Here is a 72,089-nt window from a genome sequence, read left to right on the forward strand (position 1 = left end):
TAAAATATTTCTTTTAAAATTAGACCATGAAATAAAATAAGTAAACTGAAAAGGTCTTCACCTATTTTTGTTTTGATTTCCTGACTTTTATTTCCTATTAAAATATGCTATTATTGCAAACTTATGCTATTTTAATGTCTTATTATTTAGTTTGTAGTATCTGGAAATATTTTTATTTACTGTTTTACCTATTTTTATGTTTTAAGTTTTTTGAATTGTACTGACGGCTTCAATGTAAACGGGGCTCGGCGATAAGACAATATATGTCTTCTTCTTGCTTCGGCCATTAATTATATATGTAAACAATTTTTCTGTTTGTAAATAGTATTAAACGGCAAAAAATAAATGTAATAAAAAAAACTCACGTCAACTCGTACGCCGGCGCTGAACTCTTTGAATCCTTTTTGAGACATTTTATGTTTTTTTTTTTTTTTAATCTTTTTCTGGATATTAATCAGATATTCTGGATATTTTCTGAATATTAAAGTTCCATTAATTAGATATATAATATTGATTACTAGTTCTTAATTCAAATGCATAAAGTTTTTTTTAATAAACGTAATTATAATTGCTGTTATTTCTATGACTTTAAGTTACACCATATCTAATGTTTTATAATCTATTATCTTGATGTTTTTACAAAATTAAAAATATTCTCAAGTTTTGATTTGCTTTTAATTCTATTAACATTGGGTTTGCAATAGCGCATATATAGGGGAGACCGGGGCTAGTTGGCCGCAGAGGTAAGTTGACGAACTGCGTTTATGTTTAGAGCCTTTCATCAGAAAGTGACAAAAATTACTCAGAAACTTCCTCATTGACCATTTCATCATTCACTGTAGTATTGTCAGGATTCGCGCATGCGCATGGGAGATATTGAGATTTATGCGTTTTTTGGACAAAAACGTAACTTTTAGAACATCGCTTCCTTTTTACTTTACAAAGAAAATATTTAGTCGTATGAAAAAAAAATTATTGTAAAAGTTCCAGTCACAATTGGTTTACTATATCCAGTCGGACTTTTTTTTCAAGCTGCCGTTTTTCAGGATCTATAGACTGTTTATTAAAAAAAAAGCTTTCGGGGTAAGTTGACAAATTTTTTACGGGGTAAGTTGGCTCATAGCATTTACTATGGAAAAAAATATTTATTTTTATAAAATTATTTTTTTTATTTTTAACAATATTGAAAATATTTATTCTTACAAAAAAATTAAAAATAATTTTATTTAGTTTTTTTTTCCACAGATAAAAGGTGGGTTACTGTTTGGCTTTTATACGGACTAATATTTGGTACCAGCTAAAAGTAATATTAAATTTTGGGATAAAATTGTTGCAAAAATTAATTTAAAAAAAGTTTCCATTAATTTTGCACTTAATAGTGCATTAATAATCATTTTTATAGTTTGCGCCCGTGGTGGGGTAAGTTGGCGCAAATTTTTTTTTTTTGAGGGTCCGGAAAGGCCCCAAGAATTTTTTTTTTTAAATGAATGCAAATTTTATAAAATACCCTAATCCATACTCTTTAAGACTACACTTTAATACTTTTAAAAAAATGTACTGTTAGGCCTACAGAGCTCATAGAGTAAAAACCGAGCCAACTAGCCCCGGTCTCCCCTACTATTCACTTTGAGTTTCTACGTGCGTTTGTTTAAAACATTCCGTTAGAGAAATCTGCTGTAACGACTTCAAACTTTTTTTTCATTACGAGGCGCAAAACTCAAACGCGTGTTCTACCGTAAAGCGAGTGACGTAATAATAATATTTTAAATCAGTGCTTTGTTAATAGAAGGAAGACAGAATTTTACTTTTAAGTTAAACAAGTTTTATCTTTAACTTGGGTAAACTGATCAATTTCTGGCCGCTTTGCCTTTATAATTTAAAAAAATAAATTCACATCGCGTAATATAAACAAACAAGTTTCGATTTAAATAGGTTACTTAACGATGAATACAGTTAGATAAAGTTAAAAAAAAAAAATTGAATTTAGGCATCAGTTGTTTAGGTATCAATTTTTTTGAATGCTAGTAAAAGACCTATTTCTGGCCATTTGAACTTAATTCTGATTGTATAAAGAAATTCACAAATTAAAAGAACTATTGATATTATACAGTTTTAACAATATTTTTTTCCAATATTACATGCAATTCGAGCGATTTACAAACGATTTGCCCTCTTCATTTAAGATTTTAGTGCTTATGAAAAACAGCCAGAATTAGGACGTGATCAGAAATAGGTCAGTTTACCCTAAATATTTTTAATCGAAATATACTAGCGGGTGCGATCGCTCTCTTCACGTGAAACACGTGAAGAGAGCGATCGTAAATTAAATATTTAAACAAGAGCTCGTAAATCACATGTTTTATAAAAGTATAGTTACTATATTGTACAAAATGTGATAGTAAAATCATAATTATTTTGTTATTACTAGATTTTTATGCAGTTATTCAATTTTACTTTTATTATTCTCGCCTATTATTGACATTTATTTTGATTTTAACAAACGCGCACATGCTTCTCTTTCAAAATCAATAAATCAGATTGCGAATATCTCTAAGCCTGTATAGGGTTGCAAAATATGCCGCTTGCTAAATCACAAGCACTGTGCATAAATTTATAATACCAGTAATGAGCCAATCCATAACCGCTATTTCGATACTTCAAAAAGTCCGGTAATACTGGTATTCCGGAATCATTACTACAGGTATTGAGTGCATTAGTCTTGATACCCGGTAACCGGTTATCTCCTAAAAGAAACCTTATCTCCTAAAAAATCTCCTAAAACCTTATCTCCGGTTATCTCCTAAAAGAAACCTTTTCGAGATGTCTTATCTCCAAAAAGTCAACAAAGTTACTTTTTGGAGATAAGACAATTCTATACTTCCTATAAAAAACAAATTTTAATAAAAAATTAAACTTTGATAATAAAAATAAATACATAATAAATAAATTTCAATAAAAAGTTCTATATTTCCGTTATTTTAAGAGAGATTGAATTTAAAATATAAAGTATATATATATATATATATATATATATATATATATATATATATATATATATATATATATATATATATATATATATATATATATATATATATATATTATTATTATTATTATTATTATTATTATTATTATTATTCAGTGATCAAATACAAATACAATAATCTATTTATAATTTGATGAAGAAGTGCTACACCAGGCCCCTCTATGCTGACGAACATGGAGATACAGACGCTACAGACAAAGCAGCAATTGTATCTATAAAGTTACTTTATAGATACAATTATATATATATATATATATATATATATATATATATATATATATATAAATATATATATATATATATATATATATATATATATATATATATATATATATATATATATATATATATATATATATATATATATATATATATAATTGTATCTATATCTGGTCTAAGCTTCTAGGGCATGAACGCTGCTTGATATTGTTTCTTTCAGTTTGTCCAATTGGGTTTCTCACTCATTTTAAACCATGCATGTGACCAGGAATAGCTAATAAAGTTTGCTATTTCTTTCAATGACGGTCATTCTTAAGGGATTAGAAAGTATCCTAGTAAGACGTAAACTGCTCTGTTTTTCCATCTTGCTGAGTGAGAACATGGCATTTGGTTGGCAGCTCCAGTTTGGGTTAAATACTGGTATCCAAGTAGTGCCTGCAAAACCTGGGAAAAAAAAATGCATATACAAACCATATCATTGATATCGAAAAATAACTTGCCAAACTGTCGCGCTGTTTAAAAACATTTAAAGAAATAAACCTACCCAATAGCCTATAACTATATCTCTAAATTTTTACAATTGGAGGAGGATAAGACATTTTATGTAGAACATTGTATGATTCTTTTAATTGTCGAATCTTTTCTTTTAGTTTCCTTATAAACTTAAAATCATGTAAAAAATGGCAATTTGTTGGTGTTGAAAAGTGGAAAACTACCATTTTTAAAAAATAAAATTGCTCCCAAATATATAACGAATCGGTCTGTTAAATAGCTCAGACCTTGAAATCCCTATTATTTCAAAAGAACCATCATAAGATTCACGTAAATTAAATTTAATTATTTATTAAATTACATCCTTTTAAAAAAAATAATATAAATTTTACTAACTTGTATTGACAAAGTTGGTAATAAGAGATAATTTATTAGCAATGTCATACTATAGCTATGTTTCCTTTATCATAGCTGCTAGGTTATTGGAGGTAGTATTTAGATTTTAATATGTAGTATTCAGGGTCGGACTGGCACTAAGAGGCTGGGGGTAAGACATAGATGGGACCCTTATAGATAGCAAAAAATTTATCAAAAATTTTTCTTAAAAGGGTATAGGGAAATAAAAATTGATGCATATTTACAATATTTAGTTATTATTAATTTGTATTTTTGTGTGTTTTTATTGTGTATCTTGATTTATAGAGAGGCCCAGGACCTTTAGACATAGCAGGGGCCCGGGTAAAAATGCTGCCCCCCCCAACTTCCCTCGCCAATCCGACCCTGGTAGTATTTTGAGACCAATGTATCAAAATATTGATCCCTCTGACTAAATTGCAAAGATCATACGTTCCACTTTCCTAACACCATAGTCATATGTTGCCATAGCTTTCCCATTAAAATGTAAAATAACAGATGTTTTAAAATACAGAGCCTTTTTAAGTTTAACTAGAGTTGTGACTTTTATCAGTTCTAAAAATAGCAGATTCATGTGGAGTGCGAATATCTTCATGGAAGCAACTAAATGAGTGCGTTTGTGGCTAGAGATATCAGCTTATGCGCACATGATATCAATTGAAATTGCCTTAACACAAAGTTAAAGTAAATATACTGAAAGATAAAACTTTTTATTTTTATTTTGAGAAGTATTATTACTCACTTTTGTTTTATTTTTTTTTGGAGGGTGGTTCCAACAACGGTTCAAAAACTGTAATTGCCATTTTAAGAGCATGATCCTGCTTATAATTGCTTATAAGAGCATGACCCTGTATATAATTGCGATAGAGCATGACCTTGTATATAATTGCTTTTAAGAACATGACCCTGTATATAGTTGCTTTTAAGAGCATGGCCCTGTATATAATTGCTTTTAAAAGCATTGCCTTGTATATAATTGCTTTACATAATTGAAAGCCATGTTCTTTGCTACCAGCTTCCTGTTAGCAGAATGCTCAACAAATGTTTTGCTTGCTGATATACAGCTCTTTTTATTAGCCATTTTATTTTTATATTTTTGTCGAGGATATAAAACGCCATAAGAAAATCCATACTAGACTTTCTCTTCAAACATGTTTTATAGGCATCAACAAGGTTATTCAACTTCTTTGTGGTGTCAGCACTGGATACTGACGGCAAATAAATTTAATATTCCAAAGCTGCTCAGAATCTTTCGCTATTACTTGCATATCAGCTTTTGCTGGTGGGGCAAGGCGTGTGTCAACTAGATTCTGATAGTAGCCAAATATGTTTTGTTCGTAATTCAAATGCAGCAGCTGGAACCAGCAGATCTATGATTTTTTTCGAACATTGTGGTTAGAAGTTATTTTACTTTCTCTTTGATACTTCCTTAGCACTAATGCGAACCATATTTTAGGATTATATATTATAACTAAAAGAAAAAATGGTCAAAATTACTTTACTTCTAATCTAATAGCAATAGTTAAGATAATTTTATATTATATTTACTCTAAACTTAAAGTAATAAAAAAAATCATTCAAACTCTCCAGCATTTTTAAAAAGTATTTTGTCTAAAGTAGCTTCTTTTTTTTTTGACCGAATAAAATTTTTAATTTAACAACTATTGTTTATTAAATTGTTTTTTGAATACAATTATTCATGTTGTTTAAAAGATTTCATGATATAATAAAATAAAGTTTCATAAGATAATAAAAATTTTTTGACTCAACTGTCTCTTACTATTCATACTAACATCCATGTTATTGCAACACAGTTCGAAGACATTTTGCCAAAAACCTTAATCTTTGTGCAATACTGCGTTAAAGTCATATCTTTAACAAAGAAATATTTGTGATTACCACGAACTTGCAAAGAGTATAAGGATTGGATTGTTAAAATGTGCCAACGTCATGATCTCAGTCGAAGCTCAAGTTTAACAGATTGCAGCACACAAAGTCAATGTTCGCCGGATATCAACGCTTCAATTCCCGATATGTTGTACCTTCTGTTAAGCAGTATTCAACAATTACAATTTGAGTGTAATCACTGCCGACAGTCATACTGGTTTACACCATTTACAAAAAGTGAAACTATCAATTCCGCTGTTTTTATTGATTTTTTTAAGAACAATGTGTCTAGTTGGAATTAGAAAACTTGATATTGTCATGCGTGACGGGCAATTTGCGTCAGACAAAAATTGTATAGCTTCAAGAAAATACAATCAATGTTCTTGTCTCGTGGCTGGGCAACTTACCCAATTTAAACTCTATTAAAAACCGTTGGGTATAATTAATAATTTATGTTCAAGTATGTTGGGTAGGGTTATGACATTTTTTGAATCTGTTGTGGCCATACTTCTATAACCTGAGAAATGTTGAGTAATTGATAAAAAACTGGTTTAATGGTAGTCTAGTTGCAAAAATAGCCCCCCTCCCCCTTGATAATAACGTGATTTTTCATAGATTACATGAGGACACATAAAGCTTATTTCCAACCCATTTATGAACAGCCACAAAAATAAATAAAACTAATTGTAAATTATATTTAGTATTTATAAACTACATATCATTGAAGTGGATCAATAAAAGTAATTATTTTCAGCAAGTTAGTTTTAACGCTTCACAGGTCATTCTTTCCAATAAATTTCACATTTGCATATTCCCATTTTTTGAATTTTGAAGGAGATCTTCCATCAATTTAACGCCTCGTTCAGCAATGACGTTTGCTCTTTGAATATGAACTAAACTATCTTCTTTGCTCCAGTGTTTCATAAAGCACTTTTAAGCAGCCTGTAGACTTAATTTCAGTCAATGCATCAAGCATATAGTCATATGATTTATCCTCAAATAATTGTTTGCTGAACCAAAGTTTTTTTCATTGATTTGCAATAAAAGTTGCTGCACTTTCAACTTCACACCTCCATGTTGGTATAAGAAAATAGGCAAGAAGAACATATGATGCTCTAGAGTTCCGTCTAGCACTGTGCAATGGAGGAGGCTTGTGCCACTTAATTTTTGGTAATTTTTTATGATTCTTGAAGTAACTAAAAGCTTCACGTAACTTATAAAGGAATTTGAAGTCATCTTGCCATCCCAAGTTTATGTAATGATTAGGCTCAGATTCATATGTATAATTTTTTTGAAGATTTTAATAAATTTCGGTTAAGTCCTTCACAAGTTTATAATCGAAACCAGGACTTGCTGATTTACAATTTACAAAATGATTCAAAACGTGTTTTAAAAGAAGATCCAGTATATGATGCTGACATCCTAAATATTGTGGTTTAGTAAAGCTTCTGGTTTCGATTTCATTTTGTATTTTTACAACTATACCATTTAATCTCCCTGTGTTTACTGCTGTTGTGTCACATATAATCATTGAAATACATTTCCATGCATCAAAATAATTTAGCAATTTTTTAAAAGCTTCAAAAATATCATTGGATTTTCCACTTTCACATTTAACAACTCCTAAGTTAATTTTCCTTTTCTCATTTTGAAGTATCACAACTTGGTATTCAGTCTTGTTTATTTTCTTTCCATCAAAATGTAGGTAGAATTGTTCTTCTTGCACCATTTTAGCAACAATTTTCTTCATGCTTTCCTCTTGCCTTATAGTTGATCTCCATATTCCTGTCTGACTTGGAATTTCTATTTCAATACCTTTTTCAAATAACTTTCTACAGATTCTAGCTGATTTATTTGTACTTAAAGATTCAGTTAACACAAGATTAGATGCTAACTTTGTTCTATTATATACTCTCTTTCTTGATTTTTTTAATTCCAGTGGTTCATAATTGTCTTGTGAATCTAAATTTGAACCACTTTCTTCTGATGCAGTTGAACTGCTAACTGGACGATTATTTGCATTGCTTGTAGAAGTTGTATCTTTTGCATTACAAACTCTGACTTTTGAAAGATGTAATGACACTTGTGTGTTAGTACTGTGACCAACTTCTCCTGAACCTAATAATTGTATGTTATAAAATTTTTTATCTTCCAGACTAAGCCATATGCCCTTAATATTGGTGATATCAAAAAGATCTCCAAAAACAGAGCATTCTTTCTTTTTGCCAGGCTTTTTAAGATACTTGTCATGTTTTTCTATAACCTTTTCAATTTTTCTTCCAACTGATTTTTTAGAAATACTTGGAAAGTTGAGTTTGTTCCATAATTTACTTATTTCGACAGAAATTAACTTTACTCTTTCTTTTCTGCTTTTTTCAATTGATGCCAGGTAGTTGTAACGTCCAATAATAAAAGTTTTTTTTAGCATTCTATTAAATGAATTCAATGGTTTTTCAACAAAGGGTAGACCAATTCTTGATGTTATACGTTCTTCAAACGAAACTAAATTATTTGCCCATACTCTTGAATATTTGTCAACAACAGTTTTGCTATATTTATTTGACATATTAGAAAAATCTAAAATGCATGGATAATATATGTTAGTAATGTTCTATGTTTTAATATTATTTTAATAAAAATACTTTTCTTTAAAAATTTACTGTATAAATATAAAATTAATTAAAAAAGACATTGAACTGGGTAAAGACAAAAGAAATGAGTAAAACATAAAACGCATTAGTATTAACTATTTTCTGCATTTGTGTAATATTTCAGTTCAGACCAACATATTACACAAGCACATAAAATAGTTTTTACTTAGGTGTGTTTTATGCTTCATAGCGAATTTAAAAATCAAACACTTCCATAATAGTCATAAAAACAACAATATTTTTATAGCATAACTTAATTGTGGGTAAGGGACATTTTTTAATTATATTCAATATTACATTGAAATTTTAATAATAACATTCAATTTCTCAGGTTTTAAAACTTTGGCCAATTAAAACTGTGACAAAAGTTAAAAAAATCATAACCCTAATGTCGGGTTTGAATTAATGCGTTTTCTAGTAATAAATTCATATATTAGACATTCTATTTGGTCGGATCTTTTTGGCTGTAATTGTAATTAAAGAAACAAAATATAGCTGTTTCTTTTAAACAAAAAATATTCCTTGAGATCATTGGTTTTTGATATTTTGTATTAAACAGTAAAGTGAAAAATAAGCGTCCCCCAATCATGAGTAAAAGTTTTTTTTTACACATGATTGGGGGAAATTATTTTTCTGCAATCGAATGTTTACAACATTGCTGAGACTAGCATTACAACTTTGCAAAAGTTAACAAGTAAATTGTTTGTAAAAGGTGTTAATCAAGTTGGAACAAAAATTTCTTAAAAAAGAGGGACATTAATAAAAAGTGTGTGATGATTCATCTCTGATCTTGTAAATGTTTCTTTCTTTGATTCTGTATTTATTAAGGGTTACAACATTTGAGGAAAGTGTGAATTATACAAGGAGAAGTCTAGATTAAATGAAAGTAAAAATTTAAAACTAGCCTGAGTTTGATGGAATTGCATCTGAGATAAAAGTTAATTTACTAATACAAATAGACCAAATAAGATTGAGGTGCTCAATAATCATTAAAATAAATAAGAGTTTGAATCACATGCTTAAATACATCATTATTGTATAGACATTTTCCTCCCACTTCAAAACTAGAAGTTCTGCAGTGTAAGAAAATATAAAAAAATTTGTCTGATTCCTAGAAAATGAAATATGTCAACTTTTTTTTCTTGTCTACTGATTATCTATGAATCTGCATTGGCTAAGCTTTTTTGATTGGTCTAATAACAGATTTATATAGAGGTTTCAACTTATGTAAGAAATTAAGAAGAAACGAAAGCAAATGTATACCATTATCTTTACACAATTCAACTAATTGATAGATAAATGAGGTGGATGATTCTCTAAAAACAATAGCGTAGAACATTATCTTGTTTTCTTTATCAAAGTGGTTCATGTAAGCAACAAAACACTCCTCATCTTTCATAAACTAATAGAGGCACCAGTAATATAACTTAATCTATCTCGAATAAAATCTAAAAACACTATTTAAACAAGCATTTACATCTTGTAGTAACAGTACCTCCACAAATGTCCCATATTTGTATTAGTAAATTAACTTTTATCTCAGATGCAATTCCATCAAACTCAGGCTAGTTTTAAATTTTTACTTTCATTTAATCTAGACTTCTCCTTGTATAATTCACACTTTCCTCAAATGTTGTAACCCTTAATAAATACAGAATCAAAGAAAGAAACATTTACAAGATCAGAGATGAAACATGCAGAAATACTTACATATTGCCCAGTAAAAGATGTTGTGAATTCTACAATGTTTACTCTTTTAAAGTGTTGTGTTGCAACAGGTCACGTTTTCTATTGGTAAATTGAAATATTTTTTTTTCTTCTTCTTTTCACTATAGTGGGATAACTAAGTTTTATTTTATACTTACGAATGTTGGGTTAATATGCCACTAAGATCTATTTTAATACACTGCAAGTTATTTAAAAAAAACAATTGCTAGAAATAAATGTCATATATATATATATATATATACATATATATATATATATATATATATATATATATATATATATATATATATATATATATATATATATATATATATGTATATATATATATATATATATATATATATATATATATATATATATATACATATATATATATGCATATATATTCATACATATATATTTATATACATATACATATATATATATATATATATATATATATATATATATATATATATACATACATATGTATATATATATACATACATATGTATATATTTATATATATATATGTCTATCCAAATATATATGTATATACATACATACATAAATACATACATACATACATACATAAATACATACATACATACATACATACATACATACATACATACATACATACATACATACATACATACATACATACATACATACATACATACATACATACATACATACATACATACATACATACATACATACATACATACATACATACATGCATACATACATACATACATACATACATAAGGTATATAAGTTACTATATTTTATTTATAATTAAGACTGTTGTTGTATCAGAAGGTTTTCTATTAATCGAGCCACAAATACAAAAACTGTCTAAATTTTAATTTGGTACCCACGGCAACTATATAACGAAAAAAATAATGAATTTGAGAGAAAAAACTATTTCTTTGTTCACTGGATAAAAGAAAGAATTCTAAAAAGTTTAGCAGTAAGAACTATGACAAATGATAGACAAGTCCTAAAAATATACGTGGAAATCAAATGCAATTAGTAATATTTTTAGAGGAAGGGCACACTCCATTCTTATGAAAATAAATATAAAAATCAAGTGATTTTCCATTCTAGTTATATCTTATTGATGGTCTCTAATCGCCTCTGAAATGAAAACTTATACTAGTCCCAGTATAAGTAGCCGGATCAGTCAACATGAATAACTTGGAAACTTTGAAAATTAAAAAAAAAGATTTTCAGAAAGTAAACATTTTTTAATCATTATTAGTCACTCTTCATTTTCATGACAATCATCACGCATCATCATTGTAATAAACATTGTAACATTGTTATAACAAACATTATGGCAAACATTGCCACGTCATTATGATAACCAGCACGCAGATTATTGCACACTTAAAAGAAATTTGATACTTACTACTTCTTAAAGATAAGATTTTTTCTACTTACGTATTTTAATTCTGTTTTTTAAATTATAATTCTTCCTCTTAATTCACTTTTTCTTTGTCACTTTTATTCTGTATAATAAGATTATATTTTTTTACATATAAAACCGTCAAAGTTACATATAAAACCGTCAAAGTCACATTTTCAGATCTATTCTTTTTATTATTATTATTTTCTTTTTGCAGATTTGTAGATATTTATAAAATTTTTCACAAAAATGAACTCCCTTTATTCTTAAACTTTGTTAAAAGCAAGTAAAACCAACTTCGGTTGAAACTGGTAAAAACATCCTACAGTCTAACGCACCCTACGGTTCATAAAACTTCCTTTTCCTCAGCAAGTCATAATTTTTTTAAAATTTTATTTTGCAAATTTGGAATACCCATAATATTCTTTACTAAAGTTATCTCTCTCTCTCCCCCATGTTTTAATTAAACTCATGAGATCATCTTTGGTCCTCCTCTAGGAAATAAAACACACCGTAACTGCATTTTGTCCCAGCTTTATCAACTTTTAATTGTTTTTTAAACAATAATCATTTTCAGAACCCCTAAATTTGAGCTTCTGAAACAATTCAGATTAACCATATCTCAGTTATTAAGTACCAGCAAACTCAAAATCTTGCCAAGCAAGCAATTTGGGATGCAATCCGTTCCTTTAAACTCAAGTTAGCAAATGACAAAAATTAAGAAAAATCTTTTTTCCTACATTAACATCAGGTTTTCTGTAAGCAACCATGTTGTGAAATTGCGTTTTATGATTTGTAAAATTAGTATCTTGTTTTTTATTGTCAATACACTAAACAATCAATTTTGATCTGACTTTTTCATCGAGGCTTACAATCAAACTTTATCTTTATTTGCCAAACTTTACTTTTTGACATTTTAGATTATTAGTCTGTTCAAAATTTATTTTAAGCTTTATTTTAAGCATAGCTGCTTTAGTGCTACTAGCTAACTAGGTTTGCTGTTAATAATAAGCTCATGGTTCATTTATTAATCCGTGCAACCAAGGCCGGCGCAAAAGGGGTGTGTCATCAATCAATGAAACTTTCGTTCATTTATTCGGCAAATTTAACCCTTTTAGAAAAGTAAGTCGGCCAATGTCGACTAGTCAGACAGCAATTTTTTATAAAAAAAAGGATCTTTTTTTTTTTAGTCAGCAAAAATTGTATTGGCACCCACCCTACCCTCACGTGGCACCTACTCGCGCCGGCCCTGCGTGCAACTAAATATATACTGCAATATTAGGCGAATCTATTGCTATCACCAAATTTATAGTTATCAAAAGTTTATAGCTATCAAGTAATCTATCGCTATCAACAAATTTAAATCAAGTAATCTATCTCTGTCAACGAATCTATCACTATCAACGAATTTATAGTTATCAGGTAATCTATCGCTGTCAACAAAATATGTAAACGAGCAAACGAAAACATGAACTGAAGATAATCAATTTATAATTTTAAATACTAATTAAACTATATTTAATATTTATAAATTTAAATATAGTTTAATTAATATTTTTTTATATTTACCCAAATGAAAAAATGTTTTTATTTCTTTTTATTTTTAATGAATTTTGGATAAAGTATTTGGTTTCAACAAGAAACATGACAACAAAACCTGGTATTATACAAGACATAAAATACTGGTATTATACAAGACAACAAAATAATGGTGACATACAAGACAACAAAATACTAGTGTCATAAAAGGTAACAAAATAATGGTATCATACAAGACAACAAGTAGTTTGAAGAAATTGTAATACTGATATTTTAATCGTCTAATTACTAGAAAATTTAACTTTTAATTCCGTCGGAAAGTTTTAAAACTATTTTAAAAGTTTTTTTATCAGTATTAATTTAATATAAGCATAATTTGATATAAAGTTTACTCATAAAAAAAAGGATTATATTTATTCTGAACTTGTCTTAACTGTTTAAAATATGTTTTTTATTAACTTATTTTTTACAACTATTACTTGATTTTATAATTATATATATTTTTTTCAATATTGTTTATCACCCATTTTATATCATATCATACATTTTACTTTTTTTAAACATGTTTCATTTTTTTACGTTTTGAATTAATCAATATCTATTTAAAAAAATGAAAAACTCTTCGTCTTTACGATAGCATTATTAGTCATCGATAATAAGTGCTTAAAATTTCTAGATGTCACGATGGATCAAAACTACCGAAAACAAATACCCAAATATCATTAACATTTTAACTTCGACATTATGATCATTTATAGAAATATTTATAAGTTTTTAAGTATAAATAGTATATAAATATCTATTTAAATGTTATCACATTTTACAAATATTTCGCAATGTTTTTTTTACTTTTTTGATTATTAGCTTTTTCATTTTATTTTTTAAAAAAAGTCCCTGAGTAAAAATGGTTTCTTCACTAAGTAATTTATTTTGTATTTTTACCAAGTTTAAGAATTCAAGGTAAGTGAAATCTTTGGTTTTTATGTATCAGTTTTAAGTGTAATAGAAACATTTCTCCAATATCCTCTAAACTTATGCTAATGCAAAATGTTATAAGTACGCAAATAAATATTTACATACTTTTAAAGTTTTGTCTGGTTTTTTTTCATAATGCTATTTGTCATATTGTTTAAAAGCAAACTTTGAGAAACAATTATTATTTTTTTTTTTAATTTTAAATTTTATTTTTTTAATTTAGATGTTTTTAGACAAATTTTAACAAAATTATGTTACATATTTATTTAAATAAAAAAGATTTTTAGGTCTTATCTACGGACTTTTGTGTTTTTGTTTGTGTCGTAGGGTTGGGGGTCAAACGATCGTTAAAAAAATCATCGTCGGTTTAAAACTAAAAGTACTTCGTTTTTAAAAACGAAGTAGTTATAGGTTTTATTGCTACAATTACAAATTTACAAACGTTTTTGTAAAGTTACGTTTCAACTACACTTATTCATTAACACCAGAGTAGACAAAGAACGATCTTGACAGTTGCTTTTTACATATACACGTTAAAATAATTTTTTTTCAGCCTTTACAATAATAAAATAACTTATTTTATTGCAAACTAAAATACGAAAAAGGTAAATATTGTTTTTAACTTTATTTGTTGTATGTAATTTATTTGTCATTGTGAAGTTTTTTTTTGTATGCATTTTTGGCAGTGTTTTGTAATACTTATGCATGCTGCACTTTTTATGTACGCGTTATAATATTAATAAAAAATAATAAAATTTATATTACATTTACGAAAAAGAGTTTAAATAACATGGTATATATAATAGTGATTCTAGCAAAAATAAATAAGCTATGAGGGAGAGCAAATCCTTAAAAAATATAAGATCCTCAAAAATAAAAATCTGCCGACTGAAAAATGTCAAATACCGGCTAACTAACTAAGTTCCTGAAAAAACTTACTAACTTCCTGAAAACACCGATTATACTAGGGGTGTACAGGAATGAAAATTTTGATATATAAAAAATACTTTGATATATAATCAAATGCCTGCCGGAATTCTGGCTGGAACAAAATTTATATTTATGTAATTTTTTATCTTCAAGATTGAAAGTGAAAGCCTGCACCTCGGCATCGTGGCTATATAATATATATTTATAATCTATAATATATATATATAACCTATCTTATTAATTTGATTCTTGCTTCATTTAAATGTAATATGTTGTTTTTATTTATTTCTTATAATTTTATTTATTGAAAGTTTTAACCTGCATAATATTTATATTTAAAGTTATTTCTTTGTTTCCTATTTTTCCATCAAGGTTAAAATTGAAATATTTTCTGTATTATTATCCTATACTTTTGATTATTTAAAATTTAAACAACAATTAAAATGAGACTATTTTCAGAGACAGGTAACATTTTTGATGAAAAAAGAGTTAGTTTGTTACCCAAAACTGGATAGACTCTTTTTGCACTACAATACTCCTAAAATTCTAGAAATCCTTACATAATTGATTACTGCAAATAAAATTACATTGAGTTTGTTAAGAAATTGCATTTTTTTACCTAGGTATGTATATAGTTCTTCATTGCCCTGTAGAACAATGATTTTTTGATTTAATTTGAACAGCCTGTGTCACACGTCTTAAAAAAAAAGGTAAAAAATAAATTCCGGTTTTCTGGCCTGAAATATTGTAATTCCGGCCGGAACCGGAATGACCTAAAACTCACAAATTCGGGCCGGAATTCCTAGACTATGCCCAGCCGGCACAACTCAGACAAAAGTTACGCTTGGTTTCTGTTGCATTTTTAAAATCTTCTAAAACAAAAAGAGTAGCACGTGTCAAGAATGGTTTTCATTCCGTGAAGTTAGCGATTACTATTTACCATAAACACCAGTTAAAATATTATTGGTTTCACCGTTACGAAAACGTTGTGTTTTATTATAATAAATTTCCGTGCGGAATTTGAAACCACTGATAAAAGCAAGCAACATTTAAATTTGACTTTAAAGCCTCAGAAAACACGTGTTAAATTTGAGTAAAATTGCCCGTAATATACATGTGTTTTTGGTTTACGCCTGGATCTTGAAAATATGTGTCTATACAGGTTTTAATTCCGAAAAGAAACTAGATATGCCGGTTGGGTATCTTGAAAATCGTCTTTTTTTGGGAAACAGTAGTGTCACACCCACCAAACACCCCTTCCCCCGACGGATCGCCCCTGGGTATATATACCGCTTACAAAAAGAGGTTGTGGCAGGTAGTGCCACAATGTCTTCAACGTGTTGTTAATCTTTTTCTTATTGTATTAGTTTTTTTATTAATATTTTTCAATAGGAATATAGGGGACTAATAAACTACGTTTTAAATAAAAGGGGTTCAATTGAGGTAAAAATTATAACTTTTTTTATATATAGGAAATCCTTAAAAGATTGCTTAGGCCAATAACTTAAGTCTAACACAAGTTGTTTCAATTATTTTTTGATGATTCAATGACGCTTGCAAAAGGACAACAACTTTTAAATCTTATTATACTCATACATTTGTAGCTAATTTATTTTGACAATTTATTTAAAAAACATTAACATTATGTTTGAGACACCGCGGAGTATAGTAATAAAGTGTAGTAATAGTACCTTTATAACCTTTTTCTTGATAATATATTTTTAAGTGAATCAATGTTTTGCACTAAAAATTATCCAGTAAACTTTTCGTCGGTTCACTTAATAAAATTTATTACTTTAAATGCGGAATTGTTGAAAAATTAGAATGATGCCCTGTCGGCACCAAACGCCAATTGGACGTATTCTAGCAATTTGACGTTGATGGCAGAATGGTAGCTGCAATCAAGTTTGCGCAAAAAAAAATTTTTTAAATAGAACTTCTCTTAATTTATTTCAAATGTTTCATACTGTAAGTTTATTTTAACTTTTCATTGCAAAAAATGTTTTTAGGTGTTGAGTTTTGAGCTAAAAGACATCCTTTGAAATAACATTATAAAAATATTACGCAATAACTTCTTGTCTTCATAACACTTAATTTATTAAAATACTGAAACTTTTTTAAATTTTCGGTGTATATTTTTCAGAATTAATACATTAAGTTTGACACAATTGCATTAAAAACTTACAATGACATTAAACAAGCAAAATAACGACTTGTGAATACACCTCGAATACGTTTTCGGTGAGAAAATCAGAACAAAAATGTGAATTAATTGTAATATGCAAAAGTATAATTTCGTCTTAAGAGTTAAAAAAAAACAACTTATTAATTAGATGAATTATTTACTCTTCTATCCTATAACACTTTTATCTTAAGTATTTAAACTTTGAGTTACAGTTTAATTCCCAGTTTTTTTGCTTTGTATAAATAAGATGCTTTTTTTTTTTCCTCAAATATTATTACATTGATGACGTTGATGATACCTTAAAAAGCGACACAAACTTAAGGTGTAAAATAGGTGTGTAATATATATATATATATATATATATATATATATATATATATATATATATATATATATATATATATATATATATGTATATATTTATATATATATATATATATATATATATATATATATATATATATATATATAAATATATGTATCTATGAATATATATATATAAATGTTTTTTAGTATATATATAAAATTTTAAATTTATATAAGTATAATCTGTAAATTTTAATAAGTTATACAAGAAAAGTTTTTTACATTTCGGAAAGTTTTTTTCTTAAAAGGTCATATATGAATTTTTTTTGTCAGCAATGTTAATGGTTGTTGTATTCAATCGTTTACACATGTTAACGATTGATGACAACACGTATTCACTGATTATTCTTTAATTATAACTCATTCATTTTTTTGTGACAAGCACGAGCGTTTTATTACCATTTGATCCAAATGTAATTACTCTAAACTTAAACATTAATTTTAGTCGAGATATATTTAACATTGACAAAGATTTGATATGCAAATGTTACAACATATGGTAAACCTTTAAGATATTATTACTAAGATAATTATTATTTAAAAGATAATTTAACGTAAAATATGCAATTTATAGATATTGTTTCATAAGTGTTACAATGTTATGTTTAATTATTTTTAGTATACATTATATACTCAAATCCTAGTACTTTTATTCTTTGTAGTATTTTTTTCTCTTACATTTAAGGCGTTCAGGTATCTAATCTACCTTCCTAAATATATAGTATATTTATGTTAATGAGTATATTATGTTTTTGCGTACATATATCTGAGACTATTTACTGTTTTTAGGTCCTAGTTATTGCACAACTTTTAAATGTTAACTAACCAATTTATTTGTTTTCGAATTTTAAACTTGTATCTTTTAAATTATTAAAGATACTCAATAATAATTTATGCTACAGTAGTAACTAGAATTTACTAATTCTATTTGTTGCTATTGGTTCCAAGATTTGAGAGAATTCAAAGAATGTTAAATGTCAAACAGCAATTGGCTCAATTGAGACTTAAAATAACTTGGCTTTTAAAAGAAATTTTATATTGACGCGTTTCTAAAACGACTTAAATCAACAAAATAGACCGCAAAGTGTTAAATTACTTTAAGTCATGTGACCAGAATTTTAAATAGTAGAATTGCCTAATATTAAGTAGCTTGTTATGTTTGTATATAAAGAGAAAACCAATAAGTGTTAATTAATAACAACATTTATTTGACATTCGACAAACATTTAAACATATTTAGGGAGGATTATGCATATATATGTATATATTGAGGTAAATTTTGAATAAATAAAATGACTTCATTTTAAAATTTTTGAGACGAATTTCGATATTTGTTAAGTTTATAACAATTTAATAAATATTACAACTTTTAGCTCACAAATAATTTAAATTTGCATGAAAAACCACTTTTTTTAAAAATCATTTATAATTTTAAGTTTATTTTATAAAATATATACTTTTTGTATTATAACTTCTTTTAAATTTACTAAAGTTGGCTCTTTATTTGAAAAAACCTTTTCTGCATTTCTTTTTATCCAGTTATAAATGAAACAATTTTGGTTTTTCATTTTGTTTTGATCTTTAGTCGAGGATCGAAATAAAAAATATTTTAATGAAAAAGATAATTAAATTTATTTTAAACCTATATAGAATAGAAACTTATACAACTTGTAAATTAAAAAAGCTTATAAATTTTAAGCCTATATATAAAAAAAAATACGAGCAAAGGTAATAAACTAAATAGAAGATCATTTTGATAGGCTGAACGTTTTATTGAAGAAGCAACAACAAAAAAAAGAAAAGTTAAAAAAAAAAGTTTAAACACATTTAAAAAATGTATTACTTCAATACATATTGACATTGTACATTTAGCCACTATGAAGAGTATTCAAAATTAAATTTGAATCGAGAGCACAAATTTCTTAATTTTATTTTCGAATTTTGAAAACTTATACGCCAAGAATTAAAATACTTAGAAAAAAATAACTTTGTCTTTGTATTATAAAAAAGAAAAGAATATAGTATTGATTTATAATACAATAAAATAAAGGAAAGATACAATGATACTTAAACACATTAATCACTTAATATCTTCATGTATTTTCTTGTCCTTCAAAACTTTATCTTGATGATAAGAAGTTTTATTCTGAAAAACACAACTTTATTATGTGCAATGTTGATCGATATTTTTTTAATGTTATGATTTAAAATATAAATTTTGGAACAAAATATTTAAATTCTTATAGCAAGTCACGGCGTGTGTTGCGTTTGACGTCATTAAATAAAAGATATAGATGTTTTAATTTCGATTATTAATTTACCTAAATTTTGCGTATTTGTTTAGTTCATAAAGTTGGAAAGGAACCTTTATAAAAAATAGCGCAATGTCTTCAGCGAATTGGTTGTATCAAGCAAGTTATGATAGCGCAATGGATTTGTCTGGTGATGAGTTAACTACTCAAGACGTAGGTTGTTTGAATGTTTTAATTTCGAATTTTAAAGCTTTCATTGAAATTTTTTACAATTTATCAGTATAAATCGTGTAAATTTCCATGATTTTTGTAATAGTCGTGTAAAATGACTGAATCATATATAAATATATATATATATATATATATATATATATATATATATATATATATATATATATATATATATATATATATATATATATAGGCTAAGTAATAAATTGCTCACATATACAGCTATTGTAATATATTTCATAGTATTATTTATGTTTATTTATATTTTTATATAAATTTTTATTTCATATTTTTTATTATATAAGTAATGCACATTATCACATAAACGATTATTTTAAACAAGTATTAAAACGTATAACTATTCCACAACTATTAACTAACTGAAAACAAATTAATAATAATATTACCCTAACTACAAAACAATATCCCGCAACGATCTAAAATACAAACATAAACCGTAACATTCACTAAAAAGGTTGTATCAAAATTTTTGTTGTGGCACCCTTGATCTGGGTGTACGATTTATATATAGATACATATATATATATATATATATATATATATATATATATATATATATATATATATATATATATATATATATATATATATATATATATATATGTATATATATATGTACATATATATATATGTACATATATATATATATACATATATATATATATATATATATATATATATATATATATATATATCAGGCCCGTAGCAACGGGGAGGGGGGGGGGCAGCAGGGGCATTTGCTCCCCCAATAATTTTTCAAATAAATCATTTTGAAGTAAGTTTTTTAAAAAAAGCGAACGATTATAAATGAATTAATAAAAGAAAAAAAAAGGTAGAAAGGACCTAATTTGTTATCCGTATTTTCGGCGTAAGTTCATTTGACAAAAAATTTTGACCTACTACTATTTGACCTCCCAGTAGTGTTGCCCCATATAATTTTTGTTCCTACGGACCTGTATATATAAATACAAATCTAAACGTTTTAAAAAAGTATTAAGTATTTAGAAATCTTTTGTGCAAAGCGAATTATCGCTAAATTCCTTTAGGCGCCTTATGTTTTAGGGCAGCCTTGCATACACTAATATGATTTGTGTAACAAGTAACTTTAAATTGAAATAATATTTATATAAAGTAAAATACCTTTAAGGCTTAAAAAAATAGGGAAAAAAATGTAATAATAATAATTTGCAACATTTATGATTAATTAAGGATTTCGCTGGTAATTAGTCAGGTTTTATTATGAAACTACCGAAAGCACAGCATTGTTTGAAAAGGAGCCATCAACATTTTATTTGACCACTGAATAAAGCAAGTTTATGTTATTCAAGATTTGTTGTTCTAAATAAGAACTCTAAAGGTTTTTTTTGAATAACTCAGATTATCAATAAATTTAAATAATTTTATTGCGTTAAACTATTTTCTAATGATTGTTTTATTGTTTTGTCACTATTTATAATTTTTTAAATGAAAGTTTGTCTATTTGCATAAAAATGTTTGAAACCCTTTTACGCCTTTAACATACCTCTTACCCCCTCCCCCTCTTCCCCTCAGAAGAGGAGCAAGATATTTTTACTTACATTTTTATTGATATTCTATTTAAAAAGTATTGAAATTATTATTTATCATTGTACTTATTATAAGTAAAACAATTTTATAGAAAATCTATATTATATAAAAAATACGTATTCACTTTATTAATCTAGGTAGTTACTTTTTTTAATCAGTTGACAATCTTTATTTTTAAAAAGTTTAAAACGTTTTAAAATCTTGTTTTGGTCAATCTTCATTTGAGAAATCGATACTTTCTGTTTTACTTTTAAGCGTCGTAAGCTGATGTCATCTAAATATTATATATTATTTTGCGGTAAAAAAAACAACCGGGTTATCGTGTTTTTATCAGGTTAAGATAATAATAGCTTACAAATTCCTTTAAAAGCAATTGAGATAAGTTTTTTTTGGAAATAAAGTTTGTTGTTGGATAATTATAAATATGATCAGGAAAAAGAGAAAAGAAAAAATCGGAGGAAAAGTTTGTAATTTTTATATTTCAATCTTTATTTTTAGTTTGTTGATGAAATTGTTTTATGCTACATTATTTAACAAAAATACAATTTTAATAATAATAATAATAATAATAATAATAATAATAATAATAATAATAATAATAATAATAACAATAATAATAATAGCGATAATAACAATAATAATAACAATAATAACAATAATAATAATAGCAATAATAATTATTGTTATTATTATTATTAGTATATATATATATATATATATATATATATATAATTCATTTATTTTTATAGGAGTTCATTAGAATTGAGGTTCGCAATCCAAGGACACACCTTAACAAGACAAAAGCGTTATACACTGACTATGAAATTTATGTTCAAGTGCGTAACTTGTTTGATTTTATTCGGAATTAAACTCAGTAACATACATTTTACAAATTAAATTAATAATTTTTTTCAAGTCATGATTGATATCATATAGAAGATACATTTTTTTTTTCTATTTTTTTTTTTTTTTTGCATGTCACTTTTTACCTATTTCATAGAGAGGAGCTTGACAAGGTCTATATAATTAAATATTATTATAAAAAAACTTTATAAAAAAAATTTCTTAAAATATGCCGCAATGAAACGAATAGGGTTAAAAATAACAAATCTTTGTTTTTGTTGTACTTTTTTAACAATCTTTTTTCCTTTTGTTTTGCAGACAAACAGTATTGCCTTTTCAAAATCCAACTCGAGTGTTCGAAGAAGATATTCCGACTTTCAATGGCTACACAAAAGATTGTCAGCGCAGTTCTTTCTTGAAAGGTTTGCAAGCTTTTGATCACGTGACTTTTTATCTAATTATATATATATTTTAGTTACTTTGCAACAATTTTTATTGATTTGTAAAAATAAATTTTTTTGGAAATATTATTTTTCTTACGGCAGAAGCTTACCGGAACTTCCTCCAAAGCGTTTATTAGGAAGATTTAAACGTCAATTTTTAAAGTACAGAAAACGAGGTCTTCAAAGATTTTTAGAAAAGTAGGTATTCTTGAATTGAAATGTTTTATCTTTAGAATTAATTTTTTTTTTGCGTGCATGCGTGGGCATGTTTTAGACGGTGGGAAGGAGAATGTTTTAAACACTTTTTAGTTGTGGAAAATTGTTTTTTATTTTGAATTTATAATAGTATAGTTTATATGATCTATAAAACATTACATGTATTTCCGTACTAACATTGCCTCTTTATAATTTATTACCAAGTTCATGCATGAAATTACATTTTGGTAACAAGACTTTGTGAAACTAAAAATTTTAAAAAGCTGAAAATAGTAGGGGAGACCGGGGAGACTTCAGACAGTTTTCACTTTAATTTAGCTTATTTAATATTTATTGCATTTTTTCAAAGTAACATCTTTTTGTCAAACTACAATGATTAAGGTTTTAACATTTTACCTTTCTTTATATTTCTTGATTTTCAATGTTTAAAAACTATTTAAAAAATGTTAGTCAAGTGTCCGAAGTCGCATGCGGGGTGACTTCTGCTGTGGGGGTGACTGCACCCCGCATGCGGGGTGACTTTTAACATGTATAGAGGAGACTAACGACATCAAATAAATTAATTCGCAATATAAATTATTGCAATTGGTAATCATCCGAATTGCACTTTTACATTTAACCTTGATGACAATCCGTCGTCATCAAGGTTATATGTACTCAGGTTATAAGTATTATTGTTAAAAACTTGACTTTTCTTGAAGTTAGTTATTACATCAACAGTTATTAAATCAATATTCTGATGTTTAGTCTTTTTTTTATGGTCAAAGAGTCTTGATTTGCTAACACGCTAACACCATGTTTAGCAGCATGCTCAAATTATTTGTTAGCCATTTTTTACGGCTTCCCTTAACTTTTCTGGTTAAGAAAATGTACGCTTGGTTTTTCTCTTATAGTTTCTGGTCATCTTTTGATCAGCTGTGATAAAAATGATAATATAATGACGCTTTGCATGTCAAACTGCGATGATTGGAGCCTAGGAACAAAAAAGCCTTAAATTTTTGACTACAACTACCCTAAACGTGAGAGCAACAAGTTGATAAAATATATTTTTTCCTAATTATATATAGATTTATATTCATCGGTAAATTCTAAATTTTATGCAATAATCTCTTAGCGTTTTAAAATTATGTCAATATCAAGTTTGAACCCCCTCTTTTTGAGGGGGTTCAAACTTGATATTGTCATAATTTTTCAACATTTAAAAAGTCATAACTTTTTAATGCAAAGAGTTTATTGTATGAATTTTAGAATTTATCGATAATTAGAAATTTATTCGAGAATATTTACAAAATAATTTATCTTACGTTTAGAGCAGTTGTGGCCAAAATTTTAGGGCTTTTTTGTTTCCAAACTCCATTCATCGGAATTTTTTGCAAAGCATATTTTTTTTGCAAACCATTCTTATACAATATTATTTGACATAAGTATAAACATATAAATAAATGTTTAGAGTTTGTTCCATGTCTGGAAGTTAGCTAATCTCAAACATGCCGTGGTGGTAGTGGTGGGGGGTCGCCAGGTGCGATTGACCCATCTTTTTTACCAAATTCTCATGCAAGATTTCTTTAAAAATCAAGCAAGATTTTTATTTGTTATTCTAAACTGCCTTTTTTTTTAAAAACAACCCCCTTCCCCTAAAAATTTTCACGGTACGGTCTTGTCAAATATCAAAAAAAGCTGCATCCGCCACTTTAGATATAACCTATACAAAGCTTGATCTGTACAGAGCTTTACTTAACAAAGATGTTTCTTTATGTTCGCGGAGACGCATAAGACTTAAGGCAAAAAACGTCTAATTATAATTAAAATTCCATCGAAATGAGTATAAAATATCCACACTCAAGTAATGCTGAATGAAAAATTTTAAAAGAAAAACAATGTATATGTACATATGTTTTTATAATATATATTTTTACTTTTTTATCTCAAAATTGAAAAAGTGTCCGTACTTCTCAAGAGGGGAAGAAGAGGGGAAGAAGAGGGGATGGACTATTGAATCCGAGCTATTGAACCATTGCTTTAAAATTGATATAAAATAAGGGATCTTCGATAAATTACGTAAGATTAAACTTAATTAAAAAAAAAAGAAGTAGGAGATCATTTGCTCTTTTGCGCAGCAATTTTCATTGTTTTTGGATTAATTATACTCTGCGAGGGAAATCTTTTGATCTTTTCTGTTGTCTATTAGTTAAATTATTATTATTATTTGCGTAATTTACAGACGATCCTAAACAAAAATGGGAATTAAAAACTTTATCTTTTAAATTTTGTTAGTAAAAAAAAAACATTTTTAATCTATATGATATATTTAATTGCTATGTACTAAAAATGACTAGACACTAAAAATGAAACTCTTTTAAAATTATTATTTTATTGTTTTTTTGCTAAAATAAATAAAGAGCGAGTCTATTCGTACACACGTGCGAATAGACAACCTTATTGTAGTCTATTCGCACGTAAGAAAAAAATATAGTTCGAAAGCATCAAAAGTGCAATACAAAGTATGTTCTTTTGGTAAAATATTTTCTTACCTTAAACCTTTTGCTACAATCACATTTTATCGATTTTTAAACAATAAATTTTTTATAGAAAATTTAAGGGCGAGGAGATGAACACATCTATAATATATATTATGATATATAATAGTTTTTATTAAAATAGAAGAAAGGCATTTTTATTTTATTTTTTTAATATTATGTTTACATTTTTTAATTTTCAAAAAATATGTTTTACAATCTAGTATTGCCAAAGAAAGCGCATACCTTTCTGATATTTCAGTTCATTTGTTTCTTCAAACTGACCTTCCTGTAAACGAAATTGAGCGTTGTTTGGGGGGAACAGAAAGTTGTGGAGAACTTGTGGATGTTTTACAAAATGACAGGAGACACTTTCAAAATGTAAAGACTTGCGATAAACAACACGATGATTACTGTGAATGCGAAGTTAATTTTGACTTCGATAGTGGGTTTTCATACAGTACAACGGGTTCGATAAATGATATAAGTAAGTAATTTTAACAAAAATTTATTTAATAATTTAATTTAATCATCAACTTTAAGATGCTAATAGCTCATATTATTTACAATTTTTTATGAATTAATATATATTATATTTTATATGAATATAAAATATTATAGTAACTTTTAAATAATTTTAATCAATATTAGAAAAAGATAAAAGTGTTTCATTTACAAAAAACAATATTGACATATCAAAATATAATCAGTTTAAGTTTCGTAAATTCTTGACGCAAAGGGCGGAATTTATGGAATGCTTGTTATGTCAAGTCTCCTATGCGACGAAAGATGAGGCAATATTAATAGAAAATAATTAACATTTCATAATAATCCAAAAGTACTGATTTTTCCGTTGCTTTAGCAATACTAAACTACAAATAACGCAAAGTTTTGATTTGCGTATATAAAAAGTAGTTTAAAGGAAAAAAAGTATTTTAACAAATATGGGAAGACCTGATATAGAAACAACGGAAAATTTTTTAGGTAAAAACATTTGAGAATCGATTTGTATAACTTTTTTATTAAAACGGTTCAGTTATAATTTAATTTCTCACTCAAAAATATCATTTGTTTTTATAAATTTTTTATTGAACGTAAAGGTTTTTTTAATAAAACCTACTTTTTATATTTAGTTACTTTTTGTATTTATATAAATACCTATTATTTAAAAGTTTATTTTTTAGTGCTCTAACTTCTATAAAATTTTGTTTTTTGTTTTTAGCATCTGTTCAACCGTCCCATGAAAGTTTTCAGTTTTTTAATTCAAAAAAACTCAATGATAATAACATTAGTTCTTGTCTCAAAGCCGACATGAGTCATGAAGTTGTTCAAAAACTTGGTCAAACAGCACATAAATTTTCCTTATTTCCGGAAGACGATGGAAATATCGATTACGACGCTGACAACGAGGTGGATGAAACACCAGATACTAAAACTTCACCTTTTTTAGACATTAATGACGATTTGTTTATATTTGAAAAGAACTTGGGACAAGAGTATTCGTTAGATCGTGCCGTTGAACTGATACAAAAAAGAACAAAACCATCAGAAAGATTTTTTGCTCCTGATTTAGATAGTGACGATTGCTTTGATATATCAGAGTATGACATCATAGAATCTGATAGCGATAGTAGGTTTTTAAACAATTTTTTAGAACGCATTTCTCAACCTTACGCGGAATCAAAAGTTTATTCCAATAACTCCGTTAGAAGTTCACTTAGCGAAAAAGATGACTCTCAACCGAAAAAAAATAAATTTATTATAGCTAAAGTCCGCTCTTTGCCTAAGTTGAGATTTCCAATGAAACACGTTGAAAGAAATAAAATAACTAGTAGGAAATTGACTTCGGATTGTAGCAGATTAAATAAAATCAATCACGATTCAAAAAACTTTGACAACGCTCTTTTAAAACATTTTTATAGTGGTGTCTCCACACCTAGAACTGAACCAACACCATCTAACACTGGTCTACTAAGCTCGGATGACTATTTAACAACGATTCACACTGTTACTAGTAAAGATAGCCACTTGGATACACTCTCTGGTGATGTGCCCCCATCACAATTTTATAATTGCACAAAGAGAAGAAAGAAGCGTACGGTTGGGTTAACTTCAAATAGTTTAAAAAATAAAGGACAGTGTGGTAGATTCAGTGTAAGTGCTGTCAAACCCTATTTATCTAGTTTGTTTGAAAGTAATGAGCAAACACGTTGGAATCATGAAAAGTCAAATTCGTTGAAAAAAAAAAATCAATTCTCATCAACTGATATCTTTAAATGTACTTTAAATCCTAAAAACCCAAACGACTCGCAATTATTGCAGACATACGATATTTTATAGCTTTTTTTTTCCTCCTGAATATTTATACGTCTTTGTAAATACGTCATCATCATTATATTAAAGCGCGCGAAAAGTTAATTTATTTAATGCTTAAACATCAAAAAAATAAATCATGTTAATAATACCAAAAAAGTTTTCTAAAAAAAATTACCTAAAAACTATTACTACTGATATTGTCGACAATAATAAAATTAAATGTTTCAATGACTTCAAATTATTTAAGAAATTCTCTTTGCTTTTTAGGTTACTTTGAGAAATTGAGTTACTAGTAAAACTTATTTTTTGTATGGCAGGCCATACAATACTGTTGTGCAGTTTTCATGAGTTTTTTTTTAAATTTCAGTATATTTTTGCAAAAGTTTGTAATTAGATCAAATAAATTATGTTTTATTATTTGTTTTTATTTATTTAACATCACTTAACCTCCATAAAGTGTAGGGTAAAAAATGCTAAATAAAACACTTTTTAGGATTTATAATGAGACCTCTAAAAAGTGTTTTATTGAGGTCTACTTTTTACTTGGGGCTTATATTACTTTTTAGGCGAAATAAAGAGTATGACAAAAATAGTAATGTTTCTCTATTTAGACTTATTCCCCAACAAAAAACTCGAGTCTTTTGTTGGGGAATAAGTCTAAATAGAGAAAGGTAACTTTTTTTGTCCAATTCTTTATTTTGTCTAAAAAGTAATGGCTCTAATATATAATTTAACATCTCGTTAACAATTGGTGAAGTTAAACCAAAACACTTCCTTATTTGTATTTAGAATTGTATTAAAAATATTTTAGAATTAAAGTACTTTCAATAATCGGTTCTTAAAAGCACTTAATTTATAAAATGCTTTAAATAAATTTTTTTAAGTTTATTTGAAGCATTTTATAATTATAATGAGAGTTTAATGTAAAATATTTTATAAAATTACATTTCTTGCTGTAAAAATGCAAGTAACTTTTTTAGACTAGGAATTGCATACTCGAATGGGACCCTTAACAGGTTCTATATGTCTCTGTATGTAAAAATCTGAAAACGTATGACTATACTTTTTCACGAGGTTTTGATGCAACCCGGATCCGCCCAAAAACAACTATTTTTATTTAAAAATGTCTTTTTACATAGAATTAGACAGCTATTTTCAATCAAGTTGCATTATATAATCTTAAAAAGTTATATTTACGGTAACTGCAATTAATATGACGTAAAAATGCTTCGTTTAAATTTGTTATAACTAATAAATAACAAAGTACAACAATACAAATTGATATTAATGATAATATAAAAAGATATAAATAAATACAAATTAATATAAACAATTAGCCCTCTAAAATTTTTAGAGAATAAAAATGTTACGATAATTGAAAATGCTCAATTAGAAGAATTAAAAAAAGAAATTGTTTACATTACAAACCACTACAATTATCAACAATTAATACATAATATTAATTAAAACATTGGCAAAGAAATAAAAAAATGTTTCCAGAATAGAGAGAAATAGCTATAAGATTGGAAAGTAAATAGAGTGGTGTAGATAATTATCCACTTTATAGCAATATTCTAGATTTAAAAAAAAAATTGTAAATCTCTGACAAGTAGTCAAATGTGTCTTTCAAAATCTTCTGATTCATACTGTTCAAAGACTAGCAGAATCACAAGAGGCGCAAACCATATCTAAAACTACTAATAAAAAAAAGGACTCAAGTGAATTGACCTTTGGTGTAAATTACGAACTTGATTTGATTTTCAGTGACAGCTTTAAGTAAGTTTTTATTTTTGTATTTGGATCTTGATATTTCAGAATTTTTTACAATTTGGTATATACTATAATGCCAAATTGTATAGGTTTTTAAAAACCACGGTTTTAGATTGAAAGATCCAGAAGTGAAAAATCATGGAAAAGTTTTAACATTGGATAAAGAGAAAAAGCTTGCTGAACGGCTCGTACAATGTGCACCAATGGAAATTCCACGCCCTTACAAAGATTTGATATCCACCACTGTCAAATTTGTAAATTCCGCCGGAATCAAAAATATCAATCAAAGTACGCGAGTCATCAAGTTTATGCACTGAATTCAGAATATGCGTTTTTGCACCGCAGAAACAGCAAAGTAAGTTAAGCCGTATCAAAAGTTTCTGTTCAGAATATTCAAGTATTTTTTGATCGTTTACATATATTTACGTTTTGAGAGCAATCAAATAGCAACCAAAATGACACGCCATAATATTTGGTTTAACTTGGATAAGAAGTGTAACTATAGTAATGCGATACAGGAAAAGGTTGTTAAAAAAAAATGGCACTTAAAAAACACTTTTTGATTACATCAAAGTGCTGAAAAAAAAACTCAAAGATGTCTAAAGGCTAAGAGTCATCCATAACCACACGTCATAAAAGAGCTTTAAAATGTTTGAGTGGTGCAAAGATGGTGGAGTATTTTTTGTCACATTTCCGCTTAATACATCTCACATTTTGTAAGTTTGTGGCGTAGCACTCTTTCTACTTGCCAATCGAACACAGACAAAAGAAATTCATAGATTGAGGGCAATATTTTCTTAGAAGAATTCATCAAAAATGGTTTCAAGGCAACCGAAACATTGCTTTTAATTTCAAGAAAGTACATATGAGTTGCATTTTGAAAGCGGAACATTTAATCAAAGCAGATCACAATGTGTTTATAATTAATGAAGTACCGCTTCCAAGTGCAGAGTGAAGTGTCTTTGCAGCTAGACATGGAAAATTTCTCTGAGATAGAGCCGAAGGAACTGTAAACCGTTTAGCCGCACGAGTCTTCATCAATAAGCCTTTACGGCTCATCGATAATTAAATTTTGACATCTTTTAGTTTATAGGATTTATTTCAAAAATTGTTGAGTAAACACAATAATTTATGTTGATTTATCTTTACATTAATTTTGGTTGACTTATGTTTACAAATGTAAACAAAGTAAAATAAAAGGTTTAAAATAATACTAAGTAAATTGGTAAAGTGGTAATCATAAATTTCTATCAGTAAATAAAAATCAAGTTTGTATTCATTGAATTTTAAATTTTGAATTTTTATTGCAAATGATTTTTGAATTTTTATTGCAAATAAATTTTGAATTTTTATTGCAAACCTTAGTGAAAATTACATTAACAACTCATTCAAATACTGAAGTATTAACATAGTAATTTGCTGTTGGGTATAACAAGCTTAGTTTTGATGTCGTGTGATAAATCTTTAATTGGATCTTTAATCTTGGATTTTTTAAAACAACGAGCTAGAGAGTCATAGAATAAAATAAATCCTTAATTGGGTCTTTAATGTTGGATTTTTGACGCCAGCTTGAGAGTCATAATAAAATATATGCATGATATAAAACTTGTAATAAATTTTTTGCAATATTTAACTTCGGTTTACTCAAAAACCACGTTTTTGAGCCTTTTATCGCAAAGTTATAAGATCCCAGAAATGCAATTTTTAACTGCTGAATAAAATCGAAGTTTGTGTACGGCTTTAAAAAAGTTGAAACAACTAATGTTATGACACTTTAGAAATGAACCCAAAGGTCTGATTATTTTTCTAACACCGAGATCCTCGTAAAATAAAGTTACTTAATTTTTTGTTATAGAATGTTGAAAACATTTTCATTTCTTGTCAGTTATTAACACTTTTTTCCAATGGAGTTAAGGAATAATTTAGTGACTTCTTAGCGACCATTTCTTTAATCAAATATACTTTAAAAACCATTTTTAATTTCATAAATAATTGTAAAAGTTTTATAAAAGTTAATGATTTTTCAGAATATGCCATTAAGGTGAGTTTCCACTCATCCGTTTTTTCACGGAAACGGGGAAAGGACGGGAAAAATAATCACGTAGACAAGCGTAGTATAAGTTTTAATTTGTCGGATGGAAAACACCGCATGCTCACGTGATTATTTTATTCTTTCTTATCTAATTCCCGTAGAAAAAAGGATGAGTGGAAACTTACCTTAAGTATTACAAACAAAGATTTAATCCACTTAAAAGGTTGAAATTTTTATAAAAAGCTGATGACTTTTCAGAGTATGCCATAAGTTCTACTAACAAAGGTTTCAACCACTCGTGTGTGTAAATTGGATAAATATTTTTATCCAAAAAAAAAGATATTTTTTAAAAAACTTTAAAATTAGTAACACAGAAAAGTTAAAAAAAAAAAAAACTTTGTTGACAAATGCAAATAGGTTTTTTTTTTTTAACATCAATGCTTTAAAGTCAATATTGTTTTGCATAATGAAGACTAGGTTAATGGTCTCCAGTTATGACCAACAATGAATGAAATAAAGACTTGCAATATTCGGATGTTATTTTATGACACTATGTTTTTACTATAACTTTTTTCGAACCTGCAAAAGAGGTTGGGCTTTATATAAAAACTCTAACTTTAAATTTTTCAATATCAACTAACACTCTACCTGGCCAAGGGGCAAGGACATTAGCAATATTTTCTTGGAATCAAGCCTTAATAATTTTTTCCTGATGACAAGTTGCCCTATAATGCATGAAAATATCAATTTTTTAATTCCAACTAGACAGATTGTTCTTCAAAATTTACAAACATTTTTGTCTGATTACATGATACATCGCCACATTTTAACAACCCAACCCTTGTATTCTTTTAATATTTTTATGAGAATAAAAATTGGAGTCATCAACAAATAAAATAAAGTTTAGTTAACATGATCTTAAAGATGAACCATTTGAGTAAAGAAAGTAAATGCACTTATATAGAAAGTAGATGTCTTTTTAAATAGTAATGTCCTTATAAGTTGTAATATTTTTGTATGGTTTTATGATTTCACATAAAAAGTATTGTTTTCTGTTCAACACAAAATAGGATTTTACTTTCTATTCCATTATGTTTCATTTTTTTATTAGGATGGTGTGATTTACGATTTTAAAAAGCTTTGGATTGGTCAATCCAATCAAATAACGTAAAACAGTCTTTTTTAAATACATTAGACCTGTAACTAGTAGAATATGTAGTAAATAGGATTAAAAATATATAAATATAAATAGTTTTAAAAATAGAAGTGACTCTTGCAATTTTCAAAATTTTAATTGTCATAATTTCAAAGCACCTTTTTTTGACACTAGTATAACCGTACATTTTGAATTTTCTCATATGGATTAGAGTTGTCTTGAGCACAAAAAAAAAATTGTTGAATTTGCATTTTCTTTTATGTTTTTGCTTTAACATTTGTTTTCATAGTAAATAAATTATTTTATTTATTTTGGTTTCTGAAAAAAAATTATTTGATCTTACCATCATAATTTTTTACAAACGTGTGTATATAAACTAAATCAATACATAATCGACAAAATGAAACGTATTTTACAATAAAAGATCTAAACAAACATAGTTACAATTAAAAGTACCTGACTTCATCATCAGTTAAGAGAATTAAATTTTATTCTTAAAACGGGAAAAGTATAAGTTAAATCAAAGTTAAACAAAACAATTTTATTCCAAAGATATGGTTCACGTTATGTAATACAAAACTGATTAAACTTGGTTTGAAAAAAGGGTTTGTTTATAAAATTATTATTTCTAAGTGTGTATTTATTTATTGGTTTTACACAATAGAGATCTTGAAAAGTGGATAAAGATAAAGGAATTTTTCTCTTTCTATGTAAAGCATAAAGCATTAAAAACATTAAGTTCACATATATTTGGAATTTTCATTTCAACAAAAAATGGTTTGGAATGAGTCTATCAATCCACAAAATTAATAAAATAAAAAAATAAAAAGAATTCACATGTTTCTTACGGCGATAAAAGTATTGTAACTTTTATTGTGCTTTCCCATGCAATATTAGCATAATTTAGTTAACTATGAATAAATATATAAGGGGTCGTCCATAAAGAACGTACGCTCATAGGGGGGAAGGGCGGAGGTCTTTAAACAGCGTACAAAAGCGTATGGGGGAGGGGGGAGGGTTTAACTTGAAAGTACGTCCTTCGTTTTTCTAATTTATCACAATTAACCAATAGAAAAGTTAAAGTCCTGAACAAAGATCCTAGTTTGCAACATAAAAAGATGTATGGTATAGCATAGGGTACAATTTCCCTCTATACATACACATGGCATTATATACTGACCCTGAGTAAGACGAATTTCAGGTAACCTCTTTTTTGATTCTGCAAAAAACAGGTTTTAGCAGTGCTGTGGCAAATGGGTTAAAGACCCTCCAAAAAAAACGTGTCATTAGGGTCTCAAAATCTTCCAAATTTTACCGCTAGGTATTTCTAAAATAAAAAGCTCCTTAAATATGCAAAAGTGCCACTAAACTTGCTGGGTCCTACACTTACCTCCCCCTCCCCCCTAATTAAAGGGTATGGGCAGCATACTCCCGGCTCTGTGTTTTAGGCTTTGTTTTCAATATTACCGATCTCCCGTAAGACTCGTTTTTTACCGACTTACTAAAGAGGGGTGCCTGAAAAAACCGTCCGCCCTAAGTATAGTTTATCTTTATTTAATTCGCTATTAAAACACGTTATTGCATAACTGAGAAACAATTTAGATCTCCGCCGTCGGAGTCCATAGCTCTTCCCACTCTACCAATCGACTACAGATGCAACTGGTAATTTAACTTTGTTAAAAGAAATATTTGTTTTTAAAAACGTTTTTTGAATTCGGATAAAAATACCGAAACTAAGAGGTTTGGGGTCGTATAAAGTATTTAAGGTACCCCCCCACCTTTTTTTTTCAATAAACTTTTTTATTGAAAAAAAAAAGGTGGTGGTGATAGTAAGGAGGGGGGGGGGGGAAAGGTATTTCAAAAGCGTACGTACTTTTTAAGGGGATGGGGAGGGGGGGACTTTATATAAAATTTCAATATTTAAAATAGTTTTGTACCAATATAGTCAATATGCCTTTTCGATGTGATGTTTTCATAAAAAAAAAACACCTAAGAACTTTATGACATAAAAGTCTTTTTGTTTCAAAATTATCAATCAAAATTTCGGGCAAACTTCGGTGTAAATAAGCTTTTTTTGTAAATGGATGGCACTTAAACCATTTGGATATATTTCTAAATATATACTTATAAGAATTGAAGAATTTGTAAATATCATTATCGGAAAGGATCAAGTGTCATCAGCAAACACGATACTCGATAAATTTGAGGCTTTAATTATATCGTTTACATTAAAGAATAATATATTGTTCTTTAATGTAAACGATATTATACTATATTTATACACTATAGCGTACTCAAAATGGAAACTTTGGGAATGCCTCATGAAATGTTTAGAAACTTATTTGGATAATCATTGTTGCTGGAAAAAAAAAAAGTTTGCAGTTTATAAATAACTTCTGAACTATTTTATAACTTAGCAGTATATTATATATTTAGCTTTTGTAGCAAAATTTCATGTTTAGATTCTTCAAAAAAATTAGAGATTTCGCGTATAAGTTAAAAAAGTGGCACTGTTTTTAAAAAAAAAAATTGATTATTGTATAACAAATTATTAGAAACGAGATAATTGTATAATCTATTGCACATAATGCATTTTAGTATTTTTGAGAATGTGGAGAGGACAGAGATAGGGGAATAATTACTGGTATTTGTTTGGTCACATTAGTACGGTTAAAAGTGGATATTTTAGTTTTATTCGAGTTATTTTAGGAGTTTAAGGAAAGTGCTTAAAATATTACAAAATAATCATTTATGCCCAATTTTAGGATGTTTGAATATTCACATGTTTGAATATTCACATGTTTGAATATTCACATGTTTGAATATTCACATGTTTGAATATTCACATGCTAGAATATTCACATGTTTGAATGTTCACATGTTTGAATGTTCACATGTTTGAATGTTCACATGTTTGAATGTTCACATGTTTGAATGTTCACATGTTTGAATGTTCACATGTTTGAATGTTCACATGTTTGAATGTTCACATGTTTAAATGTTCACATGTTTGAATGTTCACATGTTTGAATGTTCACATGTTTGAATGTTCACATGTTTGAATGTTCACATGTTTGAATGTTCACATGCTTGAATGTTCACATGTTTGAATATTCAAATCATTTAGTCTAACTAATAAGTCACAAACTCTCAAAAGCAATTTTTATAAATTCTATTATAAAATCAAAGTTAGTTACAAGTTATGTACAGAGACGATATATTTAAAAGCGATGTTGAATGATTTGATTGAATTAGTGCCAGTTTAGGGGCTACCGTCCTATTAGGTGACAAAACTACACTAGGAGGACGTTATAACAGATTAACTTACACTTTAGGTGTTTTATCTCAGTGCAAATCTTCAAGTAAAATATCAGTTTTGTTTTGTAGCAAACAGGTCTGAGTAACAATATCTGTTTGATCCATTTCAATTTACTCGGTTTCTGATCTCTGAATATTATTAAGTAATGTCGTTTCAGGTAAAATTGTATTTGTTTGCAATTTTATTGCAGCCATGGTATAGTGATTAGAGTTCTTGCTTCAGAACTAGAGGTCTGTAGTTTGAAGCCGGCTCTGACCATATATGTAAGGAAAAGTAACAGTAAGGAGAGAGGCGTGAACTTCCTGGTTAAACACTATTTCGCGGAACTCTGAGATAAGACGGTTAGGATTTCTTGGAGCACCTTAAAATAACTAACAAAATAAAATCTAAAGGATAACAAAAATAAATAAAAAAAAAAATAAAAAGGATAAATACCAGCAACTCAATATCCGTTTTCTGCTTTTTCAATATTTTTCTTATACTCTGATACTTATAATACAATTATTAAAATCACAATTTTTTAAGGGAAGCAAAAACAACTGACATATCTTTAATATTACCAACAATAAAATAATTTTCTAGGTTTAAAAATAGCTCTAAAAAGAAACAAAATAGGTCTAAAATAAAGCAAAATTGCTTCATTTGCTTGACGTTTGCGAGTTATTAATGATACTTTTGATACTTGAAACTACTTCACAAAGATTGATCGTAAATGCCCCGCAGAACCTATAAAATGAAAAACAAATAATCTTTTCAGGTTGTATTAACATACCTAAAATATAATACGTGTTAAAAATTCCTTAATTATGATAATTTGCAACTAAAGAAAAATTAGATGAATTGTAGCTTCTACATGAATGTTTTTAATGAAAAAAAATATTACATGAAATTATAAGAAAAATCAACTTATCGTAAACAAAATGCGCAGCTTTGCTACACTATTGCACTTCCGAAACTGAGATTGGAATCCCCTTTCAGCAGGAAAAAAAAAGTTGTCGACTATCCCTTTCTCTCATGCTGTTACAAACGTGTTCGCAAAACAGTTTTCTTTAAAGCATTAAATAAATGGTTAACTAACTCTAGTATTGCGTGATCAGTTGAACTTTTTTTTAAATAAATCGTTTACTGTACTACATATTGTTTTCAATTAAATGCATATACAGTCTATTATATATTATACAGTCTATTATATATTATACAGTCTATTATATATTATACAGTCTATTATATATTATACAGTCTATTATATATTATACAGTCTATTATATATTATACAGTCTATTATATATTATACAGTCTATTATATATTATACAGTCTATTATATATTATACAGTCTATTATATATTATACAGTCTATTATATATTATACAGTCTATTATATATTATACAGTCTATTATATATTATACAGTCTATTATATATTATACAGTCTATTATATATTATACAGTCTATTATATATTATACAGTCTATTATATATTATACAGTCTATTATATATTATACAGTCTATTATATATTATACAGTCTATTATATATTATACAGTCTATTATATATTATACAGTCTATTATATATTATACAGTCTATTATATATTATACAGTCTATTATATATTATACAGTCTATTATATATTATACAGTCTATTATATATTATACAGTCTATTATATATTATACAGTCTATTATATATTATACAGTCTATTATATATTATACAGTCTATTATATATTATACAGTCTATTATATATTATACAGTCTATTATATATTATACAGTCTATTATATATTATACAGTCTATTATATATTATACAGTCTATTATATATTATACAGTCTATTATATATTATACAGTCTATTATATATTATACAGTCTATTATATATTATACAGTCTATTATATATTATACAGTCTATTATATATTATACAGTCTATTATATATTATACAGTCTATTATATATTATACAGTCTATTATATATTATACAGTCTATTATATATTATACAGTCTATTATATATTATACAGTCTATTATATATTATACAGTCTATTATATATTATACAGTCTATTATATATTATACAGTCTATTATATATTATACAGTCTATTATATATTATACAGTCTATTATATATTATACAGTCTATTATATATTATACAGTCTATTATATATTATACAGTCTATTATATATTATACAGTCTATTATATATTATACAGTCTATTATATATTATACAGTCTATTATATATTATACAGTCTATTATATATTATACAGTCTATTATATATTATACAGTCTATTATATATTATACAGTCTATTATATATTATACAGTCTATTATATATTATACAGTCTATTATATATTATACAGTCTATTATATATTATACAGTCTATTATATATTATACAGTCTATTATATATTATACAGTCTATTATATATTATACAGTCTATTATATATTATACAGTCTATTATATATTATACAGTCTATTATATATTATACAGTCTATTATATATTATACAGTCTATTATATATTATACAGTCTATTATATATTATACAGTCTATTATATATTATACAGTCTATTATATAATATACAGTCTATTATATAATAGACTGTATATTATATATTATACAGTCTATTATATATTATACAGTCTATTATATATTATACAGTCTATTATATATTATACAGTCTATTATATATTATACAGTCTATTATATATTATACAGTCTATTATATATTATACAGTCTATTATATATTATACAGTCTATTATATATTATACAGTCTATTATATATTATACAGTCTATTATATATTATACAGTCTATTATATATTATACAGTCTATTATATATTATACAGTCTATTATATATTATACAGTCTATTATATATTATACAGTCTATTATATATTATACAGTCTATTATATATTATACAGTCTATTATATATTATACAGTCTATTATATATTATACAGTCTATTATATATTATACAGTCTATTATATATTATACAGTCTATTATATATTATACAGTCTCTTATATATTATACGTTCAAGCAATTTAGATAAACAAAATCAGACAGATATAGGCCTGTAATTTAAGGAGTCTGAATTATCTCCAGCCTTAAAAATTGGATTGATTTGTGCAGTTTTTTACATTATCCGAAACTATACTTGGTTTAGGTAGAGTTTCGGTGATTTTTAATCTACCACTTTAGTTTTTTCACTTTAGTAAGAAACTAAAGTGGTAGATTGAAAATATGAAATAAGAATGGTTCAATTATATCATAGAGTAATTTTAATATATTAGCACTAACTTTATCTAATCCTGCATCTTTATTATTTTTTAGACTTAATAACGCAACTCAATTAAATCTGATCTGTCCAAGGCTTTTGACACCGTAAATCATTTCACTCTAATTTCAAAAATGGAACATTACGGAATAAAAGATACAAACATACACTGGTTTAAAAATTACTAGTCAAACAGAAAACAATACGTACAATGTGATAATATAGAAAAAAACCAAAAGTACTGCAAAACAACAACAACAACAACAACAACAACAACAACACCAACAACAACAACAACAACAACAACAACAACAACAACAACAACAACAACAACAACAGTAATAATAATAATAATAACAATAACAACAATAATAAAAATCATATGGGACTAATAATTTTGTACTCACACAACTTTCATGATATTTGAAAACACCAAAATTACTTACAATATACCTACACGGCGTTACTTACAATACTCATACCCCTAGAAATATAATCTGACGATTAATAAAACAGTAGATCTTAGTAAAAACACGACGTCTAAAACAGTCTTAAAGCCGCAAAAGAGACGTCGAGTGGTCAACAATTACACGAATAATTTTAATTGTATTCTACAAAATAGAGTGTTCAATGGTCTTAAAAAACAGAGTAATAATAAGTTAGTAAAAAATCACTTATAAATTTTTTTTCATTTTACGCAGTGTTTCATCAATAAAAAAAAATTTTCTGATGAGTCTTTGTTGATGAAACACTGCGTAAAAAAAATAAAAAAAAATTGATAAATGTTTTTCTTCTAATATATACAAATTTTTTTTTATTTTCGAAAGAAATCTTTTCTAAACAAACCTTGCATATTAGATGGCATACTAAGGGCCTGTTTATAGGGACAAGGGCTAGGCCGTTTGCCGAGCTAGCCCGGAAAACGAGCCAGTTTTAAAATTGGGTTTATATGAATTTTCGCTAAAAAATTTTTCTACCAGGGCTAGCCTCTTTATCGGTAAAATAATAACTTAACTCTTAATAATTAAGGCGGCTATCGACAAAAAACACAATGCATTTTAATAATATGTTTAAGTGGTGTTATAGCACAAATAATGCTTCTTAAAAGCCTATTAGTATTATATAAGCTTCACAAATTTAAATTTAATAATTTTTTAAATATTACTCTTTTACGAAAAGGATCACAATCAAAAGATGAAACAAGCAAGAGAGCGGCGCCTTAAAAGAAAAAATCGCCTTAAAAGAAAAAGTTGTTGCTGGTTTAAAACTGGCAGAACTGATTTATAGTGGCATAATATAATAACTGGTGTAGCTCCCATTGATGTATGGAAAACAAATTTTAAGCTTTCACCGTTTCTTTTCATGAATTTGGTTTCAGAGTAAAGCCCTTATTTATCTCCTGACCCTTTTTCGCCTAACTCTAGAGCTCTATCAGCAGATAAAAAAGTAGCTATTACTTTATATTACTTAAAAGATACTTGATCTTTGGGAATGACTGTAAATACTTTTGGAATTGCATTATGCACTGCTTCTGCCGTTATAATTTCAGTTTGTAAGGCAATATCAAAGTATCTTGGGTCAAAGGCAATATCAAAGTATCTTGGGTCAAAGGCAATATCAAAGTATCTTGGGTCTATTTCTTCCAAGAAATCAAACTGAAATGCGAAATAAAGTTTTAGAGTTTGAAAGTAAATTTGGAATGACACAAGCCTTTGGATGCATTGATGGCACCTATATCCCTATTCGTCGTCCATAAACTAACGTTTCAAAAACCAACAAAAAAAAGCAGAGAAGATACCTAATTATCTTTTCAGTGATCCAGCCTATCCATTACTACTATTCTGTATGAAAGAATATGAACATTGTTCAAATAATGAAGGGGTAATTTTTAAAAACATGCTTAGAGCAGCACGAAAACTTATAAAGTGCGCTTTTGGTCGCCTTAAAGCTAGTTGGGGTACTTTAATAAGAAAGGTTGACCTTAGACTAAAGGCTGTTCCTACTGTTGTTTATGCTTGTTTTGTATTGCATAACATATGTGAAAAAATAAATTCTTATGTTGACGACAACCTTGCTAAATTACAAATAGATCTCACTAAAAAAAACGAAAAAGAATACAAAAATGTACCAAACCCAATATATTCTATAAATGAAGCTGAAGGATTAGTAAAACGAAGAACTCTTACAGACTTGATAAATTAAAAAAACACACACACATTTCGAAAGTACTTTTATCTAGACAAGTATTTGTTGGTAACACTAAGGGACTAAGTTGCATTTGTGAATATACGTTAGGTGAATGTTGATAGAACTGATTTTGGTTTGATGATTGTTGTTGAGTTTGTACTGTCATAACTTATGCCAAAATCTCAACAGAACGACTTATGCCATTTCCCAGGTCAGCCATTGAATTACTTACAGTGTTAATACTTTCTGTAAAGCACTTTGTCGATTCTCGCATTGCTTCTGCCATTTCTTTTCTAAATTGAGTATCGTCTCTAGCTTCTTTTAGCAGTAGTTGGTCGCGTTGGGCGGCGCATAAATTTTGTTCCAAGTGCTTTCTTTTGTTGTCAATGAGTTGTGATATACAGCTTTTTCTTTTTTTAGGGTTATTAATACTATCTGTAGTATAACTGTTGTTGACGAACTCTACCTCTTCTGGTAAGTCTTGATCAATTGAAAAATGAGTTTCTTCGGTTTCTATAAAATCATCCCCTTTAACACCGAATATAAGTGGTTCAATATTTGCTGAACTACCCCACAAGGAGATGAGCTGGTCGTAAAACTCAAATATAATTTTACCACTTTCACTTCGACTTCCACTCACAACTGCTTTCAAAAACTTTTGTCGGATTTCCTTCAATTTTTCTTGAACTCGTTTAATTCCTTAAAGTATCGATGGCAACAGGCCCAAAATACAACTCTTTATCTTTATTATAGATCTCTGCCATAGATAAGCGAACTTCTCTATATAAACCAACTTTATCGGCATCAAAGTCAAGGTTTTTATAAAGCATCCTTGCTTTATAGCTGATAGCACAATTTATAAGGTTCTCTACCATATTATGATTTCATTTGAAACTTTTTCTTTTTGTTTTATCAATAAAATCAGCCATTTTGAGTGAGAGTTGCAGCAGTATAAATAAAACTGCAAATAATAAAATCGAAAATTAATTGTAAATTATAAAAGTTGCCAGTTTTATTATTAAGTTTATTATTTTAAGCGGAAGCGTAAAATTTAAAAAATATAAGAATTTGTACGCATGTGTACAAATTTATATAAGAAATTAACCAGCCCGTTTGCCGAGATCTCGGCAAAAAAAAGTGAGACATCACTATCCGGGCTAGCTCGTTTATTCATATAAACGCAAAATAAAATTAAAATAAAGTTAAAATATTGATGACGTCGATATCTCGGCAAACGAGCCAGCTCGCTTTCCATATAAACAGGCCCTAAAATATAAAATTGTATATAAAAACGTTATCAAACATAATACCAAACAATATTAATAAAAAAATTGCATTATTAAAAAAATTCAAGCAGCAAAAATAATATCTAAAATGGTATTTAAAATATCACCTTTGCTTTATTGCAACCAGCACGTTTTTTGCATCGCTTTTACAAGATTATTACAGATATCGTTAGAAACTCTTCTATATAATGGTATCTTATTCTTGCTTTAGACTATTTATGGATTGTACTTACAACTTGACTAATTCTTTGTCCATCCAAGCCAAAATTAATTTGATTGGATTCAAATCTGGTGAAAGAACTGGCCAGAGCATTAAATCTACTTTCTTTCATCCATGCTTTTAGTGCACGAGCTGTGTGGGCAGGCGCTAAATCTTGTTGAAATTGCCACTATTTATTTCGATCAATCAGCATGTCAACTGATGGAACCATTCAGTTCTCTAGCGTATTTATAAATGTATGCTGGTTGATTCGGCCTGTATAAATGTTACACACTCCTAATCCGTTAAAATCAAAGCAGTCCCAATTACCAACACTCCCGCCGCCACTTTACAACTTCAGCACAACGGAAAAGCAAGCGATTGCTCTGCTTTTCCAATTTAAATCCCTTAACTTTTAACAAGAACTTTGCTTACACTTCTACAAAGACCACTAAATTTTTTCCTAACTTAATTTTGTGAGCCGATCTCTGGCCGTCAACATAGGTTTTCTAACAGCTGCATAGACACCAATTCATTTTCTTAGTAAAATATTTCTAACTGTATTTGACGAAATACATTTTGAAATATTTTACTAAGAAAATGAAATACAAACTGTCCCTTTTGCCCCCTCCCCATCTCGGCGGCACTAATGTATATATACATATATATATATATATATATATATATATATATATATATATATATATATATATATATATATATATATATATATATATATATATATATATATATATATATTCACAAACAATCTTGCCCAACTTACTGAAACTTCTGAAATATTTGTCGACGATACTCTAAAACTTTATTGCAAACCAACTTGATTGATTTGCAGGATTGTCTACGTTTAGCATACGGGCGGTCAAACAGTTGGTTACTTAAATTAAACATTTCAAAATGCTGTGTTATCCATTATGGCAAAACTAGTCCTACTTATAGTTACTTTTTGCAAAATAACCAAGGTATAAATGAAAGCCTAAGAAGCTCTACTAAAGATCGTGATTTAGGAGTCATTTTTACATCTAACCTCAAGTGGAGCACACATATTCAATCAGTTGTCTCCAAATCTCTACAAATTCTTAATATGCTAAAAAAGACATTCCCCATCATTGATGAAAAAATGGGTCTAAAATTATATAAAGTGTTTATAAGACAACACGTTTGATTTATTTGCCATAAACTTTTACTTAATGTTAACAAAACTAAGTTTATTCTATTTCACAAACCAACCAAAACAGAAAACCTTTCATTAAAATTACCCGATCTTAAAATTAATAATATAAATATTACTAGACAAACAACTGTAAACTTTTTAGGTGTTATTTACGTGTTATTTTAGACAAAAACTTATCATGGAAGAAATATATTAGCACTTTTGAAAAAAAACTTTCAATAAAGATTGCAATGATGTATAAAGCAAAACCATTTTTAGATATATTGCTATTTAACTTACGACAATATTCTATGGGTGAGCACCAGCTACGTTGAGTTAAAGAAAATTTATTCTAAACAAAAACATGCGTGTAGAATTGTATTTGGGGCAAACAAAAACTGTACCTTGTAAGCCACTTCTACGTAAACTCAATGCATTAAATGTGTTTAAAAGCAACATATTTCTCGTCATACAGTTCATGTATAATATAAAGCATGGACTGTCTTCAACAATGTTCTATCCTTGTTTTAGAGAAGTAAGCCATAAGTACCCCACCAAGTTTTCAGAAAATAATTTTTTAACTCAAAAATATAATCTAAAGTTATATTCTTATTCTATTCAGTACCGGGACCAACTTTATGGAAAAACTATTATCATATTGTTAATATTAAAGAAAAAACATTTCCGCAATTCAAATCTAAATTAAGACGTTATTTAGTACTTACGGATTTTAATGTAGTCGGTTTTCTCTGTCACTTTTAGAAGTTACTAAACTAAATTATCATAAATTTAAAAATCTAGATCATTAAAAAAAAGAGCAAAGTCAATATTAGGAATTTCAATGTCTTTATCATACTTTCATTGAAAATGTTTACTTATGAAGTTACCCACAATTTTCTTTGGTGTACTTTATGATATAAACAACAGAACTTTTATCATTTTAATTTCGAATTATTTCGAAAAAAAAAATTTATATATATACAATAAATATATCGATTTACGTTCAGTTTATAACCAAAAGCAGAAAATTTTGTCATTTTTATTGCTATATTTTAATAATTTCTTTTTTTTTTTTTTCTTTTTTTAATTATTTTACTACTTTTTTTGTTCCTTAACATCTTAAAATTTTTTAAAATGCTGTTGCTTAGATATTACGGACATTTATTTGCGTTACTATTGGGGCTTGGTAATAAGACTAATTTATACCTTGTTCTTGCTCCAGCCAATTGTACTTTTTTATATTGTTGTACATTGAAAATATTTTTAACGGCGAAATAAACTAACTAACTAATATGTTCCAAACTGTCTTCCAAAACACAACCAACTATATAATAAATTAGCAAAATACTAGATCAAACTAACCGAGCAAATAAATTTCTACTCAACTGTACTTTCTTTTAAAAAGAGACTAGATCACTGGTTGGTGATAAAATTTAGAACAAATATTTATCAAACTTGTTGTTTATAGTTGGTAGTATGTTTTACGGCTGCCACTATAATAATAATAATAATAATAATAATAATAATAATAATAATAATAATAATAATAATAATAACAATAATAATAATAATAATAATAATAATAATAATAATAATAATAATAATAATAATAATAACAATAATAATAATAATAATAATAATAATATATATATATATATGTATATATATATATGTATATATATATATATATATATATATATATATATATATATATATATATATATATATATGTTTAATTGTTATTGATACGATATTATTTTTATTGTCATCTTTTGCTGTAATTTAAAAATACTTTAGATTAACACAGTTACATGGTATTCCTAATAGAAAGGTATTTCAATCTTAGGTCTTAAGCAAACTCTTTTTTTCCTTCTTTTTTTTTTAAATTTTTTTCTGTGAACGTAATGTTGTTTACATCTTAAGGATAAAAGGTAGTCATGTGACTTACGCTTTTATTAACATTGTTTTAGTTATAAAAAACTATGTTTTTTACCCTATAAACATTTGACAACAGTTTGTTTGTTTTAAATGACAATAAAACCTTAGTTTCTTATGCTCTTTAATTGTTAATCTTTTTATACGTTGAATTTTCATCAGCACAAAGTAGTACATTACGTCTACATTTTTTTTATATCTAACCATTTGTTGAGCTTACCATCCCACAATTCAAAAATTAAAAAAAAAAAATTTTCGATTAAAAATGTATGGAAACTTATTCCAGGCAGGTAAAGTTTTATCTTTTTTGTTGACTATAGCGCTCTTAAACAAAGCATTGGACTGAGACCATTATTTTAATACGTTATAATAATAAGTTTGCTGCAGAGATTTCTTTACAGGTAGGTGACATCTCCCACAAAAAACATAAAAAATTTAAATTTTCATAAAATTATTTGTTTGGAACAATAAAATTGTAAGACTTCCAATTAGTTAAAAGTTAAAGACTCGCATATCATGATCACATATTTAAAGAAAATGAAGGTACTTAATATTTATCAAATTAATAATTAATTAATTTTAAAGAAATGAAGGCACTTACTATTTATCAAATAAATATATAACAAAATTTATCATTCATGCTAAAATTTAAATTAGGTCAGGTACCATATCTTTTTATAAATAACTTTTTTCAACATAACGTTAATAAATATAACACAAGAGAAGCTGGAAATTTTATTATACCAATCAAAAAAACTAAACTCTCCCAATTCTCTATTTCATGTCGTGGCCACTATTTCTACAACAAACTAATAGCTAAAAATAAATCAACTTGTAATCTAGATTATCGAAACTCCTTGAAAATAAAGTTAAAAAATCTGGTCCTGAATTTAAAAAGATACTCTAACTTTTCTAACAGACTGAAAATTAAATTAAATACTCATCAACAAAAAAAATAACAGACCTCAAAATGTTTTATAAAATCCACTTTTTAAATTTCTAGTTTTCATTAGAAGACAATATGTAAGAAACTCACTTTCTAGGCCTAATTTCTTCACCAACCGCGTTGTAGAAACTTGGAATATCTAGGATATTCAAGATGTTATTAATGCAACTTCTGTAAATGATTTTAAAAACAAGCAAAACGCTTTAATGAAAAGCGGCTGTTATAGTCTAACATCACCTGTCGATAGACTCTTTTTTTTTGGTAAAACAAGAAAACAGCATTTGATTTATATTATATATTATATTTTAAAGGTTCTCGATAATAAGACTTTTCCTAACCATTTGCAAATTTTCCTTCAAATATATGATCTTACTAAATTTATAATATACATGTATATTTTCTTTTAACGACAACCACGAGCGAGCCTGAGACGGAATTGCATATCTTTTTTAAATACATGGTTTGCATGGATCAGCACTTTATTTATTAAACCACAAACTTTTAGCTTCATATTTTAACCCACTGTCTAGCAAGCACGCGCTAACAGTATTTTTAACTTTCTCTTATTGTAAATATATGTGGTGTAATAACTTTTTTGAATGACTTTGTACACATAAATATAGGAGATTGTAAATTCTTTTTATTGAATTATATAATTTTTGTTGAAAAAAAAACAAAAACATATCACATATCATGTCTGAGAGAAAGCAACTTTTTCAGAAGTCTTTTTCAAAGTACATCTTTCAGTGTGAGAACTTAAGTTTCTAACCAATAAATACTTAAATCAGTTGTAAAGGAATTACTAGTTTGTTTAATTTTATATTCTCAATAACACATTATTTTATTTTGTTTATTATGCTCAGTAAAATAAAAATCATTATAATATAAAATTACAGGAAAAATTTAGCAAAATTTTTAATTAACTTTTTAGTTAGTTTTGTTGTAAATATTTAAGTCCTGTTGTAAATAAATAGGTTTTATCATATTTTTACATTTTTAAGTTGTTTTTAACTTTTTTATTAGTTGAATATTTAAGCTTAATATATCAGAAATCACTCTTCAGCTGGGAAGTGATTTTTGGGCCCAGGTGCTACTTCAAAAAAATGACGTACCCTCCTGGGTATGCACTGTAAATTGTAATCATTGAAATATTTATATATTTTTGTATTTATGAAAATATTCATAATTTGTTTTAATTATCAAAATAAATTTGATACAATATCTTTTTTAAATCTTTACTAAAAACACATGCGTTTACTCTTTAATTTTTAAAGCCCGTTAAACCTCGGTTTCGCAGCTTGCGAATTATTGTTATCATTTATTAAATTTTATATTTCATAAATTATTTAAAGTCGGCATCTATAAAAGCAACAGACACATTGTGGTTCCATAAAAAAGTTAATAGTTTCAATACAAAATATAATTTTGGTTTTTTTATATTCAAGTCACATAATGTACTAACCACATCATAGCGGCGCGACTAGATCATAGCGTTGTTGCGACCTCTCAGTATTTGTTAGTTTAATTGAAATGAAACAAAGTTTTAACTGCTTCCCAGCTGGCACAACTCAGAAAAAAATTACGCTTGGTTTCTGTTGCGTGTTTAAAAGCTTCTAAAACAAAAAGAATAACACGTGTTAAGAATGGTTTTCATTCCGTGAAATTAACTATTACTATTTCCCACGAATACCGGTCTAAGTATTAATGGTTTCACTGTTAAGAAAACTTATGATTATATTATAATAAATTTCCGTAACGAATGTGAAACCACTTGTATAAACAAGCGACATTTGAACTTGACTTTAAATCCTCAAAAAACACGTGTTAAAACCGAGCGAGACACCGGGGCAAAGTGAGACAATTAGGTTTTCTAGCTTTGTACAGAACTATTTTGAAATGATTCAGTAATTTTGTTTAATTATAATAAAAATTTCATGTTTTTTTTTAATGTTTTAAAGTAGTTTCCATCAGTTTTTTCATATAATATGACATAGAAAAGTGGGTTTAAAGCTTTCGAGTTGCGTCAATTTGATTGAAAAATCAAGATTGATTTTTTTTCTTATGTGGAAAAAATCTACGTACGCTGCCATTTTTTACCACAGAACAAACATAATATTGAGTTTGTAATCATTTTTTTTGTTATCTATCAGCTGCCATTCTTCTTTTATATCAGATTATTATGTTTCAAAGATATTTAAGAAATATATAACTTCACATTTACGGGGAAGGTGCGACAACGCTAGTTACTGAAAAAGATCGTCATAGTAAACTGAAAAAAATCGTCAAAGATCGTCAAAAGATCGTACTGAAAAAGATCGTCAAAGAAATTTATGTAAAAGCAAAACATAACTTTATTAGAAACTTTAAAAGAATATAGCATAACTTTGTTTCCATTTAGTGACCAAAAATTTTTAAGTGAAAAACTACAAGAGAAAAACTAATCAAGCTAACTAGAACGAAGATGACATGAAAAATGCTTTTACAGCAGTAAAGTTGAAGCAGATGTCTTTAAGAAAAGCTTGTAAAAACTTTAGTGTGCCAAAAGATTCACTACACCGGCGTGTTAAAAAGGCTTCACTTGAAAGTAGTTTACATACTAATTTACTTGGAAGATTTAGAAAAGTGCTTTCTGAAAACCAAGAACAAGATCTAAATAAGTATATAAAGATATGGACAATTCATTTTATGGTCTTTCAATAATGGATATTAGATTGATAGTATTTGAGTATTTGAGAATGTAGAAGGTCGTATAAGTCAGGAAAACGTGAAGATGGGAGAGAGTTCCAAAGGGTTGAAGTGTGAGGAAAAAACTAGACGAACAAAATATTTGGAACATTCAGGGACAGATACAGTAAAAGAATGAGACTTTAATGAATGACGAGTCAAGCGAGAATGAGTTTTAGTTGATGGAACTAGAGATAATAGCTTCTTTGAGCAGCGACCATGTATTTGTGGAAAAGAGAAAGAGATGCAACTTTAAGACGATGAGTAAGAGGATCAAGCTTAGCAGATAGAGCGGTTCCAACTATCTTTACAATGCGTTTTTGGACCTTGTCTAAAAGAGTAAGAACATCATTAGAAGAACCAGCCCAAATATGACAAGAGTATTTCATTTAGGGACAAATAAGAGATTTGTAGAGGTAGAGAACCAAATCAAGAAAGAGAAAATGGCGAGAACGATAAAGAGAAGCAACCTTAGCAGATACTAATTTAGCAATCAATTGTAAATATGGTTTCCATGAAAGGTCAGTTGTAAATAATAATCAAAGAAGACGTATAGAAGAGGACTCAGTCAAAGGGTTGCCATTCATCAAAGTAGAGATGTCGGCAGTAATGCGATAGTTGTTCGCAGTAAATAACTGAGTTTGTTGGAGTTGAAATTTACAATCCAATGTGAGCCTCAATCTGTTACAGAAGTGAGATCAGATTCAAGATTGGCTGCCTGTTCTAAGCAATCGAATAGAGAAGACTTTTTGTCAAGATAGGAGTATAAAGTTGAGTCATCAGCAAAAAAAGCTACTTTAGATGCAAGGTGGTCGGGAAGATCATTAATGTAAATAAAAAACAAAATAGGACCAGGGATAGAACCTTGAAGTACCCCAGAAGTTACGGGGAAATAATGAAGAATGTTGGCTTTAGGGTGACTTTAATAAAGCGGTTAGAAAAAAACAATTTAATAATCTTGAAAACTTTCCCAGATACATCATATGAAACATGCTTATGGAGAAGACAAACATGCCAAACTTTGTCGACAGCCTTAGGTATGTCTAGAGCAATATCCCTAGCCTCTCCGCCTCCATCTAATGCACGATAAAATCTTTCTATCACAGCAGTTAGCAAGTCAGCCGTAGAGCGAGAGGATTGAAAACCGTATTGTTTGTCTGACAGCAAGTTCTTTGAGTCAAAATAGGATGTGAGAAATTTGCTTATCAAAGACTCAAAGACCTTGCTAATAACAGAAAGAAGACCGATAAGACGATAAACTAGAAGGGGTCAGAATGATCACCAGAGATTTTGAAAGTTGGACTAACAGATGCCATTTTCCAGCAGACAGGAAAACAAGACTCAGTCAAACACTTATTAAATACTTAAGAGAAAATTGAAGAGAGTTCTGGATAACAATTTTTTAAGACTATGAGGAATGTTGTCTGGACTGCAAGTCGTAGAAAAGTTTAATTGAGATATGAATTTAGCAACGGAAGCTGGTGTGATATGAATGTCTAACAATGGGTTAACCTGTTTAATTGGAATGGAGGAGAATGATCATAAAATTCGAGAGTCAAATTTGAATAAAAGTTCTTTGAAAATAGTTCAGACTTATCCTCGGGAGAGGTAATAATATCAGTCCCATGAATGAAAGATGGAATGTTAGACCTTCCTTTGTTAACAACGCTGTTGAAGATATTCCAAAAATCTCAAGAGCCTAACTTTTGAAATAAGATATGAGAGTTAGTGAAATGAGAATAATAGAGCTTAGCATCTGACAGCACCTTTTTACATCAATTCCTTGCAATAATAAATAACTGTTTGCTCTCAAGAGAGTTATACATTTTGAAAAAGATGAAAAAAATGATTACGATCAGATATAGCAGCTGTACAAGAGGATGAAAACCTTGAAGTAAAATGAGGATTAACTTGGAACCGACAAGAAGGAATAAAAGCATCTATTCCTGCCTGAATCCAGGAGGTTACAAAGGAGGCGTATTTTTCAGTTTAGTGGGAAAAGACATCAACCCAAGGACCATCACGAAGAAAATCACGTTCCATTCAGCTTTAGGGTAATAGTAAGTAGTGCGATGATATGAGTCCAAAAATGAAGTACGAGATAAAAGATTTAAAGAGATCATTGCATGGTCAGAACCACCTAAGGGAGAAAAAGGAGAAACTGAACACAAGGTAGGATCAGAGACCAGATATAAATCAAGAAGTGAAGGTAAATGATTATGGTTGTCAGGAAAACGAGTCACAAAGTTAACTATCTGAGTAAGAGATTGAAAAATGCCGAAGTTATAGGCTTTAGTGCCAACAGGGTCAGTGGCATTAAAGCCAAGCCATTCAGTTTGATGAACATTAAAGTCACCAATAACAACAATATTAGCAGAGGGGTAAAGAGAGAGAGAGAGAGAGAGAGAGCATGGTCAATTTGATCAGAAATTATATCTAAAAGAGTGCAGTCTTGGGAAGAAGCAGATCAATAAAGAACAAAGAGAAAGATGATAGAGAGAAGAGGTGCTAAGCGGAAACATATTAAGGAATGGTCAAAGGATTCAAACCTGATTTTATGACAAATAGGTAAATTGATGCGTATTTATACCCCTAAGCCAAGCATGTGACTATTGGAGTCTTTGCGAACCAAAGAATAGTATCCATCAACACTGAGATCAATATAAAGAATAGCAAAATTTAGATTAGTTTCACTAAAAGGAAGCGAGTATGGTGAATTTTGCGAGAGGTAAGAGAGATAACTGATGGAAGGTTGCTTTGCAGATCACGAATATTAGTAAAAGATATATTAAAACAGTTAGGTGGTAGGGATTGTGGAGATTGAGTACGGCCTTTAAAGCAATTAGCTATGCAATTTTCTCAGTCTTGTTAATTAACCCTAAGTCGTAACATAGGGCTTCTTATGTGGTCTCGGTAAATGCGCAATAAAAGTATTAATAGGGACACCATCCATGCGCAACATGGCACTGCTAATAATCTGATTCTTGCAGCTGTTGAAACTATGTAAGAGACACTCACACACACAAACACACAAAAATGAAAAAAAAATAAAAAAAAATTAATATATATGTATATATATTACTATAGGCATGACCAATTTTAAATGGTATTGATGACAGGATGCAAACTCCTTTCAGCCTTTGCTGCAGGACAAGGCAGCAGGAGTTGGAACAGGTTGCACTGAGTTACACGTTACCACTAGCAGGGTGATCATGAAGACCATACACCTCACCTGACTAAAATAGAAAACCATTTAAAAATAGTAGAATGAAACTGACCTTTAACAGGAAATATTAGAGGAAATTTCTTGAGAGAGATTTTCAAAAACTTAGACATTCGGCATAATTTTTTTAAAAACAGAATTGTTAAGGAGTGGTACAAATTACGGAATGACCATAAAAAAGCAAAATCTGTCTATGAATTTAGAGTTTTATTTGACAGGCTAAGCTCAGGCTGCTATAGCGCATCATCTACTGTTAGTGGGCAGCTATAGAGCACCTTCTACTGTTGGTGAACTGCACAGTAAGTTTATATGAATTTGTATTTATAAATACTCAATGAATTATTATTTATGTAGAAATATAAATTAATATTACTAAGTAACTAATCCCAGATTACTTTTTTATATTTTTTATTACTGGTTTATAACTTGCAATACTTATAAGAAATATCAATTAAAAAGGCTATCTTAATGAAAATTTTTAGCTTAGCATTTATTGCTATGCTATTTGTTTGTAATTTTTAGCTTAGCTTTGAAGATATTTAACTTTTATGTACTTTTTCTTTAATTTTATCAAACTGTTGTTATTTATTTTTTTAATATTATTTTAATCTTATGATAGTTTATCATATTTTATCTTATGACAGGTTGTCATATTTTATCATACGACAGGTTGTCATATTTTATCTTAAAACAGGTTGTCATATTTTATCTTATGATAGGTTGTCGTATTTTATCTTACGATAGATTGTCCATTTTATCTTATGACAGGTTGTCACATTTTGTTTTACGACAGGTTGTCATATTTACCAATTATTAATTATTTATATTTACTAATTATTTATAATTATGACAGGTTGTCATAGTTATCAATTATCTCAAATAGAAACGGTATCAAATTGATTTGCATTTTATGAGCTGGGCAAAATATAAAATGAAATGTTTAAGATTGATTTTATTATCTAATTCATAAAATTGAAATATTTGACAGCATTACTGTTTCATTTCCAATTAGGACTCTATTAAATTCTGTATAGGTATGACACCTCTATAGAATATGCCAGATACATGGCCATTGCAAATCAAAAGTTTCTAGCAGAAACACAAGAGAATTAGAAAAATGTTTTCCAGTCCTCTCACAAAAATCCAGAAACCTTTAATATTAAATATAAAAACATGACCCAAAAAAAATTTCTGAAATTTTCAGAGTTTCAAAGTCAAACTTCTTGGTTATTTGTTAACTTAAGATTTGTTCATTTAAAGAAATTAAAATATTAAAAACTAGTTGTTATTTAGTTTCATGGAAAACTTGAAATACTTAATTTTATGTGTGTTACATCCCATATGTTTATATCAAAGATTGTGCTTAGGGCTGTTTCAAGTAACTTAAGTACTTAACTAACTTAAGTACTTAAGTTTGAAAGCATACGGGATTAATGACAATGTTCTTAAATGGATTGAGTCATTTTTGATTTGTAGAAAACAGCAGGAGATGTGGAATCTTGATCCAACAGTTTAAGCGAGAAAGCGGTTTTGAGATCAATTGGCACAGTCCACCAATTCACAGATCATCTTCTAACGTCCAAAGGCGTGAATTCACATATAATAATGCTCGTCACAATTTTTTTACAAATCGTTTTATCAATGATTGGAATAACTTGCCGTCAGCATGCAAAAAGGCTCCGTCAGTTAACGCATTTAAGAATAAAATTGAAAAGTATTTTTTTTCTACAGCTGCAAACAGTACATCTTTTAAAAAGATGAGCTGCACGTTTATTAATTAATTCGTGCTTTAGCAGCTACAAATATTGGCTTTTTAGATACTATTTGTCATAGATGTAAATTTTAATGAAATGAAAGCAATCTTTTTTCTCTTTTTCTCAATTTTAATATCAACCTACTTGCTATTAAATAGCAAATGCTATTTATTAACAATTACTTAAAGTTTATATTTCACAAACCATAAATTTTTGTATAATTTGTTGGTTTTGTTGGTTTGTTTTTTAATAATTTGTCATGTTATCTAAAAAGATTTATTTAAATATATTATTATATCAAGTACTTAAGTAAATTTTTATTACTTAAGTAAAATTAAGTAATTTTTTTTTCCAAATTAAATTGACAGAAAATTGATATTTAAAAAAATCTGTATAAAAATTGAGCGATTTTCTATTTTGAACCATAAAAGTATTATAACTTTTTTAGTTTAACTTTTGATTATTTCTTGGGTTTGTTTTACCATATTTTCCAAAAAAAGATTATAGTTTAGACTATCCAAAAAAAAAAGTTATAAATTATAAGAAATTATAGCATGAGATATGTATTTACGTCTTTCTTATGATCTTAAAGATCCTAAAGCATCAACAGTTGAATGTAAAGCCTCTAATGTTGAAGCGAAAGAATCTTTACGAAAAAAGAATAAGGCTAAAAAACTTCACCATTTCTTGATCAAACTCCAATTTGATAAAAAACAAGCTTACCTAAATGTTTTGATTGTATCAAAAAAGAAATGGCTGAAAAAGAATCAAATGACCGTCCAAAATTGCTTAAAAAATTGCTCTGAACTTTAAAGTTTTTATCAGCATATTTTTACAGAAAGATGCTTTAGTGCTCTATTCTCTTTAGTGCTGACTTTTTTTTTAATAAAAATTTGAGAACATCTTTAAGTAATAAATTCATAGAAATTTTAACTTTTCAGCGTTCTATCTTGAAAGTTTAGTTAGGTTCTGATTTGTTATACCTATATAGTATTATATCACACAAAAATGTAAAATTAGATGTAATTTTTCATTGAAAATAACTAAAATTACTTAAAACTACTTAAATTGCTTCAGTAGTTTGAAAAAAATTACTTAAAATTACTTAAGTAACTTTTTTTTATTACTTGAACACCCCTTTTTTTAATTATGCCCGATAAACTGAAACAAGCATACATAGCTCTAATGCCTCTTTCTTGTTAAAAGTTTAAAGACTTATCGAAGCTAAAAAATTTCTACATGAACAAAATAAGACATTACTTAATATTTATTTTATTTTAAACTGAAAAATTTATTTTACACTTCTTTAAAAATCAAAAAACTTTCATTCACGGTTTGTTCACATTAGGTGTTTCTATAGTTTACAAATTTAATATAAAATGATGTAATACAGACATTATGGAATCATATATGGTAAACAGATAAGGTTAGAGAAGAGATAAGGTTGCAATGGCATGAAGTTAAAAAAAAATTTCATATGATTTTTATTTGAAAATATTTTATTAAAGTGAGGGGGGGGGGGGGCTGGAATAGATTTTGACATCCAATCACACACATCTGAGTACATTGAAAAGAGTGAGTTGTATATTATAAGAACAGCTGTCGCGCAGTGGTTAGCACGTTTGACACAGAAGAGATCCGTTGTCCAACGCCGCCTCTGGGCAAGTTTTACAACATTGGTTAGGAAGGAGGCATAAACTTCTTTCAAATGCTCTTCTGCGGTGCTTTGTGATAAGACCGTAAGGACTTCTTGGAGCACCTAAAATAATTTTTTTTATTTAAAATAATGTGTTACAACTCACCTTTAAAAAAATTAGTGCTCTAAAAGGTTACAAGCTCAGGTGGTTTATGAGTTGATGAATTTACAACGGAAAAATCTTATGTCCAAAATAAGTGTCTTGTTTTCAAAAGAACACTGTGAATAAATATTTCTTGTATTTAGCAGAAAGACTTTATTTATATATTGGGTTAGGACTAAAATGTCATAAAAATATACTTTTAATTAAATACATAATCAATAAACAGATATCTGATATCACTAAACAGTAAATTTCATTTTCTCAAAATGAGAAAAATGTAAAATTTGTGGTTTTACCCGCGTGGTTCTCAATTGTTCCGCTGGAGTTCACATTTTATGCATTTTTTTTTTGAGTGATTAGGATACCACAACTTGGTTTAATATGCCTTAGATCTCAAAAAAATAACATTAGAGAAATGTCAGGCTATCAAATTAACACGGTAGAAAAAAGTTGAGGCAAGGTTTTGTGTACGCATTTTAGGATTAATAAATTTAATTTTTAGGCCAATTAAAAATTTAATGATCATTTTAATTTTTAATTAGACTTTGAGAAGGAGTCTTTGATGGAAACAAAAGTCATTTTCTGTGTATATTTTTTTAATAATTTTAGTATTATTAAAAGCCTCCTCTCCATCGCATTAGGTGATAATGCATATACTCATCCTTTAAAACTTTTTTAATTTTAAATTATTTTGTCAATATTAAGTTTAATTTGACTTGATATCTTAAACTGACTAGAAAATTTAGAAACAATTGGTGGATTGTCTTTTTTAATAAGTTTTTTATCTGTAAAATTCATTGTGAGTTAAGCTTTAATGGTCGATGTCAATCTTAAGCTTTTTGTCATTTAAACCAACTTTATTTTTAATTATCACAAGTTTTGTTGAAATGTTTTGTTTACATAAATTTTTATTTACCACTAGCTACTTTAAATATGTGATTAAATAATGTAAATAACGTCTCTATCTATTAATTAATTAAAAAGTAATCAAATTTTAAAAGCATTTACAGTTTAATATCACATGACTAGAGCCGTGGCTAGGCTACCTCACACCCCCAAATTCGCTGAACCACCCCCAATAGGGGTGGGGAAGGGGATGGTCCTGCAAATTTGAGGGGCCTGTTTGCAAATTTAGGAGCTCTTCTACAACTTTGAAGAGCTTTTTTCTTTTAATAATTCCTAGTGGAAAAAGTTTTAAAAATTTAGGGCCCTTTGATTAGTTTTTTTGAGGAAGGCGGTCCTTTTACATCAGCTATTGTATCTTCTTTCTCTCAAGAATTGATAAAATTTAATTATTTGACTCAAAAATGGCTAATTTAAAGTGCAATCTTTGATAATTTTGGAAAGGCAGACAAGAGTTTATTTTTTAAAACTAGAGTTTCCTTAGACAAACTAACTATTAAAGAACATATGTGGTTTAGAATTACCATTAATGTAGTAATGTGGTTTATAATTATCATTAATGTGGTAATGTGGTTTAGAATTAAGTATTCTGCAGAAGGAAAAGATTAGTTAGAAACTTAAGTTGAAAAGAAGTACTAAGTACACTGAGAGAAGTACTAAGAAAAAGACATTAGGAAAAATTGCTTTTTTATATATTACAAGGTCAGACAATCAAAATTAAGGACGTTAAGAAGGATGTTGTTTCAAAATCTACTCAAATTATTTTATGCTCATTCTTTATTCTTTACTTCACTTCATTCTTTTCTCTTTTCTTTACTTCACTTCATTCTTTTCTCTTTTTTTTACTTTATTTCATTCTTTTCTTCATTCTTTACTTACATCAAATGAAAATAGAACTTTTGCAGTTAAATTGGTTATGGTGATTATTTAAGTTTTATTATGAAGGAGATTGGGAGTTAGGGTGATACAAATTTAAGTTACCGAAAGAAACCTTCACTCAATTTTGATGCTGTTTCTTTCCTTAAACTCATTGACTGGAGTAATGAGCAAACCTTGCAATTACACAACTTGAAAACTACACAATTAAGATGACATTTACTTACACAATTAACATGATATTTACTTGCAAATTACACAATTAACATGAAAAAAAAAGGTTTAGAGAAGGTAAAAGGTTCTCCAATGAAATTTCTCTCTCCACACCTAATATTTAAAAAAGAGGTAAAACCAGTGACTGAAGTAACAGGCGTTGTGGTTTTCAAATACATAAGTTTTTATTATAACAAGCACAAATATGTCGTTCAAAATATAAAATCCAAAAAACATTTAATGAAACTGTTTAGAAGAGGTTTATATTGTCGTAACTTTTCGAACACTAAAAGATTATCGGATAAAATTAAAAATCTGAAGATAATTTAAATCAAGTATTAGTAACTAGATTATATAAATTAAGTAAATTAAATATTGTTTTAAGCTCATTATCCTTTCGTTTGGGAATGTTTTGGAAATTTTTGTTTAAAAAATCTGATTCAAAAAACTGATTCTCATCTTTACTTAATTTTATTGCACAAACTACTTTTTCACATAGCCAGTGAAAAAGTAATTTATTTTATAAAATTATGTAGTCTGGTTAACAACCATGTGTATTTTAACAACTTCACAAATTACAAATATTATAGAGACTTTTATAAGTGCTTTTTGTAAAACTTTTAAAGCGAAAAACTAGTGATCAACCGGAACTGAAATTTTATCGAAACCGTAATCAAAACGAAAACAAACCCAAACCAGAACATGAAACAATCTGGAATCGAAAATTAATTATATATATATATATATATATATATATATATATATATATATATATATATATATATATATATAATAAATTAAATTAATGAAAATAACTTATAATGAATCCATTAACTGGAAGATTTTCTGGACAAAAAACCAAGTTTTTTTGAAATCTACTATTTCTTTCGCTTGAGAGAATATCTTCAACTGTAAAAAACAGTCTTTCAACATCTGTGGATGTGAAGTACTTTTTTGCCACCTTAGTCAATACTAAATTTGCATAACACATATAATGCATACCATTATTTCAAATATTGAAAATTAAATTTTCTATAAAAGTTTAACTTTCTATAATTCGAATCTCTATAATTCGAAAACCTCCACAATTCGAATGAATTTTTTAAACCCGTCAGTAAGACGGGTTTAAAAAATCTCTCTGTAAATCTCATGTAAAAAGCTCGTTAAACCGTCAAAATCTTTTTTCAAACTTCGAAAGTTGCGAGTTTTTGAAAAACGATTTGTGTAAATTATCTTCTACTTTTTAAAAAAAAATCATGGCATCAAAGAGACATTAAGAAAACAATTTAAAGCGGAAATAAAAAACTCTAATGGAATTGAAGAAAGGAAAAACAAATAAAGAGGTTTCGAAAATTTTTGATATTCCACCAAACACTCTTTCAACCTGGAAAAAGGAAAAAAAAATTAAATCTTTTACGTTTTTTGTCAAGGAAATTTGACTAAACGAGAAAAGTGATTCGTATTACCTAGTAAACAGAGCTGTACTTAAATGGTTCAAACGAATGAGAGCTGATAATGTACCAATTTGTGGCTTGCATGTTTTAATAAAAAGCTTTATATTTTGCGATAGAGTTATGCTTCAATAATTTTCAAGCTTCGGAAAGATGGTTAGACTAATTTAAGAGAAAAAACTAGTTCGGAGATAATTTGACAAATTTAAGACAAACTTCAAGATAAATCGTGTCTTTGACTTGAGTTTACTAGCGCATAAAAGACAATCTACAATCACTTACTTTTTATTTTTTATTTTAAAAGTTTAAAACACATAATATATATTACTTTAAGGCCTAAGAATTACTATTTGTTTATTTGTTTGATTACTATTTGTTATTTTGAAAAGAATATTTAAAAAAAAAGTCAACTTTCTATATTTCGAAATTCTCTCTAATTCGAACTTTTATTTTCCCCGTAAAATTCGAATTAGAGAGATTGTACTGTATTAGGGTGGTGCAAAAAATTTTTTTTTTAATTTTCTTTGATAGTTCCATTTTATTTTGTGACATTGTAGAGTTTGGACATGATTGTACAATTTTTAGAGGTCGCCATCAGCATCAAGTTTTTTACTTTTTGGGTTATTTTGGGTCCGATATCTCTTAAAAATCTTAATGCTAGTTAGAGTTTAAAGTCTCATTTACAATTAAATTACTTTCCCAAATTCCTTAAGCATAGGAAAATTTGCTGCATTACTAAAATAATAATAAAAAAATTGTGAACCCACGGTCCATAATTTATCGTATCGTATAAAAAAAATGTTTGTTGATTTTTGTTTCCATCGTTTTTTAATGACTTGGTTCCATCTATTAACAAAGATTTCTGTGACAGAGGAAACTTTCACCTGTGTTCAGAGACTACGTGCAGCAAGAATTGTTTTTGTTCTTCATTTTTGGTAATTGAACAGTAAAAATCCTGAATTAGTTTTAATCCTCTTTCGGCCGCATCATTAACAACTCGTAGACCTTTTACAAATTTTACAGCCTGTTGAAACTTTTAGTTATCGGTAGGGTTTCTAACAGCTGTTAACAGAAACCGTAAGACAGCTGTTTTTTTGCTACCAGTTTTCCTGTTTTTGATTTTTATCTTAATATTTTTTTCAAACAGAAGATTAAAAAAAAAAGATTAATAAAATTTAAAAGAACAGTTTGATTTTAAAACAGAATATGGAACAAAGCACAAATACAAAGTAAAAAGTAAGAGTAAACCAATTCCCTATGGACAATCATTTCTAATACTCGTACAGAATAATCATTAAAGATAGCAACACAAACAGTTTCTTTTAGAGAATTATACGAAAAACTCTATAATGATTGCAAAACTATTCTCTTAAGAGATTCCTTTCGCACGAGGAATTCCTCCACGAATGGAATAAAAGCCGTAAATTCAACTGAGTTGTATTAACCAAACGAAAAACTACACATAGTTTTAACATAATATAATTATTTTTAATAGTTTAATATAATATAGAAATAAATGTTAAACAAAACATGATACTGATTCCCTTTCCTATAAATAAGAATACAAAACATAACAATGAGGATGAGTTGTTGATATTATCGGCTTAACTAATTGAATTTATGATTAATTATTTCAATATTTCGCTAGAAAGTAGATATTATTTTTATTATGAAAAATATTTATTTGTAGCCATAACAGTACATTTTTTTGAAAATATTAAAGTGCAGTCTTAAAGAGTATGAATTTGGGTAACTTATAAAATTTGCATTCATTTACAAAAAAAAATTCTAGGGGCCTTTCCAGGCCCTCAAAAAAAAAAAAAAAAAATTGTGCCAACTTAACCTACCACGGGGTAGGTTGGCGTAAACTATAAAAATGATTATTAATGTACTATTAAGTGCAAAATTAATAGAAACTTTTTTACTATTAATTTGGGCAACAATTTTATCCCAAAATTTAATATTTCTTCTAGCTGGTACCAAATATTAGTCCGTATAACAGCCAAAACAGTAGCCCACTTTTTATCTGTGAAAAAAAACCTGAAAAAAAAACTTTTTTTTATTTTTTGTAAGAATAAATTTTTTCACTATGGTTAAAAATTAAAAAAAAAAAAAATTAATTTTATAAAAATATATATATTTTTCCCATAGTAAATGCTCTGAGCCAGCTTACCCCGTGAAAATTTTGCCAACTTACCCCGGAAGCCTTTTTTTCGATAATCAGTCTATAGATCCTGAAAAACGGCAACTTTGAAAAAAGTATGACTGGATATAGTAGACCAATTGTGACTGGAACTTTTACAATAATTTTTTTTTATACGATTAACTGTTTTCTTTGTAAAGAAAACAGTTAATTGTATGTAAAGAAAACAGTTAATCGTATTCGTTTTTGTCCAAAAAGCACATTAATCCTAATATTTCCCATGTGCATGCGCGAATCCTGACAATACTACAGTGAATGATGAAATGATCAATTAGGAAAGTTCTGTGTAATTTTTGTCACTTTCTGATGAAAGGCACCTTAATTCGATATAGATGTCATCTGTTTGGGAGTTTGCAACAAAATGAAAAAATCCTGTGACTAAGGATATAGAAAGAGTTTGCAATCGCTGCAACTATGTCATTTAGTGCTCAGGAGGATCTACCACGAGCTTAAAGGCTCACTTAAAATTGAAGCATGGATTTGATTGGTCTCAAACTGAAAAAATTCCTCCTGAACAAGTTGTAGCATAAAAGAAGCCTAAAACAATGCTTAATTTTGTTTGATGTAAGAGCTTAAATGAAATAGTTTCTGACATAGCCACAGACGGAATATCCATTAGAGCTATCACCAGAAATCAGTTTATTCATATGCATTCAAAAAAGAAGGATATCAACTTCCAAAAAATGAGAGCGGTGTTATGAAGCTTATCAACCCTGATTTTCATAACAAGAAAAATCAAATGGTTTCAGAAATACGCAAAGTCAATACACAAAGTCTTAATTTATTCTACTTTGGGCTAACTCATAGCTTCATCAGCTATGCAAACGTTTCATATCAAATATACTGTGTAGTTTGCAAAAACATGCTTGCAGAATCATTTACTATAAAGATAGGCATGAACGCGTTGAACCCTTAATGAAAGATATGAAAATGATGCATGTGTTTAAAATAAATGTCTATCAGCATTTAATTTTTTGTACCGTTACAATTACAATATCTCTTCTATAAGCTTAAATAACATGTTTGAATTAAATAAAAATGAAAACTATAATCTTAGAGCAAATATGTTAAACACATATAAACTGCCTCAGAAAAAAATAAATATTCAGAAAAAAGCATTTCATATCGAGATCCTAAAGTATGGAATACCTTCAAAAAGGATTCAAAGGTATTACCGTACCTTTGAATCCTTTTTGTTAAATTCATTCAAGTTTATGACTAGAAAGAAATTTTCAAAACTTGAGAAACGTTTTTGATTAATTTTACTTCTCTACTTTTGTTTGTTGCTTAACAATCTTAGTAGCGAATTACGCATTTTATTACGATATTTATTACGATATTTAATTGAAATTTTATTACGTATATATTTTACGAAATTTTATTACGTATTACATATTACAATATTTTATTGAAATTTTGTTAAAGGGACTCTATGAAAAGATTGCAATGACGTACTGTCATTCTCATCTTCTTTGAGCCCTTATCTGCTCTACTCACTTTTTTTTATGAAGTACGAAGTTATAAAATCTTATGTCATATTAAAAGAAAAAACTAAGAAAAAAACTTAGAAAAAAAGAAATTGTTTTAAAAATTGGGAAGGGAAGAAAATTCAGTACAAGTGTTGACGAGTAAACAACTGATCGCCACCGCGGCTTCTTTGGAATAAACCTGCATTGAAGTGAAGAAAATAAAACATAAAAATTGGGATTAGTTTGCACCTTTGGTTCGTGCTGAAGCAATGGTTAAAAAAGTATCAAATCACTTGAAGAATTTTTCAATTGAATTAGAAAAAGATTTTGTAAACCAAAAAGAATGCAAATAATAAGAAATATATGAAAACTGTCAAGATTATCAACCTGTATTGCATTAATCATGGTGTTCCATTGGGAGTAACTGACAAGTTGTATAAGAAAAACGACCGAATTAGTGATGTTAAATTCGGACACTGATGACGGAGATCAGGTTGACGATTTTGAAAATAATGACATAGAGGTTGTGCAAGTAGATTATTCAGAAGTCGATTTCCATTCTGCTTTGAAAAATGCACGAGATGCTGTCAAATATATCAGAAATTCGACCGTTAGAAATCAAATATTTCATTCAAAAGTAACTCAAGCATTTGGAGCTGAAATCAAATTTTGACGTTTAACATCGTTGGTATTCTATCCCCACAATGATTTATCTACTGATTAAAACAAAGCTTTGCCTATTTGAGACATTAAGTAAATTAAATATGCTTGGGCTTATCATTAAGGTAGATTTTAATGTGTGATTCAAAAGTTTGGTTTCTGGCAAACGTGCTGCCTGTTACCGAAATGCCAATAGAACATATGCACAGAGCCATTTTCGAAAATCTGTGGCAAAAGACCCATTTTAATCCGGTCAAGAGAGAGACATATTTTTTACCCGTTAAAAGCGGGGGTCTCGAAATTTTATCACCGAAGGAGCTAAGTCTTGCACTTTGCCTCAAAACACTCTTTCAACTGAAAGAATGCAAAGAGGACAAAGCTCACGATTATTACTACATTTAAAAGTATTGGTTGGCGAGTTCACTTATAAACTTTACGAACCAAAACCAAAGCTGGAACTTTTTTAAACCAGAACAATTTTCCAAAACACTAGGACAACAAAACGTCTCAGTACAACAAAACAAAAATCGAAATATTAGGCAAAAACGGGTCCCTCTTTAACATCCCCCTAAAAACAACCAAAAATTTTTACTTAGAAGTGGCGAAAAACAAACTGACTGTCGTGCCAACAGAACTTTTCTGGAACAGTTCAACAAAAACAACAATGCCGTGGACCCAAATTTGGAAAAAAAACTTCACCTCCCACGCACCCGGACCGACTCAAAACATCCTCTTTCGTTTTTTACACAACAGTTTACCTTCTGCGGGCTTGCTAGCTAAAAGCACAAGGCAACAGATCGTCAAAAATAACAAATGCAAAACTTGTGGTAAAATTGAGGACAACATCCATATCTTTGCCTACTGTCCTCCTTCTGTTGAAATTTGGGAGTATTTTAAACATGTATATAACTCCTTGACATCCCAAAACAATTTTTCTCCGATAAATTAGATTTTCTCGATTGAAACACCGAATTTATAGGAGAAAAATTCCACTTCGCAGCTGCTGTTGACACTCACTCAAACCATCATGAGTGCAATATGGAACAGTAGATGCCACCACATGTTTAGTAACAAAAAAATCGACCCAATGGCAGTGATCAGGGTAATAATCAGAAACATCAGGAATATTATTACCTTAAAATATAACTATCATGTCCGTAGAAACACCACGGACATTTTCTGTGAGTATTTTTGTAGTGAAAATGTTATATGTCAAGAAGAGAATGGAAATCTGAAACTAAACATATGAGCTAAAATAAAACAACGGCTCGTTTTTTGTTTAGTAAAGATTTCCGTCCCCCTGCAATTTTTTCTATGTTATACAACAAAATTATTATTATATATGATTAGAAAATCACTGCCAGCCCTTATTTTATGAAATATTATCTTAACACATAAGTGTTTATCTGTAGTGTTCGTAACGTAATGTTTTGTGTAAAAGTCCTGTAATTCCTCTTAATTTGTTTTGATGTAAATTTTTTTTCCTTATGAATCTTTCTTTAACCTATTTTAGAATTTCTCCTTTTTTTAACCTAATCTAAACTCTCGATTTCGTTCCGCACAAGGGCAAAAAAATAAAAAACAAAAAATACAAAAAAATATAAAACCAAAAAACTCAAAAAAATCAAAAATACAACAAATATATAAGATAAATAAAAAATAGAAAATGTATATATTTACGAACATTTGTAAAAACTTTATATTGTAAAACTATAAAACCTGAGTTAATGTAGTTTTTAAAGAAAAAACTGTAAATATTTATTATTTTGTAATAAAAGTAAAAAAAAAAAAAAAGATTTTATTGCTTTGTTGATGTTACAAACTGCCATAGAGCCAATCAAAATTGCTGTTAAGACACTGAGTCGTGAAAGTTTAACGCTTTTGACAGCTAATACTGTTATTGGCTTGTTATTGGCTGGAAAAACTTTCGAATTTAAATAACAACATTGGGAAGGAGTTATATGAAAATCTCAAGAAGCGAACGAGTGAAAGATATAATAACGATGTGATGAACTTATTAAGATCACTGAGAGATCCTACAAATATTCCACCTAGAGACACTTTGCTCTTTGCTGGAAAAATGGCAAAAAGATTTTTCGGTTTTCGAGGCGATAAAAAAAACTTCTGATTCTGGTGATTCTGAAGGTCATTAGACTCGTCCAGCTTCAATATCTCTTTAAGAAGAGCTGAATTTATTGCTGAGAAAGGAAAAAGTTACTTCCACTATAACAGTCAACGATGAGTTCACAAGGCTAAAACACGAATTTTTGCTATTACGGAACACAGCGAAAAGAACAGTAAATTTGCAAAATCTTTATGAGGCTCTCCTTACAATTAAACCGACGTCCACAGACGTTGAACAAATTTTTTCAATTTCAACAAACTTTTGCACAAAGATTCAATTACACCTTTTGGACGAATCTCTGAATTCACTCGCGTTCCTTAAACTTTACTATAATAAAAAATAATGCTAGAAATTGGACGTTGTAAATTCCATGAAAAACAGAAAACAGTTGATAACAGCTGTTTTTTTAAAATTTAAAACAGAAAACATTTTCTGAAACTACCTGTTTTTGAGAAACTCTAATTATCGGCCCACTTGTTTTGATCAACAGTTATCAAAAAAGTAGTAATTCTCTGTTACAAAATTTTCTAGTTGCAGATTTCCAATTGAAGTTAAATAGATTTTTATTTGTTTCTGTGGTTCATCTTCTCCAAGCCAAAGCCATTTTTGCTTTTGTTTTGTTGCTGATTTCATTATCAAAAAAAGTTCATGCTACCATTTACTCATTTTGATACAATAAATGCCTCAAAAATGTTTGCTGCAGTAAAAATTCCATTGTTAATAGCTTTGTATATAGTGCATCTTGTTTGAACATGATGTATGAAACCAAATTGTCAGAACACGTTGTTATTGTTTGTTTTTTCATTTAAAAAACATCTGCCATTTTTAAAAGCGGCAAAAATTATTCTTAACATTCTTTCTGATTTTTTTTAAAATTTTATTTGTTATGATTGCAAATTACGCAATTTTTTAGTTATGTCCGTCCATTTTATATTTAAAATATTTTTGTCTTTTATATGTCCTTTTTCTTTTAACTTTTTAATGAAAAACACTCATTGGAAAAACGGACAATTTATCTTTATATTTGCACCATGATATCTACAAGAAACATGTCTATTTATATTAATATCATCAATATACTTGTTGACCGAAGGAACTGTCCCCAATGAATTAATGTCAAAGGAAATACAACCAATGTGTTCTATAAGTGATTTTTCGATGATTCCTTTATGGTAAAGTACACTATTTTTTTAATATTGTTTAGAGTAAACCAATAACGTCTTCACAAGAACAATTACATTTTACAAATATATCTAGATTGTTTATATTCTGAACAACATATTGCGCAACTTGTTGATGGGAACTTGACATTTGTTCAGAAGTCTTACATACTTTAAAATGATAATTAATTCAAACCAAATATATAACCACCACTGATAGTTCTCGAATGCAAAAGTCACCACAAACGTGACGCACTCCACTGTTGAAGCTCTCCACATCCTTGACATAATCAAGCATCTATATTATCCATTTATAAAAATAAAAAAATAGAAAATAATATTAAACATTTTTTTTGAAATAAAAAGAATATCAACTTTTAGAAAATGTAATAAAATTGAAAACAATAACATTATAAAATAACATTTATTCTTTATAAAAAAACTACACTAAAAATCGTCCATAAGCGTAATAATCCTCCGTTTGCCATATATCAGTTTTTTCTTCACACAATATCGAATCGTAACAATAAACGACACGATCAAATTTTAACCGATGTTTATTACTTCCCAGTGAACACACGACGTCTTTTAGACATATTGACGTCTTAATGATGTCTAAAAGACGTTTTTCAGGCGTCTTTAAAACGTCGTGTGTTTAATGGGTGATATAATGATTACATCGTTCTTTTGAATGATTCAAAAAATCTTTCATCTGATGATAATCTACTTGACAATCGCCTACTGATTGATTTTTATAATGCTGAATTTGATCATATGACCAGAATGCCATTCTTAGAAATAAAAAAATCAATCAACTCTTCCATATGACAGTTCAATTTCGTATGAGGCTTTATGAGCATTACTAAATAACTGTGGACGGCATTATACACAAAATAGTCATTACAGTAGTAGTCGTAACGAAATTCTCGACAAACGTTGATGCGTTCAAGAAACTTGACTTCAGTCATTAAATCCATATCCATCTTATAATTATCATACTCTTTACATACTGCTTCATAGAAATCATCCCATTTATAAAAAAACTTTTTTGGCAAGGCGTTTGTAGACTAATTTTGTCTTCTTGTTTCCTAAGCTCTAATAAATTTAAATTTTTACGATATACTTTTAAACTTTGTCCTGCATTACGTTTTCGTTTCTATTCTTGGTAAACATTTTTGAAGAATCTCGATTCTAAAATGCTAATCACTTCTTGAAACTTGTCCATTGATAAAAACAGCTCAAACATACTTTATGATTCAAATTTATTTTTCGAAAATTTCAAAAAAAAAACAAAAAACGTTTGGGATATTGTTTCATGTGACTGACGAGTAACTTAAGAAATTCATTTCCATTGTTTTAATTGCTAAAAAAATACAAAGCACTTCATATAATAAAATGAAAATAAAAATGTAAAAAGTAACAAATGTCTAGGAACAGAAAACTTGATAGAATCATAAATCAATTTATAGACAGACACAGAATCTAAAAGTTTTTTAGATTCTGTGTCCAAATATAAGCAAAAAAGGATTTCAAGAAAAAACAAAAGAAAAAAATTAAAATGTTTTTTCCAATTCTCTTTCCAAATTTTTTTTTATTGACAACTGCACCTATCTGCAGAAAAAGTGGCGATTTTTGTTCATAATAAACAACGCTTTCATAAGAGACATTTTTTGTAAAAAAAAATAAAAAATTTATTTATAGATAAAGTCAGTTTAGGATTAAGGGTAAAAATAATCTTTATTTTCAGTAAAAACCCCATCTAATCGGTTTTTTGACAAAGTCTCCATAATATCGTTACGGCGTATTTGCCTAAATTCTTCGTTATATTCTTAATATCACCTTTCACAATATATAACAGATAAATATAGGTAATGAAAGCAAAACCATCTTTAATATTTCTTTTTTCCCACATTTACACATTATCTTGTGTTTGCGTTTTAAAATTTAAACTTTTAACACAAATCAAATCTTTTTCGATATTTTTATTTTACCTTCTTTATTCTTATTTTTCTTTTTTTTGTGTATATTGCGGAGACCATGCACAAGTATGCCGAGAATAAGCTAGAAAATTTCGTTGGAGATACTGAAAAGAGCACCAGATAGAAAAGCCTTTGGTCACCGTGAAAAACTAAAATTACGACAACAGACTTTATGATATCTTTTATGATTTGTACATTGTTTTAACTTTTACACCACTAGCGCGCCACTACCGCGCGTTTGTTAAAACGCGAGTAATGCTCACTTGGGGGGCAAAAAACATTCTAATCTTGTTGCAGCGTGGAAAATGTAAACAAAATTATTTAACAGTAAAAAAATATTTTTAAATGAAAATGATTGCTTTCGTCATTGTGACACTAAAGAAGAACGTGAAAATGCTAACATGATAAAGTCCCCAAAGACAAATGAGACCCACTACAAATTAAATCTGTGTACGCCTTTCTTTTGACACAATCGTCTTGAATATTATTAAAAACTTTAACAGTAAGTATGGAACGTCAATTGCTATTTTGAACACCTTGTTTTTCTTTTGACACCTGTCATATACTTTCAATAATTTGATCACGAGATATAATTTTTTACCGTCCAAAATTTCAAAATTAAAGTTTTTTAATTTTTTATTTGAACTTTTAACGACATCAAACTATTCTTGACTTTTGCACAATGTGCAAATAAACAGCTTTTGGATGTTTACCTTTAGTCAATATTGCGCAAACCAGTTTTTCTATTACCAACCGGTCCCGCTACTAATGTATTCTCTAAATAAGCATCGACGCATGGTTTAAATAATGCACATTTTGTTGCATCACTTTCCTCTTCCTTAATTAAAGAATTTTTATTTAACGGCGTGCCTATCCCATATTGTTCACACAGCTTGCTTTACGAGTCCATTTTTTTGATCGTAAAAGTATTGGAAACACAATTTCTTTCATATACTTGTATTGTTCTTTTAATTCTAGACACTGTTCAATCACTTCTTTTTCCATCTCAAAAGTTCGTTTTATATGTGCATTGTTCTGAAGTGGCAATCGCCACAAGATTGCATTGATGGATTTTTTTTAAGAGTTTATGATCTCTTAGCATCATGTGCTCACAATTAAACAAATAATATTACGAATTTATATTTTCCATAAATCTAGCTGATCTTTTTTGTGCCATAACATTGTATGGTGTAAATTTGTAATATGGACTTTCAAAATTGACAGGTTGTCGTCGTGAGTACAGAGCATCTTCAAAATAATTTTTCCACCCAAAAATATCCACGCGTAACACGTAAGTGCCTAAAGTTAAATTTTGTTGAGGGTATTCTTTTCCTCGCACTTTATTTTTATCGTTTGACATATCGATTGTATAACACTTTGGAGCTAATGCGATAATTTGCCGTATGCTATGATTGAGACTCTTATCTTGAAAAACATTTAAATTTTTTTTTGTCGCTCTGTCGAAAAAAAAGCTACTTTTTGTCATAGTTTGAATAATCTATTAAAGCATCAAACTTTCTGTTATTTTTAATGCAAAAGGCACACGATTTTTAAAATCAACACCTTTTCCAAAAATAACACAACAGCACAAATTGCATTTACAAGTACTAAATCTTTTCTCAGATGTGTTGCAAAATTTGTTATACCTTTTTTTTTGTTTTAGCCAGTATACGATAAGCAATCAATCTCGAAATTTAATTAGCCACCTCATTTTGTTTTTATAAAATTAAAATTGTTTCATTACCATTTAGTTCTCCACTACCTAATTTAGTAAACAAATCCATGCTATCGTATCCTGAACAGGGGTGGCGGAACAGTGGGGGCTTTGGGAACTTTAGTCCCTTCACTTTTAAAAGTGTGGGAGTTTTTGGTATTATAGTCCCCCTCCCCCCACCTTTCAAGTCTGTAAAACTATTATCTTAAAAGTTTTTATCTTGTTTTAAATCACATTTTCAAGCCGCTAGAGGTCAATTAGTATTTTGTATTTGAAATACTAACTTAACGTATTTGCTTCGAATCACGTTTTACAAGCTT

At 28.0% G+C, this 72,089-nt stretch overlaps 1 protein-coding gene across 5 annotated transcripts; it reads left to right on the forward strand.

Moving 5' to 3' along the window:
• The first annotated feature begins 14,725 nt into the window (after nucleotides 1–14,725).
• LOC100199607 (uncharacterized) lies at nucleotides 14,726–28,646 on the forward strand. 5 transcript variants are annotated; one of them, XM_065810100.1, is made up of 7 exons: nucleotides 14,726–14,949; nucleotides 20,170–20,290; nucleotides 22,645–22,731; nucleotides 23,057–23,160; nucleotides 23,284–23,379; nucleotides 26,138–26,400; nucleotides 27,136–28,646. In XM_065810100.1, exons 2-7 carry the CDS (start codon nucleotides 20,210–20,212, stop codon nucleotides 28,251–28,253), a joined length of 1,749 nt encoding a protein of 582 aa, XP_065666172.1. In that variant the 5' UTR covers nucleotides 14,726–14,949; nucleotides 20,170–20,209; the 3' UTR covers nucleotides 28,254–28,646. The 5 variants fall into 5 exon arrangements, with proteins under 5 accessions (XP_065666172.1, XP_065666173.1, XP_065666171.1 ...); XM_065810101.1 differs by lacking the exon at nucleotides 14,726–14,949 and adding an exon at nucleotides 17,733–17,792; XM_065810099.1 differs by lacking the exon at nucleotides 14,726–14,949 and adding an exon at nucleotides 18,028–18,324.
• The last annotated feature ends 43,443 nt before the right edge of the window (nucleotides 28,647–72,089 follow it).

The sequence above is a fragment of the Hydra vulgaris genome, chromosome 11 (assembly GCF_038396675.1).
Source record: "Hydra vulgaris chromosome 11, alternate assembly HydraT2T_AEP".
Lineage (NCBI taxonomy): Eukaryota > Metazoa > Cnidaria > Hydrozoa > Anthoathecata > Hydridae > Hydra > Hydra vulgaris.

Bases quoted from the DNA above. Each gene is read 5' to 3' on its own strand.
- LOC100199607 (XM_065810100.1), top strand. From the start codon at position 20,210: ATGTCTTCAGCGAATTGGTTGTATCAAGCAAGTTATGATAGCGCAATG. The intron at 20,291-22,644 runs GTAGGTTGTTTG...TTATTTTTATAG, and splicing joins ATGAGTTAACTACTCAAGAC to GAGTTCATTAGAATTGAGGT. The intron at 23,161-23,283 runs GTTTGCAAGCTT...TTCTTACGGCAG, and splicing joins GCGCAGTTCTTTCTTGAAAG to AAGCTTACCGGAACTTCCTC.